Consider the following 72089-nt stretch of genomic DNA (forward strand, 5'->3'; position numbering starts at 1 on the left):
GAAGTCTATTAAGAGTAAAGTATTTTGAATGTGGTACTTTTGGGAATATTTAAGAGAGTATTCAACGACTTATGAGTCTTAGACGATGTGGTTTTATGCTTGGGTCTCGTCTGGTAAGTCTGGGTGGAGAAATAGTGATGTTATAGCAAGAAGGAGTATCAAGTTGAAGGTAAACCAGAAGGACACTTGGATAGATGGGATAGCTTGGTAGTAGGCCGAGTCGGATGGTAAGGATATGATTAGTTCTTTGGATGCTTACGAGATAATGAGTTTCTACAGGCATTTCGCGGCAATTCTCTTGGGTTTTAGTGACCTGCGTAGCTTGGTTAAGTTAGAAGGATTTAGTCCTGACGGTTTAGTTTGTGCACATGGAAATTCGGAGAGTCCTTAACGGTTTCTACCACGGTGAGAGGTGTATATTTTCTATGAGCATGAGGAGCATGGGATGTATAGTGGTTTTTTTCTAGATGGGATCAATGGAAAGTTCTTGGTTAGTGGAGTACATAGTTACTTGTGGCTCGAAAGGGATATGAAGTTCTCGTGTTATCCTAGGATGGTATGGTACATGCGGTATGTTGTGAAGGATTGAGAATTGCACGTGTAAGGTTGCGGTTCAGTTCTGAAAGGAAGGTCATAAGATTCTTAGGCAGCACATGCAGTTTTAGATGATTAAGGAAATGGTATTACTGATTGGTGTGGCTTGATGGGGATATACATTTTAGAAAAGGTCGATGTGTTGAGTTATGGATGCTTTATTGGTATTCTGGCACTATCTCGTCTGATCGACTGATGATATTCGAGTTGTCTTGGTGGCACAGAAGAAGTATAGGTGTACCCCTCATGGGATGATTGAGTATTAGAGGTGTGTTGTATATTCGAGCGGCGAAATTTGATCGGTTATGGTAATTCGTATGCTTTATGAGCTTGGATACTGGAAGTTCTCATATACAGGTTAGCCCTGGTTGTGGATGGCAAAGATGTTGGTATGTTAGTCAGGTGATAGTATGTGCTACGATTCATTCATTGTGAACCTTCGGAGGGTTATTTATCTGTTGTGGGTAACTAGAGTTGATGTATGGATTCAATTATTATAGGGCTATTAGAGTTCGGAGGTGATCTATGAGTTACTTTGCCGGGTTACGAGGCGTTATGATTTGTTGGTTATAGGCACATGTGGTGCGGTTCCATTGGGTTCATAGTGGAAGTCGAGCGGGAAGAGTACTGGGTATTGCTCGGCGGTTGGCGTATCGGTTGTGTCCCTTTGGGTATGTGTAATGTTATGTCAATTGCTTCGCGGTGGTTATGATGATTACTTTGGTTTCAAACATCATATTGCGCATGGTTGTCGATTTTGAGCCTAGTGACTTGAGATGTTTCATATGGACTAGTGTTTGGATGAGGTCGCGCATTGGAGCGAAGCTATAATCTTGCGGGTTAGATTCGTGTGTCCTGTTTCTATGATGTGTGTCGGGTTCTCGTCATTGTGTGTGATGGTACCGGTGAGTTTATGGTACAACTCTTTCATTTGAGTCATTTTCATGATTTGAGTATGTTTGGATTTTTGCTTATTGGTGCGCGGATTGCACAAGTTGCGGCTTCATCCTGTATTGATGTGTCATGTCACCATAGTAATTGTATTGGATTAGATGGTATCGTCTATGGTCTTTGCCAAAGGAGAAGTGGCCTCATGAATGGTTGATCTGAGAAATGGTTATGGCATACTGCATGTTTTATTTATCACTAGCAGTATATGAAAGTGTGGGAATGAGACTTTAGCTGATAAGAGGTTTTCTATCGGTATTCGGTTGTTGTGTACAACTGCTGTGATCAGAAGTTATCGCTACAAATGTTTGAGTTATGTGGTATATCATATAATTGTACCTCAGGTTGCAGGTATGAGTTATTACAGCTGGTTCAGACTTATTCAGAGTATAGATGTGAGATTCGGATCTTGTGGATGATTTCAGAAGTGGAAATGTGGTTTTAAGGGTTATGGGCTAGGTTAGATTGTGAAAATTTCAGTTATGTTGTGTTATCGAACCTATGTGACATAGGGTGACGTGGGATCACCCCCGAGTATGTGCATGGTGAGGTTATTCAGCAATTAGTGGCTTTTGAAACAATTCTGGGCACGTACGAGGACGAACGTATGTTTAAGTGGGGGAGAATGTAATGACCCGATCGGTCATTTTGAGCTTTTGCACTTTGCTCGCCAGTTCTCGGGCATGACTTGCCCCATGTGATGTGTTATGACCTATGTAATTTGTTGGTTTTGGTTTTCAGGGTAATCAGAATGAACTTGGAAGAACAGTTCCCAGTTTGAAGCTCGAAATTTGAAAGGTTTGATCAATATTTGATTTTTTTGTATATGATCTTGAATCGAAATTTTTAGGATTTGGTTAGCTCCGTTAGGTTATTTGGGACTTAAGAGCGTGATCAAAATGCATTTTGGAAGTCCGTGGAAGGTTTAGGGTTGAATTGGCGAAATTGAGATTTCGGCATTTTCCGGTTGATAGGTGAGATTTTGATATAGAGGTCGGAATGAAATTCCGAAAGTTGCAGTAGATCTGTTGTGTCATTTGTGACGTGTGTGCAAAATTTCAGGTCATTCGTACGTGGTTTGGTTGGGTTTTTGATCAAAAGCGTATTTCGGAAATTTTTGGAAATTTAGGCTTGAATCCGAGGTGTTTTGGTTGATTTGATGTTGTTTGAAGTGTTTTGATGATTGGAACAAGTTCGAATAAGGTATTAGGATATGTTTGTGCTTTTGGTTGAGGTCCCGGGGGCCTCGGGGTGATTTCGGATAGTTATCGGAGAGGGTGGAATTTTGTTTGCAGCAGCTGATATTGCTGCTTCTGATATTTTCGCATCTGCGGATTGGGTACCGCAGATGTGGGTGATTTATCGCAGAAGCGAAAAGGGGTCAGATGTGCGGCAACCGCAGAAGCGGTATGGTGACAGCCTCTGCGATGTCGCAGATACGGAAGTTTTGTCGCAATAGCGGTGTGGGCTGAGTAAGTGAACTCCGCAGAAGCGGAGGCTTAGACCGCAAATGCGGTACTGCAGAAGCGGATCTTTGACCGCAGATTCGGAAAGACCTGGAGAGACCATATATGTTATTTCATTTCGCGAGTTTGAGTAATTCCACCATTGTTGACTTCGACCTTGGAGCTTTTTGGGCGATTCTGAAGAGAGAAATCAAGAGACTTCATTAAGGTAAGGATTTTTGGACTTAAAAAAACATTTCTATGGTAGTATTTCATGTATTAGGGTTGTAATTAAAGGAATTTAAGGGCTAAAATGGAGGATTATGGCTTGAGAATAAGAGGCCTTAAATTGGGGATTTGAGGGGTCATTTGAACTCCGATTTTGGTATTCTTGATATGCATAGACTCGTGGGGAGATGAGGAATCTATTGATATGGAAATTTTTGAGTTTCGAGAAGTGGGCCTGCTTTCACTCATCTTTAAACCGAGCCTCTATTGAAAATGTTGACCAAACGTTTTAAAAAATCTTTCATTTAAACTGAAGTTTCTAAGTTATGAAAAGTGTTATGAAATTTCTGTTTTGCTCGAGGGGCTATATGCGAACTATGATTTGCCCAAGGAGCCGATTATGGTTTTCATCTCTTTTATTATAAATGATATTGAACCCCTACTAAAACTGTTGGAAGGCAAATTTCGAGATTTGTGCCCTTTATTGATTATTTTCGCTTGGGCTTCATTCCCTTAGCATATTCTGATGTTCTCGTTCTGATTTTGGATAGACTCGATGCGCGTGGAGGCCAATTTGAGGGGCAAAGGCATCGTGAGTTAGAGATTTAGCCGGATCGAGGTAAGTAATGATTGTAAATACTGTCCTGAGGGTTTGAAACCCCGGATTACACATCGTTGTGTTATTTTGAGGTGACGTAATGCTAGATGACGAGCGTGGAGTTGTGCACCGTTGGGGATTGTGACTTGGTCCGTTTTGTACGATTGTTAAGTCGCGTATTTGATTTGAAACCTTAGGATATTCCATGTTCTAGAGATTGATGTTATATTTTGGGTTGTATGCCATGTTTGGGGCCTTGTACCGACCTGTTGAGACCCTTAAGGGCATTTTTACTATCTTTTCCTCACTCTATTTGTTTTGAAAGCATATCCTCAGTCATGTTTTTACCTGGTTATTGTTTAAATCTGGTTTTATCACTATATTTCTTAAAAACGTGAAAACTGTTTGGGCTGGGTTTCCTGTTTTACTGATGGTCTGAGGGTCTGATTGTGAGGTTGATGACTGAGATAGACCTGGTCTGATTGTGAGGTTGATGACTGAGATAGAATAAGAGTTTGATTGTGAGGTTGATGACTGAGATAGACCGAGGGTCTGATTGTGAGGTTGATGACTGATATAGACTGATGGTCTGATTGTGAGGTTAATGACTGAGAGAGAGGCCGAGGGCCTGGTTGTGAGGATTATATATATATCTATGGATCAGGCTGCATGCCGCAATAATATATATATGTATATGGATTGGGCTGCACGTTGCAGCGATATGTTGGATCAGGCTGCACGTCGCAGCAATATAGCGCTTGGATTGTAGGAGCCCCTCTGGAGTCTGCACACCCCCAGTGAGCGCAGTCGACTATATATATGGATTGGGCTACACGCCGCAACAATATATGGATCGGGCTGCACGCCGCAACAATTACTATATGGTACATCTTGAGTGTGAGTGCTGAGTGTGAGCGTTGATTGGTAAGAGTTGAGTCACGAGTGAGTGGGAGGCTTGCCTGAAGGGCTATATATATACATGTACATGAGTGATGCTTTGCCCGAGGGGTCTAGTTATGAACTTACTGTTTTTTCATTCCTCCTTAAAGTGAGTTTTTATGGAATATGTGGATTTAATTACTGCTTTCACTCATCTTTAAACCGAGCCTCTATTGAAAATGTTGACCAAACGTTTTAAAAAATCTTTCATTTAAACTGAAGTTTCTAAGTTATAAAAAGTGTTATGAAATTTCTGTTTTGCTCGAGGGGCTGTATGCGAACTATGATTTGCCCAAGGAGCCGATTATGGTTTTCATCTCTTTTATTATAAATGATATTGAACCCCTACTGAAACTGTTGGAAGGCATTTTCAAATGATTTTTACCGAAAGCTGGGTTTAAAATGAGATGATTGACTCGTATTCCGATTTGAAAGCCTGTTGTGTTTATTGAGTTTATCATAAATGTGGATTCATTGTTTCCTACTGCTCAGTCTTTATTTACTCTTATTACTTACTGGGTTGGAGTACTCACATTACTCCCTGCACCTCGTATGCAGATTTAGGTATTTCGGAACCCGGTAGCGGGTGTTGATTGCTCAGACGCGGAGTCATCAGAGTTAGTAAGGTGGCTGCACGACGTTCACAGCACTGCTTCCTTCCTCACATTTTCATTACTGTACTTAGTACACCTTTTGACTGTTTTTGTTGTATTCAGACCTTGGTAGTTGCTCATGACTTGTGACATCCCGGTATCGGGCTGTGTTTGGGCTGTATTCTGCACATTATAAAATCTTTTGCTTAGTCTTTGGTTTATTTACTCATGCTTAGACTGATTGTTAATGTTTAACTATTTAAATTACGGAATTGGGACTAGTTGGCTGGTCTTGTCTTCACGAGAGGCGCCATTACGATCGGGTCCTGGTTTAGGGCCGTGACACCTAATTACCAATTCTATACCATAAGGTGTTTTAACTGTACATTAATTGTACCTTATATCACTCCTAAATTAATGGTACCGTATATTCCTCCAAATCCCCCCCTCCCCCCCAATGTTTCTCTCTCCCAAACCCACACCCTCACCCACGTTTCAAACCATTATTCCCTCTGCTAAAGCCAGAAAAATAATTGTAACCCTCTACCATTAACGTCCAAAATCAAGGTTTTTCTTCTACAACCAGTCAAAATTGAATTCAAATCTTCAAAGTTCATACACATATTTACCTTCAGCTTCAAATTTTCTCAATGAAGAAGAACAAAGCTTCAAAGCACGACCCTAAAAAAGCTCTAGAAGCTGATATACCTTCTTTTGATTTGGGTGTATTATCACTACATTCACCCAAAAAGCAAGGGAAATCTGCACATGCAATTGTAGATATGAAGCATAGTATTTCTCCGCGTCAAATCAGGGCTGAAGCTAGAACTAAACAAAAACATGATTTCGATGCTGGAGAATCTTCGAGGCCAATCAAACAAGTAGATAGGAAACGAAAAGAGATAGTGTTCGATGATGATTTTGTAGAAGATGTGCCTGTCAGTAATCCTGGAAAGAAAGCTAAGGTGGGTCCCAGTTCAAAAACTCCCAAAAAGAAGAAAAATTCAAAAAAAGCCCCTAGTGTTAAATCTCCTAAAAATGTTCGAAAACACTCACTGGTGAAGGTAAGAATTTAATAATTTTTTCACTACTTATTTCGCCTGTTTTAGTTGATAAAAATCTACATAATCTGTGTTTTTTTGCTTTGTAGATTTTTGTAGAAATGTTGTATATAAATTGCAAATGTATCTATGTTTTTTAAGCACCGAATTAATGTGAGATTATTTGTCTTAATTTTGAAGATTAATTATAGATTAGTTGATATGTTTAACATTGTTGTTATATTATATATTATTGAAGTTATTTTGTAGATAAAATACAAATATATCTATTTTTTTAATTATTGTATTAATGTTAAATTACATTTGTTGAATTTTGCAGAATGGACATTTTTTTGCATCCCATAATATTGATTATGGGGTGCTTAGATTCCAGACATTATATGACCCTAACATTCCTAGCCAAATTAAAGCGCTTTTGTCTCCAAATGGTTTGAAGCTGTTCAAGAAGATATGCTTTGGTTATTTACTGTCATTTCCCAATTTATGCATGCAAAATCAAGCTACTCATCTTCTTATGAAGTATGAATTGAAATCATCCGATGCTTCCTATTTTTCAGCTGAGTTAAAAGGTGAGAGGTTAAATTTTGGATTGAGAGAGTTTGCAGTAATAACTGGTCTTAGATGTCATACTGAGGTGATAGACTTTGGTTAAACTCCTAATTATGTCAGTAAGATAATGAGCAGTTTCTTTCCAAACAAGGTAAAAGTGGAGAAGACATAGCTAAAACAGATAGGAACCAACAAAAGCTGGGTCAACGATGAGGATGCAGTAAAGTTATGTATTCTATATCTCATAGAATTCTTCATTTGTCCTTCAAAGAGAGACCATATTGGGTTGGTATATCATTTTAGGTTTTATTTGGTGAAATACGGTCAGTACGAGTCATTTCCATGAGGTATTCAGTCTTACAGATAGTTGATTGAATCAGTTAGGCACAAGCTAAATCCTTTCATTCATTCTTATCTCATTCGAGGATTCCCACTAGACATGCAAGTATGGTTGTATGAGTGTTGCCCATCCGTCAACATTGATATAGCTACAAGGATTTGTAATTCAATCCCTCGCATACTCAACTGGTCAGCTACTAAGGGTCAAATTTGGTTAGCTGCATTGAAGACAAAATGATCAAGCCTGAATGGATGAAGGTATATGGTCTTTATTTGTGATAATACAGTTTATCTACAAAATATCTACAATTTGTATACATATTCTACCTTAAACAAGCTAATTTATTTTTTTCATCATTCAATTCACCAACATAAATGAATCACCTGAAGAGCTTTCAATCATGTCTTTGCCTGATAAAGTTGAGTACATAATTGAAGAGGTTGAACATGTTTCCGAGAATCCAAAAATTGATGCTCCTCCATTGGAACCCAAAGAATCAATTGCAAAAGAGGAAAAGAGTCTATTCTTTGTAAAATAAGAAAGTTAAAAAGAGGTGTTGAGAATGTAACATGTAGTCCTATAAAGCATTGTGATCTATATATAATAGTGTATCTGTTTTAATGTATTTTAAGACATATTTCTGAAGTTAACTATGTATTTTTATAATTATGTAGGTCGATGAAAAGCTTGAAGATTTTAGGAAAGATGTATTTGAAGAACTAGGTAGCCTTCGAGACCTAATAAAGGATTCGGTCAAGACTGTTTTACAGGTGATAAACAGTCCAAATGATCAAGCTGATGCAAAGGTAACATTTGAATTTTAATCATATTAACAAAACTATATATGTCACCTCTAAAATATATATATCCTAAATAATATAAAACTTACAATTTTCTGGGAGTTCAACCAAAAATACTGACAAACCAAAAGACAAGAACAATTAGCAATTTCAGTTTAATTGTGGTGAACCAGTGCAGGTCAGCCCCAACAAAACATGTATCTACAATATATCTCCAGTTTATCTACAATTATCTACAGAATATCTACAAAATATCTACAAGTTATCTACAACATAACTACAATTTGTCTACATTATATATACACAATATATACAATTGCTGATCCAACATATTGGCATAACTCTACAGATTTATGTAGATATTATGACACACCTTCATATCTTCATAAATTGTCAAGCCAATACTATCCAGTATGATTTAATATTTTTAATGAAAAAAACAGAACATGTTGAATGTGCACTTGGTAAAGAAAATCACCCAGCACGTGTTGATTTATATACACATTTTGAAGGGGCAGTTGATGAAGAGAATGCAGGTATGAAATTATTTTCAGAGATATTTTCTTTATGTTTCAATATTTTTACCATTATATTAAGTTATATATACATGGTGTTACACAGAGGGAAGATATGCATGAACAATCTCCAATTCACGGAGTGACAGTAGCAGCTCAAAGAGAACAACAGAATCCGGAAGATGACAATGTAGGTGAAGAGGCAGAGTATGTGAATGTATGTGATTAAGAAGAATCCAGAGGTGAGAAGAAGGAGGTTACGCTTGATGATTTCGAGCTTCCTGATAACTTTTCCCAGTGGGTTAAGTTCGGTGAGCCTCTACAAAATGAAACAACACACGTGCATCAAGGTAGAACAAGGCAGCCGGGAAAGCATGCCCGATCACCATTTCTCCCTTTATACAGTTCTGGTGGCAGCACCTCGGTTGGACCTCAAAATTTTCACCTCAAGCACCCATTTACTAGTATTATTGGTCAAAATGTAAACCTTGAGTTGTTGGATCAATTCCACAAGTGGTTATACCACGGTACCGACACAGGTTCAAAGAGGTTAGGTTGCACAATTTGACACTTTTATTCCAGTATTCATCTTTTACACATCCACTTCATTCAATAATTTTATTTTAATTTCTATTTGTTTATATAGGAGGAAGGCTCCATATTCTATAAAGGACAACCAAATTAAGTCATGGTTGGATCTTGGAGTTGAAAAGGTTGACAAGAAGGAGTGGTTCTTTTTTCCTGGCACACCCAGGACAAGTCCTCAATGACTCGGTAAGATTCAATGTATTTGATTTGTAGATTTTTTGTAGATAATTTGTAGATAGTTTGTATTCTGAATGATAGATGCTTTGTATTCTGATTGTATATGAATTGTAGTTATTTTGTAGTTTTGTATAGAATATTTGAAGATAACTTGTAGAATAAATGCAAACTATTTTTGTTGCAGCACATTAATGGTATAATGTATTACTTGAAAAAAAGAGGCAAGTATGGCCCCCATAACAAGACCAGGTTTACTACAATAGATTGTGTGTTCAAGACTAGGATTGATCAGATTTATGAAAAGTTCCAAAATTCTCCTCAAGAAAAGAAGTTTTTTGTTGTCAAACCCCAGGACGTTGTAGTAGAATATATATTGGGGTATAGACTACTCGCAAATGTTGCATGGGATGAAGTTGATTATGTCATCATGCCCGTCAACATTGTAGAAAAATTCCACTAGGTGTTGGTTGTTTTTTACATTGCATAAAGGTGTCTTTACGCGTATGATTCCATGGTCTCTTCACACAATCACCCTATTGTTGAATATTTTGTCGACAAGTTTTCTATTATTATCCCTTTGTATTTGTCATGCACCGGGTTTTATGGGAAGCGTAAAGATATCAATTTCAAGAATACAAAAACATACATTGAGAAAGCTGTTACCGACCCTCTTAACATTCAGTGGATCGTCGGAGAGATACTGTAAGCATGTGATTTTTTCTTTATGGGAAAGTACTCCAAAAAAAAAAGTAAGAAACTCAAAAATATATGCGTAAGTGTTTTGTCATTGAGTGATTTTTATTTAATGTTAAAATTGTGTGTTGACTACTATAGGTGATAACCAATATGGTGTGATTGTATTTAATTTTTGCAATTTAGGAATTTTAGTTTAATCTTGTTAATTAAAGGAAAAAGGGGGCTGTGGAAAATCAGATTGGGCCCCAAAATGAGGCCCAAAATCAAAACAAAGATCCAGTCCAAACCAGGCCTGCCCAGGCACGACCCCAAAACGACGCCGTATGGGCCATCTAATCTGAGCCATCCGTCCAGGCCAATCCAACGGCCTAGGATTCCCTTTCAGTAACCCGTTTCCAAACCCGACCCAGTAACCAGTTCGAACCGACCCCCCCAACCAAGGCCAAACGGTGTCGTTCCGTATTAAGTGAAATATCCTGGCCATCAATCTCGATTCATCCAATGGCCAGGATCTAATTACCCGTTACATATATAAGCCTAACCCTTTGCCCAGCCCCCCTATACGAACACCCCCCTTTCGTCGTCCCCAAACACGAACCCAGACCTCCCATTAGGAACCCTAGCCGCCCCATTTCCCCTCACCATTAATCCCGGCGGCAAGGACGCCGGTGACCCCCACTTTAACACCCTAGGGCCGCCTCACCACCCTGAACATAGATCTGTTGTTCTTTTGTTTCGAGTCAAACCCTAGGTTCTCGAATCTTCAGTTGAAGATTCGAGCAAAATTCGATCTACACCGATCTACCCCAGGTTCATACCAGACACCCCCCTGACCTCCCCCACGACCAAACCATGCCTGGTTTGGTCTGAATCTAACCAGGGAAACCCAAAATCCAAATCTGCCCTCTAGGAACCTTAGGAGTCCTCATGTCCGATCTGTGTCAGATGAACCAGATGATTAGGGTCTAATGGACCTTAATCGAAGTGTTTTCGTTAGAGAACACTTCGATTAAAGTCCATTCAACCCCAAGAAAGGTCGATTTCAAATCCGAGCTGGGGTTTTCTGATTTTTTCAAGGTTTTAAGGTAATTTTTGTTTTCTTTATCAGTTTATTTGGTCTGCTGTAATTGAATGTCTGTTCATATGTCCAAAAATTCTGTTTAATTTATGTTATTGAATTTTTGTTGACTATTGTTGTCCATCTTGCCCAGACCTCTGTACTTGGCCAAGTTCTTTCCCTTTACTGATTGTGTGCATGTGTGTAAGCTGTACAATCGATTGAACTTAAATTTGATTAATTAGTTCCCCAGCACCACTTTTGCTTAGTCAATACAATTTGAACCGCATGATGATACTGTTGGATTGCTGATCATTGGCCCTTGGTTGTATATGTTATAACTAGTATAACCGATTCGATTAGTGTCGTCGATTAGTTTCAACTATTTGAATAAGAACAATTTGATTTGTTTCCTGCTGAAACTTTGTTTGAGTCAAATTAGAAACTGAGTGTTGTCTGTGTTTGTTTGGTGTGAATCAGAAACATTTATAAGTTTAGTTTGTGATTTCAGTTCAGCTTGAGCTCTGAGTTGCTAGCATGTGCACCATAATGTTTTAATAATTAGAACAAATAGGACAGCATGGGTTGTCAGGCCATGGGCAGCCTGGCCAAACCTTTGTTTAGTTTAATAAGTGGATTAAAAGGGGCTGTCAGGTATTATCATGGGAGGTTTCTACTTTTAAAAAAATGAGTGGAAAAATAGCAGAAAAGGGGGGGGGGGTTCTGAGTTGTCCAACAGACTGTAAAGGTCTGATGCTAGGCTATAAAAGAGGCAGAACTTCATTTAGAACGGGAGGATTTTTGAGCCTGAGAGAGGGTTTTCTTAGAAAAGCTGAAAGAAAGAAACAAAAAGAAATCTCAGAACATTGTAACAAGACACTGTCTGAAAACTGCATAAGAGTTTAAGCTGGCCAAGCTGTCTTGGCCAATTGTTGTTGGTTATTTGCCGAACTGTGTGTGATTGTTAAATTGCTGGTGCTGTTAAATTCAATATTCTGGGCTTCCTGCTGTTTTTCTACTCTGTTTCTGGGATTTGTCTGTTTGATGCTCGATCACCTGTGGGCTGCATAGTCGTTGCTGGTTGTTGTTGCTGTGTTGTTGCTAGTTGTTGTTGTTGTTGGTTGCCTGCTGCTGATACTCTTTCTCTTCCTCTTCTTATTATCCTAACATCCAGGTACACATTCTAAATTCACTGATGTAATGATGAGTTTGGAGCTGAATAAGGGCATAAAGAGTGTTGTAGTCTAAACATCAATGTGCTTACCTTTATTCTGCTGCTTGTAGTTTAGAATATTTGTGTGTTCAACATTTAAAGTCTGGCTTTCAAACTATGTAATAAAACAATTTTCAGTTCATAAGGAATTTAGTCTGGCAATGTGTTGTTGTATATAAATCAGGAAGAAGCTAGTTTGAATAGTAACGATTATCGGCCAACAATGGTTTCACATAGGGTCTGTTGAATTGAAATGCATTAAGCACATTAGCTTCACCTTAACTCATCAGTTGGTAATGCACAATTCAAATGCACTAGGCAATCTGGGTTAAAGCAAAAAGGAAAAATCGTGTAGTCAAACATGTAGTAATATCACATTAAGTTAGATATGTTCGTTTCAAATGCCTCGTTTTCAAGTATCAAGCATGCAAGGAGTAATTAACTGAACCTCGTCCGTATGCCCATCAATGAATAAAGCCGAATATGTCTAATCTCTTCGCCTAAAATAATCTGCTTCGATATCATTGTACGCTAATCTCATGCTTCAATTTTTCCTTGAATAATAGAATAGAGAACAAAAGCAACATTTCTTTGTACAAACTCCGTTGCGATTTTTCATTTGTATCAACCGTAAACTAATAATTAATAAGCTGCGTTTTTCAGCATGTAAATAATTAAGAAAGTTTTCTTTTATTTTAGAGACAAACCTAATAGAAGAAATGTAGTCACTGTAGGTCTGTCCTTTTAAAATAAAATGAGACGAGCCTCGCCAAATAAAATGCACAGATTGCGGGGCCCTCACAAAAATGTATGCTTTAATTACTTAGAACTCGGGATCGGCCATTTAGCAAAGTTCCACAGCCTCACCCAGAAATAATAATACACTAATCGCTTTATGCGCGTATTTTAGTAATCTTACCTTCTTAAACTCGGGTGTGCATTTCATGCGATCCAAACTCAAAATCTTAAAACATTGAGTAAAAATATGTTCCGGATCGCGGGTGCATTTCATGTGACGCAATCCAAAGACATGTTTTAAACGATGTTCACTTTCCTTTTTTAAAAAAAATATATATATGATAAAAGCGGTAAAAAGCAAAAATTTGCACATAAGTACATATTTGTATAAAATCAGATAATCAAGCCGAATATAACAGTTGAGCGACCGTGCTAGAACCACGGAATTCGGGAACGCCTAACACCTTCTCCCGGGTTAACAGAATTCCTTATCCGGATTTCTGGTACGCAGACTGTAATATGGAGTCATTTTTTTCCTCGATTCGGGATTAAAATTGGTGACTTGGGACACCCTAAATCTCCCAAGTGACGACTCTGAAATAAATAAATGAATCCCGTTTCGATTGTCCTTTAATTGGAAAAAAACTCCCTTGTACCCCCGCGGGTGCGGAAAAAGGAGGTGTGACAGCTCTGGCGACTCTGCTGGGGATTAATAAACCCAGAACCACTGGTTTAGGGTTAGAAATTCGAGCTTAGAATAAATTGTTATGTTCAACTTTATCTGATTTTGTTACATGATCTATGCTTAATGTGCTAACTAATTGCTTTTACCACTTTGATATTTTGTGAACTGTAAATAAAATGTGCCGAAACCCATCTTATCTCTGAGTTTTCTGAATCATGAAGAAGGGTGTACTTCGTACGACTTCTTTTCTGTATAATGTCAAATCCCAATTTAGAACGAGGTTTGGATAAGTCGCAAAGCCGGTGATGCTTCTGTATTCCCGGACTGCCGCCTCCTCCTCGGCTCGAGCTGTCCGCTCGGGTAAGCCAGGTCTAGAACAAATACCCAGGTTCTAAACCTAGAATAACTCAACCTCATGCCGGATCCCTAGTAGGAACGCTTATCTGTATCATGTGCATTTTTTTTGACTTAGGGGACTCAACACAGAGGTTGGGTCCATCTAGGAATAGCAACCTGAAACAGAAAAGACCATCCTGATGCATCCTACTCACTGCTTGTGCATTTATTTGCTTTGAACTTGCATGATGACCGGTTTTGAGTATGAGGAAAAAATTAAAAAATAATAATAATAAAAGAAGAAGAAAGGAAAATAGCAGTGTATAGGGTTACTCTTCTGTTTTGAAAAATTAACAATGTCCAAATACTGGCGAAATTCTGCCGAAATTTTGGGAAAAATGAAAAGAAAACAAAAAAAAATATTTTTTATATATAGTTTGTTTCGCTCAAAAAAGCAAAAGAAAAAATATAGAAAAGAGTCCCTTATTTTTAGGTTGAAGAATAGGTTGGTCATTTTGTTAAAACTAAAAAATCTTCACTTTGACTTGTCTTCAAAATGAAAAATGAAAAAGAAGAAAAAGAAAATAGTTTGTCTTGCCTGAAAAATGAAAATGAAAAATAAAGTCTTGTTTTAAAAATGGTTTTTTTATTTAGTTGTTTATGAAAACGCCAAAAATAAAAATAAAAAGAGTCTTGCGTCGTGGTTTTATTATTTGTTGCAATATATATATATATCCAAAAAGTGTTTTTCTTTATTTTCTTTATAGAAAAGTTTTTTTTAGACCCCAATTTTCAAGAAACAAATCCAAAAATATTTTCCATTATTAATGTCTTTAGAAAGTCTTTTTATTTGTTTTAAATGAATAAAAAAATTATTTTCTTTTAATTTCTTCCAAAAGAAATCCGAAAATATTTTCATTCTTCTTTCAAAATTGAAAAGAAAAGTCAAAATTCTGTTATAAATATATTATATTATGGATGTTCATTTAGTACTCCGTTGTAAATAAGCTTCCTGAAGAAGCTTATCCATATGGGACTCCACCGTAAATATGTTTATCTATTTAGTACTATATTGAAAATAAGCTTCCTGAAGAAGCTTATCACTTCGGTACCCGGTTATGGATAAACATTACCCCCAGTATAAGTTTATCCATACCGGGTATAATAGGCTTATCTTTTCAGTACCCAGTTATGGATAAACATTACCCCCGGTAAAAGATTATCCATACCGGGTATAATAAGCTTATCCATTCAGTACTCCGTTATGGATAAATATTGCTCTCAGTAGAAGATTATCCATATCTGGTATAGCAGCAAGCTTACACAGCAGCTTGTAGCAGCTTACACAGCAGCTTGTAGTAGCAGCTTACACAGCAGCTTATAGTAGCTTACACTGCAGCTTGTAGTAGCAGCTTACACAGCAGCTTGTAGTAGCAGCTTACGGAGCAGCTTCCTTTCTTCTATAAATAGAAGAGATTTCAGTTCATTATGTACATCAGTTTGAATTCGAATAATATATCAGTTTCTCTCTATACTTGTCTTTACTTTATAGTCTTTATTTTATAACACGTTATCAGCACGAAGCTCTACCATCTCGAGCAAATATTTTGAAAGTATCTGAGGTAAGAACTTTCTTTTCCTAAATAATGTCAAATCTTTCTAAACTTGAATTTGTAGCCCTGGATATATCGGGCAAAAGCTACATGTCTTGGGTACTTGATGCTGAAATTCATCTTGATGCGATGGGTCTGGCAGACACCATCAAGGATAAAAACCAGGCATCAAACCAAGACCGTGCCAAAGCAATGATATTCCTACGCCATCACCTTGATGAGGGCCTGAAAATGGAATATCTCACTATTAAAGATCCAGTCATACTGTGGAATAATTTGAAAGATAGATATGACCACCTGAAGATGGTCGTTCTTCCACAGGCACGTTATGATTGGACTCATCTAAGGCTACAAGATTTTAAATCTATCAGTGAGTATAATTCTGCTATGTTCAGAATTATTTCCCAATTAAAATTATGTGGTGATAATATTACTGATCATGATATGTTGGAGAAAACTTTCACCACTTTTCATGCCTCGAATATGCTCCTGCAGCAGCAATATCGAGAGATGGGATTTAAAAAGTATTCTGAACTTATCTCACATCTTCTTATAGCAGAGCAACATAATGGGCTATTAATGAAAAATCATGAAAGCCGACCTATTGGTTCTTGTCCATTCCCTGAAGTGAATGAGACGAACTTCCACCAAGCTAAACGTGGAAGAGGTCGTGGCCCCAGTCGTGGTCATGGCCGTGGTCGGGGAAGAAACCCCAATCATGGTAATAATAATGCACCAAAGAAGCCTCCTCACCACCAGCAGTGGAAAAGGAAGGAACAAAAGCATGAAGCGGTGCAAGCGCCAAATGCAGAAAATGCATGCTATAGATGTGGAGGAAAAGGGCACTGGTCACGTACTTGTCGTACGCCAAAGCACCTGGTTGAGCTTTATCAAGCCTCCCTGAAGAAGACAGAGAAAAATGCTGAAGCAAATTTTATTTCTGAAGATAATTTAGACTTCATGCATTTGGATGTAGCTGATTACTTTGCACTCCCAGAAGGAGAAATAAGTCATGTAATCGGTAGTGAATCTGTAGAAATGTAAATATTTTAATTTGTGTTGTTTGTAATAAATAGTATGGTTATGTAATTATTGTACATAAATAAAAGTTATGTTTTGATAATGATATTTACTATAATATATTTTATTTATGTTATTTTGAAGAATATGGATAACCCTCAAATTATGTTTGGATCAAAGACAAATCATGAAGATATGTGTGTTATTGATAGTGGAACAACACATGCCATATTCAACGATCAGAAATACTTTTCTTATTTGCATAAGGAAAAAGCAAATGTTTCAACAATTTCTGGTAATATAAGTTTGATTGAAGGCTCCGGAAGAGCCATAATATTTCTGTCTAAGGGAACAAAACTTATTATAGACAATGCATTGTTCTCCTCCAAGTCCCGAAGAAACTTGTTGAGTTTTATAGATATCCGCCGAAATGGGTATCATGTAGAGACAATAGATGAAATGAACAGGGAATATCTTTGTATTACAAAGAATATTTCTGGCCAGAAATGCATTGTAGAAAAGTTACCAACTTTATCTTCTGGCTTATACTATTCAAAAATTAGTACAATTGAAGCACACTCTATCGTAAACCAGAAGTTTACGGATTCAAATACTTTTGTGCTTTGGCATGGCCGTTTGGGCCATCCCGGATCAATAATGATGAGACGAATTACTGAAAATTCGAGTGGGCATCCATTAAAGAACCTGAAGATTCTTACAAATGACGAATTTTCTTGTGATGCTTGTTATCAAGGAAAAATGATCACTAGACCATCACCAATGAAGGTTGATATTGAATCCCCTGCCTTTTTAGAGCGTATACATGGGGATATATGTGGACCTATTCACCCACCAAGTGGGTTGTTTAGATATTTTATGGTCCTAATAGATGCATCTTCAAGATGGTCTCATGTGTGTCTACTATCATCTCGCAACCTGGCGTTTGCAAAGCTATTAGCCCAAATAATTCGATTAAGGGCACAATTCCCAGATTATCCTATAAAGGCTATTCGCCTTGATAATGCTGGAGAATTCTCATCTCAAGCTTTTGATGATTATTGTTTATCCGTTGGGATAAAAGTTGAACATCCTGTAGCTTATGTTCATACTCAAAATGGCCTTGCAGAGTCATTTATTAAACGCTTGCAATTGATAGCAAGACCACTACTTATGAAAACAAAATTGCCCACTACTGTTTGGGGCCATGCTATCTTGCATGCAGCATCACTTATCCGTCTTAGACCGACACATTATAATAAATATTCTCCGTCACAATTAGTTTTTGGTCATGAACCAAATATTGCCCATCTACGAATTTTCGGATGTGCTGTATATGTGCCAGTAGCACCACCACAACGTAGTAAGATGGGACCACAGAGAAGGATAGGAATATATGTTGGGTTTGAATCACCCTCTATTATTCGCTATCTTGAACCATTGACAGGAGATTTATTTACTGCTCGATTTGCAGATTGTCGGTTTGATGAAACAAATTTCCCACAATTAGGGGGAGAGAAAAAGGAAATCAAAAGAGAAATTGTGTGGAAAGTTTCATCATTATCTCACTTTGATCCCCGTACCCCTATATGTAATCAGGAGGTCCAGAAGATCATCCATTTACAGAATATAGCAAATCAAATGCCAGACGCATTTACTGATTTGAAAAGGATAACTAAGTCACATATCCCAGCAGAGAATGTGCCTATCCGAATTGATGTCCCAATGGGACCATCTACTAGCATGAGAGCTAGTGAACCTAAAGCACGCCTGAAGCGTGGTAGGCCTTTGGGTTCTAAGGATCGAAATCCTCGAAAAAGAAAATCGACAAATGATCAAAACGATACTATGAAGGGATCCCCTGAAGAGACCCAAAATCTGATTAGTTCTGAGATTCCTGAAGAAATCAATGAACCTGAAGCTCATGTGAGTGAGGAACTTTTAATAAGTTCGAACGGTGATGGGATTAATTTAAATCGATTTGAAATAGTGGTGGATAATATTTTTGCATATAATGTTGCACTTAATATTATGCAAGATAGTGAGGATCTTGAACCTCGATCTGTCGAAGAATGTCGACAAAGATCTGATTGGCCAAAATGGCAAGAGGCAATTCAATCGGAATTGAAGTCACTTGCTAAAAGAGAGGTCTTTGGACCAGTAGTCCAAACACCTGCTGGTATAAAACCAGTTGGTCATAAATGGGTTTTTGTGCGAAAAAGGAATGATAAAAATGAAGTTGAAAGATACAAAGCTCGCCTTGTTGCACAAGGATTCTCACAACGACCTGGAGTCGATTTTGATGAAACATATTCACCTGTTATGGATGCCATAACATTTCGATATCTCATCAGTTTAGCACTACATGAAAAGCTTGAAATACATCTAATGGATGTAGTTACAGCTTATCTGTACGGTTCACTTGATAATGAAATTTATATGAAAATTCCTGAAGGATTTAAAATGCCTGAAGCAAAATCTCAGGAAATGTATTCAATCAGATTACAAAGATCTTTGTACGGTTTAAAGCAATCTGGGCGCATGTGGTATAATCGCCTTAGTGAATATTTGCTGAAAGAAGGTTACATAAATGATGTTATTTGTCCATGTATTTTTATAAAGAAAATGGCATCAGAATTTGTTATACTTGCTGTTTATGTTGATGACATAAATCTTGTTGGAACTCCAGAAGAGCTCCAAAAGGCAATTGAATATCTTAAGAAAGAATTTGAGATGAAAGATCTTGGAAAGACAAAACTTTGTCTTGGTCTGCAAATTGAACATTTAGCAGACGGGATCTTTATCCATCAATCTGCCTATACAGAAAGGGTCTTAAAACGCTTTTACATGGACAAAGCGCACCCATTGAGTACACCAATGGTTGTTCGATCACTTGAAGTGAATAAGGATTTGTTCCGACCTCCAGAAGAGGACGAGGAACTCCTTGGTCCCGAAGTACCCTATCTCAGTGCAATTGGTGCACTAATGTATCTTGCTAATGCTACAAGGCCTGACATAGCATTCTCTGTTAATTTACTAGCAAGATATAGTTCTTCTCCTACACGGAGACATTGGAACGGGATTAAGCATATATTGCGATATTTAAAGGGAACTCTTGATATGGGTTTGTTTTATGCTAACAAAGATAGTGCAGACCTTGTTGGTTATGCAGATGCAGGTTATTTATCTGATCCCCATAAAGCTCGATCTCAAACCGGCTACGTATTTACATATGGAGGTACTATCATATCATGGCGCTCCACAAAGCAATCTATTGTTGCTACTTCTTCAAATCACGCTGAGATAATAGCTATTCATGAAGCAAGTAGGGAATGCGTATGGTTGAGATCAATAATTCATTTTATTCGAGAAAAATGTGGTTTGGAATGTGAGAAAAGACCCACAATTTTATACGAAGACAATGCTGCATGCATAGCCCAATTGAAGGGAGGATTTATAAAAGGAGATAGAACGAAGCACATTTCACCAAAATTATTCTACACACACGATCTTCAGAAAAATGGTGACATTGATGTGCAACAAATTCCGTTCAAGTGATAATCCAGCAGATTTATTCACTAAATCTTTGCCAACTTCAACTTTTGAGAAGATGATATACAAGATTGGAATGCGGAGACTCAAATATTTGAAACAAGGTTTTCATCAGGGGGAGTAAAATACGCGATGCACTCTTTTTCCCTTACTAAGGTTTTTTCCCATGGGGTTTTCCTTATAAGGTTTTTAATGAGGCACCTAACAATGCGTATTACTAAATATGTGTACTCTTTTTCCTTCACTAGAATTTTTTTTCCCACGTGGTTTTTCCTAGTGAGGTTTTAATGAGACACATGATCTTTTAATGAACATCCAAGGGGGAGTGTTATAAATATATTATATTATGGATGTTCATTTAGTACTCCGTTGTAAATAAGCTTCCTGAAGAAGCTTATCCATATGGGACTCCACCGTAAATATGTTTATCTATTTAGTACTATATTGGAAATAAGCTTCCTGAAGAAGCTTATCACTTCGGTACCCGGTTATGGATAAACATTACCCCCAGTATAAGTTTATCCATACCGGGTATAATAGGCTTATCTTTTCAGTACCCAGTTATGGATAAACATTACCCCCGGTAAAAGATTATCCATACCGGGTATAATAAGCTTATCCATTCAGTACTCCGTTATGGATAAATATTGCTCTCAGTAGAAGATTATCCATATCTGGTATAGCAGCAGCTTACACAGCAGCTTGTAGCAGCTTACACAGCAGCTTGTAGTAGCAGCTTACACAGCAGCTTATAGTAGCTTACACTGCAGCTTGTAGTAGCAGCTTGTAGTAGCAGCTTACGGAGCAGCTTCCTTTCTTCTATAAATAGAAGAGATTTCAGTTCATTATGTACATCAGTTTGAATTCGAATAATATATCAGTTTCTCTCTATACTTGTCTTTACTTTATAGTCTTTATTTTATAACAAATTCAAAAATATTTTCTTTCTTGTTTAGAAGTTTCTCTTTCAAAATTTTAAAAAAAAAAACTCTTCTTTATAAGTCTTTCCTTCATAAATAAATAAAAACAATAATAATAATAAAAAGAAAAAGGGTTAGTTTATTTATTTCACTCTTGATTACCCGAACTACGTCGGTTTGATTCTCACCGGATGTGAGATACGTAGGCAACCCTCATCGGGCCCAACTTCCTGTTTCATTTTACCAATAATGATATACAACAAAATATATATATATATATATATATATATATATATATATATATATATATATATATATATATATATATATATATATATGCATATATTGTTTTTTTTTCTCAAAGATTTTTGGTTGGAACCAAAATAAAGATTTTTGCTTTCGCCTAAAAACACCTTAATAAATGTGCAGGATGAGCACAGGGCAAAATGAACCGTTCTCGGCCCTCAGCGAGGTCCCTCTACAACTCCACATGTGGTGGAATGACTTGGAAGCCGATAGCAAAGAGATAACGGGAAGAGTATTGGGAGGTTTTGTCGATTTGCTGAGTGTTAGGCCAAGGACAGATATTCTTGAAGCTCTAATACCATTTTGGGACCCAACCCGCAATGTATTCCGTTTCGTTGACTGTGAACTTTCACCAACACTGGAGGAAGTCGCCGGATATGCAGGATTGAATAGGAGGTTAAGAGGGCAATACCTACTTTCGCCAAGGCCGGTATCTCCGCATGCGTTTCTGGATCTGCTAAGCATCAGTCGAAAGATACAACATGATGATTTATCGAGAGGATGTTGTGATCTCCATTTTTTGTACCAGCGGTACGGAACTCCACAAGGTTTCGAGGAACCAAACCTTGGACTAACTCATGGCGGGAACAGAAACAAATGGGAAGCAAGACGTACTTTGGCTTTCATCACAGCATTCTTGGGGAGTCATGGTCTGTCCAAGGAAGGATAAAAAGATAGAGATAGGCCTTGTAGGGATGGCCGACGTTGCGATCAAAAGAACCGACAGCACTGTGGTTCCTTTGATTTTGTCCGAAATCTACCGAGCTTTGACTATATGCCGAGAAGGAGGCAAATTCTTTCAAGGTTGCAATCTGTTACTTCAGCTATGGATGCAAGAACACATCCATCACCGAGTAGGATACATGAACCACGGGTTGACCGAAAGGAATTGTATCAGCGGCTTCGAGAAGCGCATGACAGGCGCCAGATTTCCTAAAGGTGTCGAAGCATGGTTTACACGGTTAAGGTCAACAACAACTGACCAAATTGAATGGGCATTCGGTTGGTTGATTGATACTGAGGTGATCTACATGTCGGCTGAAGAATGTCATGTTCTCTTAATGGGACTTCGCAGCATCCAGCCATATGCTCCTCATCGGGTATTACGACAGTTGGGCAGGTTTCAAGTAATCCCTACTGATGAAGATCTGAGCAAGCATGCCTTGGAGCTGAGCCCGAGAGTCATATTTCCCGAGGGGAAGATTAGAAAGCTGTGGCACGAATGTAGATTCTTGGAACCCAAGACCATGGTGCGAGAACTAGCTAACGGTGAGGTAGACCCAAAGTACGATGCTTGGTTCGAAAGAAGGTTTCAGATTCGGCAGAGACCTGCTAAAAGAGCCCACGTCCAACAATTCACAGATGATTCACAGGAGCAATGGGGATGGTTAAAAAGGTAAGAAGGTTACCGGGCTAAAATCGGGAAGCTAAAACAACACGTTGAAAGGCTTGTATTTGAGAACAACGTGCAAGTCGCCTCGGAGCGAGGCGAAAAGAACAAGCTAGCCCAAGAGAACCAGACACTAAAGGCCCGCCTACGCCAAGCCAGCAAAAGTAACATTGACCGACAGAAACGTCGCTCCGACGAAAGATTGATAGCAAGTTTGAAAAATCAGGTCGTCCAAAGCCAAGAAGAATTAGAACAATCAGAAGCTCGCGTGGCAAGGATGAAGGTCAGATGGGCAAAATGTACAATGGCCCGGAGGCAGCGTCTGCAACAGGTCATAAGGGATTATGAAATGAGCATCGGGATATTAAGGGAAACGAACTCCACTCTACATGATCGGATCATCAAACAAGCACGAGATGCCCAGACCGACAGAAGACATTGTTACGATGTAATGGCCTGCATGGAAAGACAAATGGAGACGTTCCAGGATCGACTTGCTGACAGTGCTCAAGCACTGGGATTAAAGAACCGGCAAATAGAGCAATTGTTCGCTGAAAGGGACAACATTCGAGGAAGGATCGACGAGATTGGGCACTACATCTACATGAGATGCCTAGCATGCGAGCAAATGCCTCGGAAGACCCTCCTTGTTTCCATCATGGGCTGCGTCCACCGGATTATGAACGAGTTGAAGAGCTTGCAAAGGGACCTCACACCAAGGGCCGCGGAAAGGCCGAATGATGCCTCGCGGACCCCTAAGTTGGAAAATTAATCTTTGGCCGAGTCCTGTTTATTTGGCTTTGACGCTTTCCCATATGTTGTTTTCTTTTCTTTTAGTCAAATCAGGTTAAAAACTGTGGAGTCTGTACTATTGCTGTTCTTTGTTTGAAGTAATTTGTAATAGCAAAATTCTGAGAATGAATTTAATGATTCCAAAAGAATTTTGTGTTTCTTTACTTTATGGCAGAACTACGCCTGGTCTGATTCGCGCGGGGACGTGATACGTAGGCAATCCCCATAAGATTCGACCGCTTTTAATAAAGAAAGAAAAGAAAATACAAAAATAAAATAAAATAACAGAAAAGGGGACAAATGAGCAAACCGGGATGACGCATGCTGTTTGGAGAAAAGCATGTAGAAACGGTTAACTGCCTAGGAGCATTGCATCCTCTATGTGTTGAGATCAAATCTGTTAAACTCTAACGCTAACAAAGTTTGTTGTTGTCTGATCCAGACAGTTAGCTGTTAAAATAACTCTGGCAACACACCCTTACCAAACCAGATCCAAAGGACCGGTAGCAATAAGCATGACTACTTCAGAGAATAGTAACGAGGAAGAAAGACCGATGAGCCAGTTGTTAAAAGAAGCGATGGAAAAGATTGAAAGGATGGGACTAGAGATGAATGTAATGCAGCTAGCTTTATCAAAAGCACAAAAGAGCCTTGAGCCACTGGGGCGCATGCCGGAATACCCTCATTCCGGCCCTTCCACAAGCCTCCCAAATCCCCGTTATCATCAAGAAAGAAGCCCTCATGATTCCCAAGCTCCACCACCCCATCAACCTCTCCCAGCACCAAATATTCCCACTTTTGTGGGACCCACATCAGCCACCTTGCAAAGAACGACCAGTGAGCCATTGTTTCAGGCCCATGATACGCAATACTATCCCCCTGAGCCTACATTTCATGCACCCGAACCACAGGCCTACCATCCGCACTTGGAGGTACCGGTAGAGATTGAAAAGCCGGTTAAAGCCCCTGAACAGGATGAGGTATTGAGAAAGTTCAAAATCCTGGAGCAGTCCTTCAGGAACCTGCACGGATTGGGCAACCAAGTCAGCGTGGCTTACAAAGATCTATGCCCTTTCCCGGACGTCCAACTCCCGGCTGGGTTCAAGATGCCTAAGTTTGATTTATATGAAGGGCACGGTGATCCCATGGCACATTTGCGGGGATTCTGTAGCAAAATGAGAGGGGCAGGCGGCAAAGATGAGCTGCTAATAGCTTATTTCGGCCAAAGTCTGAGCGGATCTGCACTAGAATGGTATACCAGGCAGGATTCCAGTAGGTGGTACACTTGGGATGATCTGGCGCAGGCTTTCGCAGGTCATTTCCAGTACAATCTCGAGATAGTCCCTGACCGTCTCACATTATTGAGAACTGGGAAGAAACCCGGGGAAAGCTTTCGCGAGTTCGGGTTCCGCTGGAGAGAGCAAGCGGCCAGAGTCGATCCTCCCATGAGAGAGGGAGAGATGGTGGACTATTTCTTACAAACATTGGATCCAACCTACTTTGGTCACTTGGTGACAACGGTTGGAAAATCCTTCAACGAGGTGGTGAAGATCAGGGTCATGATAGAAGAGGGCCTGAGGTCTGACAAAATCTTGAATTATTCGACACTCAAGGCCACGACCCAAGCTATTTAGAGCGGCACCGGAGGTGCGTTGGGAAGAAGAAAGAAAGAAGAAATTACCACGATCGAGGCAGGCAGTTGGTCCAGGGCTGGCAAGCCACACTACAACCAACCCAGACCTCACAGGCCAAACTACCCATACAACCCACCACAACATTGCTATCCGCCTCGAGAACCACATTGTTCCGTACACCAAGCCCAGACATACACTCAACCTCCAGTCCGCCCGCAATGGCGTGCGCCGGCTCCCCAGAACACATATGCACCACCACAAAACACCTATCCTCCACCAGGGGCATATAGAAACCCTCCAGGGGCAGGCTTTCGAGGAAATCCAGCTACTAGGAATGACAGGCTGTAGAAACAGAGAACTTTCACTGAGTTGGGAGAAACCTACACCGCGTTGTTCCACAAATTGAGGCAATTGGGTTTGGTTAGTCCGGTCGAGACTCGAGGACCAAATCCCTCGCCCCAAAACTTGGACCAATCTGTGAGTACTGCTCAGGGATGTTGGGGCATGATACCGAAAAGTGTTGGAAATTGAGGCATGCCATACAGGATCTTATTGACACCAATAAGATCGAGGTCCAGACACCGGAGGCTCCTAACATCAACCAGAACCCACTGCCAGCGCACCACGAGACTCACATGATTGAGTTGGTGTATGAGGGAGGAGAGTTGAGAAAACCCTCACAAACAGTGATGATGATCCAGGCCGCTCCGAAAGAAGGACCGACCAGTGGAGGAACAGGGGTACAGTCGCAGAAAGAAGGCGTCAAGCCAGTGGTGATATTGGGAAAGAGCCCGTCCGCCATAACAAGCAAACCCGAGCCAAACAAGTTGGTAATATCAGGGATTCCGCCCACACCTGCAGTTGTGTTGAAGGGGGTATACAGGGAACTGGTCACTATAAAGCCTGTAGTCTAGCTACTGATGAGCGATAGCAAGGCTGTGCCCTGGAAATACGAGAAAGTGGTGGTGATGTACAAAGGAAAACAAGTGGAGGAAGTCAGTTGTGAAGCGCAAGGGCTGACTCGATCAGGACGGTGTTTCGCTCCGGTGGAGCTAAGAAGAACCAACCCAGCTGCAACCAAGAAACCTGTGTCCGAAGAAGAGGCTGAGGAGTTCTTGAGGAAGATGAAAGTGCAGGACTACTCCGTGGTCGAACAGCTGAGGAAAACACCGGCCCAGATCTCGCTGCTGTCATTACTAATCCATTCTGAGGAGCATCGTCGGGCCCTGATGAAGATATTGAACGAAGCTCACGTGCCCAACAAGATTTCTGTAAACCACCTAGAAACCATTGTCAACAAGATTTTCGAGGTGAACAGGGTAACATTCTCAGACGATGACCTACCGGTGGAAGGTATGGAGCACAATAAAGCTCTCTACCTAACTGTCAAATGTGAAAACTCGGTAGTTACTCGGGTATTGGTGGATAACGGTTCAAGTGCCAACATTTGTCCATTATCCACTCTAAACCAGTTAAAGATCGATCACGGAAGAATTCACAAGAATAGCATCTGCGTCCGAGGGTTTGACAGAAATGGAACGGCTACTGTGGGGGATATTGTACTTGAATTGACCATCGGCCCAGTCCTGTTTACCATGGAATTCCAGGTGTTAGATGCCACAGTATCTTATAACCTTTTGTTAGGACGACTGTGGATTCACGCTGCCAAAGCAGTGCCTTCCACCCTGCATCAGATGGTTAAGTTCGAGTGGGATAGACAAGAGGTCGTACTGCACGGCGAAGACACGACGTGCACCATGGGTGGCGCCATTGTGCCATTCATAGAGACCGATGATGACAAAGGTCCTTGGGTCTACCAGATTTTCGATACAATGTCAGCAAACAAGATTTCTGAGGAGGAGATCCTCCAGTACCCTAGGGTAGCTCCCGCAACAATAATGATGGTATCGGAAATGCTGGGCAACGGGTTTGTGCCGGGAAAAGGCCTGGGAGTCGAGCTTCAGGGGATTGTCCAACCTGTCTCCCTGCCCAAGAACTTGGAAACCTTCGGTTTGGGGTTCAAACCAACTACGGCAGATAGGAAGCAAGCGCGAAAGATGAAGAAGAGAGTTTGGTTTCTGCCCAAGCCGGTGCCACGTCTTTCAAGATCTTTTGTCAGAGCAAGCGCCAAAGGGCCACCGGTCCCAAAGATTCTAGGACCATTGATTGGTATGGATGGGGACCTGAATCAGAGTTTCGAGAGGCTATTCGTTGATGTCAGTATGGTAGAAGCTGGAGAAGGGTCCAGCAGAACAGAGATACAGTTTGTGGGGCTTGAGGCCAAAACCAACAATTGGACAGTTACTCCTCTTCCTGTCCGAGGGGAGTCTTGGTAGTAGGCTTTGATTTATGTTTTGTTTGTTTTGTTTTGTTCGGATTATTCCAGGGTGTAATCCAAATTTTACTTTTGTTTTGTAAAAGTGTGAACCCTTTTATCCCGCAAGTTTAATAAAGTTCTCTTCTTTTGTCCCATTTTAATTTTGTTTTGTTCTTTTTCTTTCTGAACAGTTCTCTTTTTACTGGTTCTAATGACATGGCATGCACAGCGGATCTTCGACCTAGTCTAATAAATCAATCTGAATCCGACTCAATGATGCAAGAGGTCGTTTGTGATGATGAATCTGAATGTGACGAAGGTGAAGCCTTCGAAGAGATAAACCGAGAACTGTGCCAATTTGAAGAAAAAACCAAACCTAACCTAAATGACACTGAGGCTGTGAATCTAGGAGACGCTGATAATGTCCGAGAAACCAAAATCAACATCCATATTGAGCCGAATGTCATGGAAGAATTGATCAAAACCCTCGTGGAATTCAAAGATGTTTTTGCTTGGCCATATGATGATATGCCAGGATTAATCACCAATTTGGTGGTTCACAAATTACCCACTAACCCGGCATACCCTCCGGTCAAGCAAAAACTAAGTAAATTTAAAACAGAAATGAGTGTAAAGATCAAAGAAGAGGTGATTAAGCAGTTGCAGGCGAAGGTCATTCGGGTCACCCGATATCCCGAGTGGTTGGCCAATGTGGTACCAGTTCCAAAGAAGGATGGGAAAATCAGGGTGTGCGTCGACTACCGCAATCTCAACAAAGCAAGTCCCAAGGACAATTTTCCATTACCCAACATCCATATCTTGATCGATAATTGCGCTGGGCGCGAGATTGGATCATTTGTGGATTGCTATGCGGGTTATCATCAGATCCTAATGGACGAGGAAGATGCGGAAAAGACAGCATTTATCACGCCATGGGGAACTTACTGCTATCGGGTAATGTCGTTCGAACTAAAGAATGCCGGGGAAATGTACATGCGAGCAATGACTGCTGTGTTTCATGACATGATACACAAAGAAATCGAGGTGTACGTCGATGATGTGATCATAAAGTCTTGGCGTCAGGAAGACCATGTAGCAGACCTAAGGAGATTCTTCCAAAGACTCCGAAGGTATGATATCAAGCTTAACCCGGCCAAATGCGCATTCGGGGTTCCATTAGGAAAGTTGTTAGGATTCATCGTCAGTCGACGGGGGATTGAGTTAGACCCATCCAAAATCGAATCCATCCGAGATTTGCCACCGCCAAAGAACAAAACAGAGGTAATGAGTTTGCTGGGTAGACTCAATTACATCAGCAGGTTCATCGCTCAACTCACAGCAACTTGTGAGCCCATATTTCGGCTGCTGAAAAAGGATGCTGCGGTAAGTTGGACGGCAGAGTGTCAAGAGGCTTTCGACCAAATCAAAGGGTATCTGTCTAATCCACCCGTATTGGTCCCGCCTAAGCCAGGGAAGCCCTTAATTCTTTATCTAACGGTCCTGGAAAATTCATTTGGTTGTGTACTGGGGCAACATGATGACACAGGAAGGAAGGAGCAGGCCATCTACTATCTTAGCAAGAAATTCACAGTATATGAAGTCAAGTACACTCAACTCGAGAAAACATGCTGCGCCCTAACTTGGGTAGCTCAGAAGTTGAAACACTACCTGTCCTCGTATACTACTTATCTCATATCCCGTTTGGACCCATTGAAGTATATCTTTCAGAAACCTATGCCCACAGGGAGGTTGGCAAAATGGCAAATTCTGCTCACAGAGTTCGATATCGTCTATGTGACGAGGACAGCCATGAAAGCCCAGGCGTTGGCCGACCATTTGGCAGAGAATCCCGTTGATGAAAAATACGAGCCTTTAAGAACGTATTTTACTGACGAAGAAGTGATGCATACAAATGAGCTGGCATTACCCGAGGAACCGGGTTGGAAGCTTTTATTCAATGGAGCTGCAAACGTGAAAGGGGTTGGAATAGGAGCAGTGCTCATTTCTGAAACAGGACGCCATTATCCTGTTACGGCTCAACTACGCTTCTATTGCACCAACATTATGGCCGAGTATGAAGCTTGCATTCTAGGTCTGCGATTGGCTGCGGACATGGATGTCCAAGACGTCTTGGTCTTGGGAGACTCGGACCTCTTGGTACATCAGATTCAGGGTGAATGGGAAACGCGGGATCTGAAACTCATACCATATCGACAATGCTTGCACGATCTGAGCAAACGATTTCGATCAGTAAAATTCAAACATATCCCGAGGGTTCATAACGAGGTTGCGGATGCATTGGCCACCTTAGGAACCCTAGCCGCCCCATTTCCCCTCACCATTAATCCCGGCGGCAAGGACGCCGGTGACCCCCACTTTAACACCCTAGGGCCGTCTCACCACCCTAAACATAGATCTGTTGTTCTTTTGTTTCGAATCAAACCCTAGGTTCTCGAATCTTCAGTTGAAGATTCGAGCAAAATTCGATCTACACCGATCTACCCCAGGTTCATACCAGACACCCCCCTAACCTCCCCCACGACCAAACCATGCCTGGTTTGGTCCGAATCTAACCAGGGAAACCCAAAATCCAAATCTGCCCTCTAGGAACCTTAGGAGTCCTCATGTCCGATCTGTGTCAGATGAACCAGATGATTAGGGTCTAATGGACCTTAATCGAAGTGTTTTCGTTATAGAACACTTCGATTAAAGTCCATTCAACCCCAAGAAAGGTCGATTTCAAATCCGAGCTGGGGTTTTTTGATTTTTTCAAGGTTTTATGGTAATTTTTGTTTTATTTATCAGTTTATTTGGTCTGCTGTAATTGAATGTCTATTCATATGTCCAAAAATTCTGTTTAATTTATGTTATTGAATTTTTGTTGACTATTGTTGTCCACCTTGCCCAGACCTCTGTACTTGGCCAAGTTCTTTCCCTTTACTGATTGTGTGCATGTGTGTAAGCTGTACAATCGATTGAACTTAAATTTGATTAATTAGTTCCCCGGCACCACTTTTGCTTAGTCAATAAAATTTGAACCGCATGATGATACTGTTGGATTGCTGATCATTGGCCCTTGGTTGTATATGTTATAACTAGTATAGCCGATTCGATTAGTGTCGTCGATTAGTTTCAACTATTTGAATAAGAACAATTTGATTTGTTTCCTGCTGAAACTTTGTTTGAGTCAAATTAGAAACTGAGTGTTGTTTGTGTTTGTTTGGTGTGAATCAGAAACATTTATAAGTTTAGTTTGTGATTTCAGTTCAGCTTGAGCTCTGAGTTGCTAGCATGTGCACCATAATGTTTTAATAATTAGAACAAATAGGATAGCATGGGCTGTCAGGCCATGGGCAGCCTGGCCAAACCTTTGTTTAGTTTAATAAGTGGATTAAAAGGGGCTGTCAGGTATTATCATGGGAGGTTTCTACTTTTAAAAAAAATGAGTGGAAAAACAGCAGAAAAGGGGGGGGGGGGTTCTGAGTTGTCCAACAGACTATAAAGGTCTGATGCTAGGCTATAAAAGAGGCAGAACTTCATTTAGAACGGGGGGATTTTTGAGCCTGAGAGAGGGTTTTCTTAGAAAAGCTGAAAGAAAGAAACAAAAAGAAATCTCAGAACATTGTAACAAGACACTGTCTGAAAACTGCATAAGAGTTTAAGCTGGCCAAGCTGTCTTGGCCAATTGTTGTTGGTTATTTGCCGAACTGTGTGTGATTGTTAAATTGCTGGTGCTGTTACATTCAATATTCTGGGCTTCCTGCTGTTTTTCTACTCTGTTTCTGGGATTTGTCTGTTTGATGCTCGATCACCTGTGGGCTGCATAGTCGTTGCTGGTTGTTGTTGCTGTGTTGTTGCTAGTTGTTGTTGTTGTTGGTTGCCTGCTGCTGATACTCTTTCTCTTCCTCTTCTTATTATCCTAACATCCAGGTACACATTCTAAATTCACTGATGTAATGATGGGTTTGGAGCTGAATAAGGGCATAAAGAGTGTTGTAGTCTAAACATCAATGTGCTTACCTTTATTCTGCTACTTGTAGTTTAGAATATTTGTGTGTTCAACATTTAAAGTCTGGCTTTCAAACTATGTAATAAAACAGTTTTCAGTTCATAAGGAATTTAGTCTGGCAATCTGTTGTTGTATATAAATCAGGAAGAAGCTAGTTTGAATAGTAACGATTATCGGCCAATAATGGTTTCACATAGGGTCTGTTGAATTGAAATGCATTAAGCACATTAGCTTTACCTTAACTCATCAGTTGGTAATGCACAATTCGAATGCACTAGGCAATCTGGGTTAAAGCAAAAAGGAAAAATCGTGTAGTCAAACATGTAGTAATATCACATTAAGTTAGATATGTTCGTTTCAAATGCCTCGTTTTCAAGTATCAAGCATGCAAGGAGTAATTAACTGAACCTCGTCTGTATGCCCGTCAATGAATAAAGCCGAATATGTCTAATCTCTTCGCCTAAAATAATCTGCTTCGATATCATTGTACGCTAATCTCATGCTTCAATTTTTCCTTGAATAATAGAATAGAGAACAAAAGCAACATTTTTTTTGTACAAACTCCGTTGCGATTTTCCATTTGTATCAACCGTAAACTAATAATTAATAAGCTACATTTTTCAGCATGTAAATAATTAAGAAAGTTTTCTTTTATTTTAGAGACAAACCTAATAGAAGAAATGTAGTCACTGTAGGTCTGTCCTTTTAAAATAAAATGAGACGAGCCTCGCCAAATAAAATGCACAGATTGCGGGGCCCTCACAAAAATGTATGCTTTAATTACTTAGAACTCGGGATCGGCCATTTAGCAAAGTCCCACGGCCTTACCTAGAAATAATAATACGCTAATCGCTTTATGCGCGTATTTTAGTAATCTTACCTTCTTAAACTCGGGTGTGCATTTCATGCGACCCAAACTCAAAATCCTAAAATATTGAGTAATGTTCCGGATCGCGGGTGCATTTCATGTGACGCAATCCAAAGACATGTTTTAAACGACGTTCACTTTCCTTTTTTTTTTTAAAAAAAATATATGATAAAAGCGGTAAAAAGCTAAAATTTGCACATAAGTACATATTTGTATAAAATCAGATAATCAAGCCGAATATAACAGTTGAGCGACCGTGCTAGAACCACGGAATTCGGGAATGCCTAACACCTTCTCCCGGGTTAACAGAATTCCTTATCCGGATTTCTGGTACGCAGACTGTAATATGGAGTCATTCTTTTCCTCGATTCGGGATTAAAATTGGTGACTTGGGACACCCTAAATCTCCCAAGTGGCGACTCTGAAATAAATAAACGAATCCCATTTCGATTGTCCTTTAATTGGAAAAAAACTCCCTTGTACCCCCGCGGGTGCGGAAAAAGGAGGTGTGACAGATACCACAACAAAAAGAAGGATCACTGTAACAAAAATCTTCTTTCTTTCTATACATTTAACCCTTTTTTCTGATCGTTTAGTGAATATTGACATTTTTATCTTTTGCAGGGATTGTATGTATTTGTTGCTGCCTTTGCAGAGTATGTTAGTATTGGAGAATTATCAATTCCGCCAGAAGACCTTTCTGATAGTGACCGACACCGTATACGCTATGGAGCGCTACTTTGGGACTATGCTAGAAAGAAGCAGGAGCATGGGGCAATTAATGATGAGGTGACAGGCAAATTGGCAAGGAGGAAAGTTGCACTAGCTTTGAATCAGAAAACACGAGTCCAGAGGAAGAAGAAGTAGTTGTAATGTTTTGTATGGAACATGTAGTACAATTGTTTAATTGATGCTAGCTTATAAGAAAGATTGTAGACAAGTTTTTGAACAATTTATTCTGTTTTAATTGTAGCAGACTTGCGCTACAATTATAGTAGTCTTTGTTTCTTTTTTCTTATCCAGTATTGTAGTTCAAATGGATACATTCTGTTGGGTTTATATTCACTTGTTGAATCTTTACAGTACTTGATCTTCATTATTTTTAGCATATAAATCTTTTCCAACTGAATTTTTATACAGTTATTCTGTCAACAAAAAAATATATAGTTATTTTGTTGGTTTTTTGTAGATAATGTCTAAAAGTCAGTAACTAAACATTTTGTTGCTTTTAAATTCAATTTGTTGAATGTATAAAGTACCTCATCTACATTATTTTCACCATATAGCTTCTTTCTACCTGAATTTTAATCTAGCTATTATGTCAGCTACAAATATTGTAGATTTTTTGTAGCTATATTTGTATATAATTTGTAGATTATATTTAACAATGTGTTTTGTTTCTTTTATATTCATTTTTTGAATGTAAACAATACTTCATCTACAATATTTTAAGTTTTTAACTACTCTCCTACTGATTTATAATGTACATACTCTGTAAATTCCAGATAATATATTTTTTTTGTAGTTTTATTGTAGATAAACTATAAAAACACATTAATAACTATGTAAAGTATTCCATAAATAGTAAAAACGTTCTAGATTATATATATAGAAACCATTCATAAACAAATCAATCTATGAAAGTATTGTCTCAATACAGAAAAATCCTAACTAACTACATTATGATCTTAAAAAACACCAACAATTACACATCAAAATCTGTTATCCAGAACTAACCAATAGGTTTTATGAAATATTCTGTTAACTACATAAAATTTTATTTCTTTTTGGGTGCATTCTTGCAAGATCTTTTGTTATGCTCTTCTCCTCCGCAGTTTCCGCATGAAACCTTGTACTTCTTTGAATTTATTTCATCATATGTTTTGTATCTTTCTTTTTGAAGTCTTCCTGGCTGTCTTTTCCCTCCTTTTGGTGGATTTACTACTTCTTCAATTATATGTTGTAGCACATTTCATTTGCTTTCATCAGACAGGGGATTTACTGGTATTTCATAAGTACGCAAGAGGTTCGCCCTTGTGTAATAAGGAGAATAATATTGTTCAAAAGACTCATCCCTGTGTCTTAAAGCAGCTAAAGCATGTGGACAAAGTAGTTCATCAAGCTGGAATTGCCCACAACTACATCTCTTGTTTTCAAGACAAACATTATAACGCCTCACACCATCTATTACTATATGGATGTAGTCTGTTAAATCCCTCACCTACGAGTACATTACAAACAAAAAAACAATTCATATACGGTTAAAATCAAACTATATACAAAATATCTACATTGTCCTGTTTAAATTAATTTGATTCAATAAATAATCAGATCTTATTCTAAGCTTGTGCGACAATGTTCTGTTGTCATCCAACTCTTTGTTGAATTTGTACCCAAGGTATGTGAATGTACCCTTTGCTTTCAATAACTTTTATTTCATCCAACGCTCAAGAAGGGTCCTCATATACTGTAATAGTTCTACTATCGGCAGCTCTCTTACATATTTTGTTACAGCATTCAACGACTCTGCAATGTTTGATGTCATAGTCCAAGTTCTATTCACCGTAGCGTGTACTCGATACCATTTATGATAGCCAATATCGAATAAGTATGCTTTAACACGGGAGTCAATCTCCTCAATCTTTGACATCCTTTTATTAAATTCATCAAGGGTGTATGACCATGCCGCGACAAAGTATAATTCACTTAACTTAAGATGACCCTTCTTGAACATTGCCCATATATTTGTCCAAATATGCCACATGCAAGAATAATGTGGCATGCCGGGATAAACAATAGATGTTGCTTTCAAGATACTCTCATTCCGATCCGAAACAACACGCATATTTGGTCTTTCACCATACGCGAGTTTGAATTGCTCAAAAAACTACTTCCATGATGTGTCATTCTCTGAATCAACAACAGCATATGCCAATGGTAATATGGTGCCTACATTATGTGGCAAGAAACAATTAATTGGCTACAGGAAAAATGCAGAAAAAGACAAATATATATACAAACTACAACTTTTCTACAATATACCTACAATTAATTTGCAAGTACTACAAAAAACATACAAACTACAATATTTCTACAATAAAACTTCAGTACCTGTTGCATCCACTGTACTGGCTATTAGCATTATTCCCATGTATGCTGACTTTAAAAAGGTCCCATCAACTACTACAACTGGCCTACAATATTTCCAACCACTGATTGACGTACAAATCGCAACAAATACATACACGAAGCAGTCATCGTCGGCCTTCTTCAATTTAACTACAGACCCTGGATAAGTCTTCTCTAGAATATACAAATAACTAGGCAATTTGCTGTAGGAGTCAGCATGATGACCTCTCAAAAATTGTAAAGCCTTTTCCTTTGCTCTCCAGGCTTGCATGTAGGTTAGATTCATGCCGTGTTCAGACAACATGTCAAATTGTATGTCTTTTGGTGTGTAAATTGTCTTAGGATCAAAATATTATGGAATAACCATGCTACCAACTACCATGGCAGTAGGTTTGCGTTGTATGAATGTATTGTCCATTAAAGAGCATGTGTGCTGGCTGTCAAAATTTCTAACCTTAAACATTGCAGAATCATTTATGCTAGTTGCCTTGAAGTGCCATGTATAGTTTTCACCAACACCTATCAACCAGTAGCTACAAAATAAATACATTTTAAATAATGGTTTAAAATTTAGATTTAAAAAGAACAAAAATTGTTTTAGCTTAAATGATCACATTATACAATCTATATACAACATAACTACAATTCAACTACAATTCTGTTACACATTATCACAAGGAAAACCTGAAGAAGTAAAAAATTACAAATAAACTACAAAATTAAAAAAAAAATCTTTGACTATTCATATGTTCATACCTTCTAGCACTAGATCTTTTAACCCTGAATTGGAACTTGTGCAGGACAAAATAGTGCTTCATTGCAGTTGCAAATGTTTCCTTGTCTTAGTATACTTGTCCTACTTCAATAGAACTTGGTGTACTATCTGTTATTATTATACTTTCATATTCCTCTATAACAGGAGATGTTGGCATATCAAGTAACTTTAGTATTCCAGACGAACCTGTTTAACCAAAAATCTGAGTCTTTGATCAAAACTAGAAATAAAGAGAAATTCGGGTTACTGATAATCTGGAGACAAAAATAATAGAAGATTTATGAGAATAATAAAGTAATAAGTAGTTTTGTATTTCAGTGTAATCTCAATAATAATTCGTGTCCTTACAGATGTTGAGTCCTTCTCCTTTTATAGTTGATTCTAGGAGAAGATGTGATGCCTTTGTCTTAATGAGGCAATTATGAGCAATAAATGACATTTAAAAGAAACGTTACACAATCATTTCTATTTAATTCAGATTCTCTAACGTATTTGATATTTAATGCTGTATTTAGACTCTTTTACGTCATCAGGTTCGTATCTTCAACTTCTTCCGATCTTTGATCTTTAAATGACTCGAATAGGTACGAGACTCGTACCTATTTTAGTAACGGTCCACACCTATGTTGCTTTCTTTTCCCCATATCTATTGTCGCCCGTGTCTCTTGGCTATTTATTGCGTTTTGACCTTTTGACCAGTCCACGTGCCATGACACGTCATCTTCAATATTCAGACTCAGTTTTTTCCCAATACAGATAGTCCCCCCACTTTCCATTTATTTATCAATTAAATATTTGGGAAGTGGATCTTCACGAAAAAGGAATTTTTGCCGTAATTAATGCTATGTCAGTACTGACGCTTCAATTGTCTTTTCTATTTAATGCTCTGCACACGTGTCACCTTCTGATATGTATGTAATTCTACAGCCTTTTTCCAAAGCTTCTTCATCCCCTCTATTTACGAAGTGAACGTTGCCTTTATTATAGGCTTTCCATCATTACGCTTTTTTGTTTGACGGTCGCTGTTATACACATATTTAACCCTTTTTCCCTTTGTCTTCTTCTTCATAAACCCTTAATAGATATTTTACTCTTTACTTTTGTTCCTTTCTCCTTTAGTTCATCCTTTCTATGCAATGGCATCTCCGAATCCTAACCCTAAGAGAATCCCAATTCATGATAGCTTCCCCAACGCCCCTGTAAGACATAGAATAGGTAGAGGTGGCAGACTTCATAGCCTAGGATCCGTTCGTGGGGGTTCCTCTGGTTCTATCACTCCTTCTTCTAGTTTTAGCACTATTTCTAGAGGTTCTATTACTAAGAAATCCTCTTCTAAAGGTAAAGAACTTTCTGAGCCTCTTCAAGAGCCTTTAGTTGAGGAAATAGTACCCAATGACTTGTCCTTTGAGAATGATAGGAAATCTCTTCGTGATCAAGTTGTTAATTTAGAGAAAGCTGACACTTTTCCTTGTCTAATCACTAAACCTTTGATTTCTATTGTTCGAAAAGATTGCAACTGGAGAAGTGATCTTCGTATAGTGATCCCTAATCCAAACCAAAGAATATCTTCCTTTTGGATTGTATTTTCTTTTGTTTATACTTATCCCTTCACTTTAGGATTTAATCCTGCTATTGACCCGGTTATACTTGATTTCTGTCGCTTTTTCAAAATTTGCTTGGGACAAATTGGCCCCCTGGTATGGAGAGCAGTGGCTTGTTTGAGATATTTGTCTGTAAAAGCCAATGTTAGCTTTACCTTCCCCCACCTTATTCATCTTTACCACTCCAAATTATTCTGCCATGGGGTTTTTACTTTAACTGCAAGAAGTAAAAGGGTGTTGGTAAGCCCTGAAGATGACAAGGATCGTGGGTGGTACACTCATTATGCCGCTGTTCGCACAGTTGATTTAGTGGGTAAAACAAATATCCTCTTCCCTGAGAAGTGGAACTTTGCACGTAAGTTCTTTTTTACTTACCGTACCTATCTTTAAGAATTTCAATTTCTCTTATAATTTCGTCTCTTTTTGCTTTTCTATAGCAACTATGGGAGATGTGGAACCCGTTCCTAATTTTTGTGGTTGGGTAGATTCAATCATGAAAGTCGTGCCTATGGAGGCAAGAACTTGGAAATTCATTTCCAATTTACATGGTTGGAAAGTAAAACTCAAGGTATGCATCCCTTTATGCTTTTTTTATGTTAAGTCCCTTCTTGTTTCTAACCTTTTTTTTCATACTTCTTTTTGTCAGGATTTGCTATTCGAGGAATGACAGCTGAAGTAGCTATTGCCCTTCGAGCCTCTTCTGGTACTTCACTCTCTTTGGAGAGAACTCAAGCTACGCTATAAAAGAGGAAAGTTGTACAAGAGGATTCTGAGAATGATGAAGATGAAGACACCTCTTTAATAGCTAGACCAAGAGTTAGGAGACGCATCGTTTCCGAGGATGAAGCTGAAGTTACCCCTGTCCGTGCCTCTCTTACCGAACCTGTTCGCATTCCTTCTGATGATGAAACCACTCCTAGGGACACCAATGAGTCTATTCAATGCCTCTTTGTTAGTGGTTTTGAAAGTGGAGAACTAGGTCCAGTTTTAGATGAAGTTCCTTTTTCTTCCTCTGTTCCTCCGTTGGTTTCAAGTGCTTCCTTGTCCATTCTATCTGTTCCTGCTCCCTTATCTATTTCTGTTCCCTTGCTTGTCTCTTCTTCCTTACCTGCTTCGAGTCCTTCGACTCCTATTATTTTCACTTCTTCTACCGCTCCTCCTTCTATAGCTCCCCCTCCCTCTGTTCAACATGCAAAGGAGGGTTCCAGTAGCAGAAGCTTGGCTATGAGGAGCGTTACACTTGAAGTTCCTGCTAATAACAGTCTTTTAAGGAAGTCTGGTGGAGCAGATGCCTGGCTTAGGCCTTTAATTGGAGATATTGATAAGAAGAAGATGAGCAGTCACAGTTGCTTAACTCTGGTGAATGACATAGTTCATTCTACTTTGAAGGTATTTTCTTTCTACTTACTAACAAGCTTATTTTTATTTCTAAATTCTCACTTCTATGAGTTGTCTCTGTAGGCTAACTTCATTGGTACAGAATTGATGGGAAGAATTTCCCTTCTGGAAAAGAAAACTCGTGAGTCTGAAAAGTCTATCCACGAGGCTGAGGAAATAGCCAAGAGAGCCCAGCTAGAAGCAGATAATTGGAAAGAGCAGTTTGAGAATGCTCAGGGAACCATAGAAGAATTGCAAGAGAGTAGAAATCACCCGGAGCAGCAAAAGCGAAGTCTGACTTCTGAGCTAGCAGTTGCCAAAGCTTCTTCAAGTCAATTTGAAAAAGACAAGGAGCGCCTTGAATGTTTCTTTTCAGAACAATTATCAAAGTCAAGTGAAGAAATCAGAGAACTTAAGGCACTCTTGGACAAGAAAGAAGAATATGCAGGAGAATTAGTGCAGAACTTGACTCAAGTTCAAGCTGATTTAAAGATCTCCTCTGACAAACTACATGCCTTAGAAAGTTCCCATGCCTCCCTTGAAGCTTCCCTTGATTCTCATTTAGCTGAACATCAAGTGTTAAAGAATGATCTTGCTATGTGGGAAAGGGAGTATGGACTTCTTGAGGAGAAGTTTGATTTAGAGGTGAGTTGGGCTTTCTTAAACTCTCGTCGTGATGCTTTAATGGAGGCCAGTCAAGAAAACTTTGACTTAGACTCAGAGTTGGCCAAAGTTTTAGAGACCATTGAAAGAACCCAACAATCATTTGACTTTCCATCTCCGGCAATTGAAGCTCCTGTGGCTAAGGAACCTGTAAATGACGAAGCCGTTGTTGTGGCAGTTGAAGTTGAAGATGTTGCAATTCCAGCTTCCGAGGGTGAAATTTCTACGACTCAGTCTATGGAAGCTGAAACTTCTGTGACTCTTGCTCCCCTCGTTGAAGCTAACACTTCAAGCCCAGTTGAAACCACTCCTGTTGCTGCTTCTTCAGAAGTTGTCACCATGCCTGTGGCTGTTTCTGAAAATGAAATTAATATTGCAACTTCTGACGTGCCAACCCCTTCAGTGACTAGTTAAATTTCCAGATTTTGTTTTTACTTTCTTTGTTGGATGATGATTTTATCCCTTAATTATTTTTTAAGGGATTTTTTGGTGAAAGTCCCCAGTTATCATAATGGGGTATTTGTATAAACTTTTTTGTTGACTAAGTTCTTACTTAGTCTTTTTAATTATATCAAGAAGTTTGTTAGTACTTCAATGTGCTCTATTCTTGCTTTTTTCCTTATCTACTTAGGACTTATAGAATAGTTTAGCATTTTTATCCTTTGAAAATGCTTTATGATTCTCCTCATGACTTATTAACATGAGGTTTATAAAAGAGGGCCCTTTTATATATCGACACTTAATGAAGAAGACGTCTCAACTTCATAATGGTGTTATAATACGATGAAGGAAATAGGAACACACATGTTTTGTATGAAACTACTTTGACAAGTTTCTATTCATGAACTTGGACAAGCTTTTGAATATTACATGTATTGAGATACATCTATAACTTTCTCGTAACTGTTTTTCTTGCAACAGATTTTTATAAAGTAAATACTTTTCAACAAGGTTTTTCCTTATAACCTGCTTCAATACATAGTCATGACCCTATCTTAATGTATTAGGAAGGGTTTGAGAGGTGATTCCGTTGTTCTCATGGGAAAGAACACTACGATGAATGTTTTGCATCTTCCTTTGTTTTGATAGGAAAGAACACAATGATGAATGCTGAGGTTCCGTAACTTCTGCTCGATACTTGTTTCAATTTACGTCTCCATCTTACCGTACGTATTTGTGTACATTATGCAGTCCCCCAAGTGTTTGAGTGCTGAAGTATGAAGCCTCGAGCACTTGTTTGTTTCTCACAATTTGGTCCTTTTTCCTGAAAACAGAAAAACATACGGGACTCGGAGGTGCGATTAAAGATGAAGACTGCCTAACCTGTGTGTATTTCCATCAGATTAATTTGTAACCCTGGGCTGGGAATTTTAGAATATTCCATTTTGCCGTGCAGGTCGTGACTCGTCATTTGGAATGAGTTAGGGTTTTTGCCTAGCATCTAAAATCGTTAGTAAAATTTTAACAATTCAAAGAAAAATTCTAATACAGTGATACCTGATTGTAGGTACTTTCTCAGAAATAATATCGCTTTAGGTGGACAACATTCCAATGCGAGGGTAGAACCTTGCCATCCATTGTCTCCAACTCGTATGCTCCTTTTCCCGCAATGTCATGAACTCTGTAGGGTCCTTCCCATGTTGGACTTAGCTTTCCTGAATTAGCAACTTTTGTAGATTGGAACACCTTTTTAAGCACGAAGTCCCCAATTTTAAAGAATCTGAGGCGTGCTTTCCTGTTATAATACCGTTCAATTACTTGCTTTTGTGCTGCCATCCTTATTAGTGCAACTTCTCTTCTTCCTTCGAGAAAATCAAGATTCACCCGCATCTCTTCATCATTTGATTCCTCCGTTGCTTGAACGTACCGTGTGCTTGGTTCTCCTATTTCAACTGGAATTAAAGCCTCCGCACCATAAACCATTGAAAAGGGTGTTTCTCCCGTGCTTGTTTTTGTCGTTGTACGATAAGCCCATAATACTCCAGGTAATACCTCAAGCCAATTACCTTTTGAATCCTGTAACCTTTTCTTCAAATTGTTGATAATGACCTTGTTTGTGGATTTCGCTTGTCCATTACCCACTGAATGGTATGGTGTAGATGTTATCCTTTTAATTTGCCAACTTTGAAAAAATTCAGTGATTTGAGCTCCTATGAATTGCGGGCCGCTGTCACATATGATTTCCTTTGGTGCTCCAAAACGGCATATTATATTTCTCCAAATGAAGTCTTTAACTTCCTTCTATCGTACCTGTTTAAATGCTCCTGCTTCTACCCATTTAGTAAAATAATCTGTAAGTACAAGTAGAAATTTCACCTGACCTTTTGCTTGTGGAAATGGACCTACGATATCTATTCCCCATTTCATAAAGGGTCACGGGGCTATAACATGGTGCAATAGCTCAGATGGTTTATGCATATTATTGCCGTATCTTTGACATTTATCACACTTCGACATGAAACCGTTTGCTTTTTCTTCCATTTTAGGCCAATAATACCCTGCTCGAATCAGCGTTTTTACCAGCGACCTCCCTCTTGCGTGATTTCCACAATGTCCTTCATGTACCTCTCTCATCACATATTCTATTTGGGAAGGTCCGAGACATCTTGTTAATGGTCCACCGAACATCTTTCGATAAAGATTTCCTTGATGTAAACAATAACGAGCAGCTTTTTTGCGAAGTGCATAAGCTTTTCTTTTGTCAGCAGGCACGGTTACGCGCTGTAAAAAAGCAATAATTTCGTTTCTCCAATCCCATGTTAAATGATTAAAATTTACCTCGTTCTCATCAGGTTCGAGAACAGAATGAAATAAATGTACGACTGAAGCATTTGCGTCGTTTGCTACATCTGCTGCAGATGCGAGATTAGCTAAAGCATCTGCCTCCACATTCTCATCTCTTGGGATCTGCATTACTTTCCAAGTTTGGAATTGCTTTATTAGTTCCCGTACCTTTTCGAGATAGTCTTGCATTCGTGTCTCCCTGGCTGTATAAGTCCCCAGCATTTGATTGACCACGAGTTGAGAATCACTCTTGATTATAATCTGTGTTATGCCGAGTTCTCGTGCCAATTCTAGACCTGCAATTACAACCTCATACCCTGCTTCATTGTTAGTTATAGAATGACATTTTATAGTCTGTCTAATAGTCTCACCTGTAGGTGGTATGAGAACTATCCCTAGGCCTGCTCCTTTTACATTAGACGAACCATCAGTGAATAAAATCCAAGTCCCCGGGTTTGCACCATTAAAAACTTGTAATTCTTTTTCTGCTTCTAAATGCATCCCCTGGCTAAAATCAGCTACGAAATCGGCTAATACTTGAGATTTTATAGCAGTCCTAGGTTGATAAATGATTTCGTATTCACTTAATTCTATAGCCCATTTTGCTAACCTCCCTGACAATTCATGTTTATGCAAAATATTCCGTAATGGAAAAGCAGTAACTACAACAATGGGATGACATTGAAAATAAGGTCTTAATTTTCTAGATGCCATGATCAAAGCTAATGCTAATTTTTCTAGTTGTGGATATCGTGTTTCAACATCTAATAAAGACTTGCTTATATAGGAGATTGTTTACCTTGGTCCTCACGGACTAAAACAGCACTTACCGCAACTTCTGGCACAGCCAAATAGATGAATAGCTTTTCTCCTTCTTTTGGTTTTGCCAATAATGGTGGATTTGACAAGTAGGCTTTTAAATTTCTAAGGTCTTGTTGGCAATCTTCGTTCCACTCAAAATGATCTTGCTTTTTGAGTGCGGAGAAAAATTTAAAGCATTTTTCTGAAGATTTGGGAATAAATCTCCCCAAAGCTGCAATTCTTCCCGTTAGCCTTTGGACTTCTTTTTTACTCGTAAGGATATCAGGGATCTCCTCTATTGCTTTGATCTGAGAAGGATTTACCTCAATACCACGGTTAGAAACGAGAAAGCCCAAAAATTTGCCTGAGGCAACCCCAAATGCACATTTTTCTGGATTGAGTTTCATATTAAATTTTCGTAAAATTTCAAATGTAACAGATAAATGAGAAATATGATCATGAGAATAATGGGTTTTGACGAGCATATCGTCTATATATACCTCCATGGTTTTTCCTAAATGTTCTTGGAATATTTTGGTGACCAACATTTGATAGGTTGCTCCAGCATTTTTGAGACCAAAGGGAATTACTTTATAACAGTAAGTCCCCCTGTCTGTGATGAAAGAAGTTTTTTCTTCGTCACTGGGGTCCATTTTAATTTGGTTGTACCCCGAATATGCATCTAAAAAACTCAAAAGTTCATGTCCTGCAGTTGCATCAATTAACTGATCTATATGCGGTAAAGGGAAAGAATCTTTTGGGCAGGCTTTGTTAAGATCTGTATAATCCACGCAAACCCGCCATTTACCGTTTTTCTTAGGTATAACCATTGTGTTTTCTAACCAATTAGGGTACTTTACCTCGTGTATTGACCCAATTTTTAATAGCTTTTGGACATCATCTTGAATCACCTGATTTTTGAAAGCTCCTTGCTTTCTTTTCTTTTGCTTTACTGGTGTGAAGGATGAGTCTTCATTTAGTTTGTGAGTCATCACATCCGGCGGTATCCCTGTCATATCAGCATGGGACCAAGCAAAACAGTCCACGTTAGCTTTTAAAAATTCAATCAACATACCTCGCATATCTGAGCTTAAATTGGCTCCAACATAAACCTTCCGTTTAGGCCATTGCCCAAATAATATCACATCCTCGAGCTCTTCAATTGTTGTTTTGATATTTTCATTCTCTTCAGGTTCCTGAATTGTATCAAGTCTCGAGTCTAAATCTGTCTTTTCTTGTTCGGTTGAGGTTTGATCCTTGATACCTTCAACTGTTTCCTATAATTGCTATTTTTTTTATTTACGGTGCTCGTATCTGTTACAGCGTTGATACTCCTAGCTGTCTGCTGATCCCCACGAATTTGGAAAATTCTCCACAGTGATGGAAATTTAATAACTTGATGTAGAGTTGATGGGACAGCATCCATGTCATGGATCCAAGGTCTCCCCATGATCATATTGTAAGCCATTTCCATATCTACTACCTGAAATTTAGTTTCTTTAACAACACCTGCAGCAAAAGTTGTTAGAATTACCTCTCCTTTTGTTACCACACTTGAATTGTCGAACCCGGATAGGGTATGCGCCTTAGGTATCATTTTGTCTTCAGCTTGCATTTCACGTAATACCCTTAATAGTATAATATTCACGGAACTTCCTAGATAAATCAAAACTCGTTTTACATTAGTATTATATACAAGTAAAGATATTACCAGTGCGTCATTATGTGGGGTCATTACTCCTTCGGTATCTGCATCATCGAAAGAAATACTTTCGTTTTCTAAAACCTGCCGTACCCATTTACTGTGTGTTATCATTACTTTAGAAACCTTGTTGGTAGCCGTATATGTTACACCGTGAATATCTTCTCCCCCACTTATAACATTCACGGTTCTCTTGGGTGAAGGGGGCTTTGGTGGATCCTGCCTATTTTTCATATAGGCTTGCTTACCTTTCTCACTAAATAACTCAGTGAGATACCCCTGTTTCAATAGATGATCCACTTCACTTTGTAAGGATCTACATTCTGAAGTTTTGTGCCTGTGATCATTGTGGAATTCGCACCAATGGTCTGGATTGCGTATATTTGGATTTGACCGTATCTCTTTTGGCCATCGTACCTTATCTCCCATGCTCCTCAAAACAGCTACGAGCTCGAAGGTAGTGACATTAAAGTTATATCCGCCGAACCTTGCCTTTAAACTTCTATCATCATCTCATGACTCTTGTCTGTTTTGGTCATTTCTGAACCTTGATGAAGAACCAGATTCCCTGTTCCTCGATTTTTGATCATATCGTTGACTATCCTGCTTTGACCGTGAGTCTTTCCCTGCAGGTCTCATATATGGATCGTACCTATTTTTACCTGATCTTTTTTCTGTTTCTGATCTCCTGGATTTGCTCCTTTCTTCATGATGAAACTGAGGTACGGTATCTTCCTCAATTCGCAACTTCGTACTATACCTGTTATAAACGTCATTCCACGTGGTTGCAGGGAACTCTCGAAGGCTTTCTTTAAGTCTTCTCGTGGATTCTGAGCTTTTGTCATTTAAGTTGCTTGTAAAAGCTATTGCAGCCTAGTTATCAGGTACACGAGGTAAAGTCATTCTTTAACGTTGGAATCTATCAACAAAATCTCTGAGCAACTCGGAGTCCCCTTGCTTGATTTTGAAAATATCCTCCATTCTTTTCTCAACTTTTTGAGCTCCCGAGTGTGCTTTAATAAAAGAATCTGCAAGCTCAGCAAAAGAATTAATAGAATTTTTGGGTAAAAGAGAATACCAGGTTAATGCACCCTTGGTGAGTGTTTCTCCAAATTTCTTGACCAGTACTGATTCAATTTCTTGTTTGGTCAAGTCATTGCCTTTCACGCATGTTGTAAATGCAGTTACGTGATCACGTGGGTCTGTTGTGCCATCATATTTCGAGACGTCAGGCATTTTGAACTTTTTAGGGATTGGAAGGGGAGCAACACTTGGTTTCCAAGGTTTTTGTGAGTATTTATCCACATCCACTCCTTTGATTACAGGGGGAACTCCAGGGATTTGCTCGATGCGCTCATTCTATTCCTTAAGCTGTTTCTGCAAAGTTAGTACTAAATTTTGCAAATGAGAATTATTTGAATTACCTGGTTCTCCTTCCTGTGGTTCGCTGGGGGTTCCTCCATTTCGAGAATTAACAAGGCCAGAACGAGGATTCTCCAATGTATTATTATTAGGCGTAGGTGTGGGTGGTGCAATAGGTAATCGACTAACTAGAGCTTGAAGAGCTTTGCTAACCCGTGCATCAATTACTTTTTATAAAGATTCATCTACCCCTTCAAAATGTTCAGATTGCTCTTGTTGATCAGCACGAGATTCAGGAGCAGGAGTGCCTTCACGAGATTGACGTGGTGAATTTTGAGGGGAGGGAACCACGTCAATGTTCTATAAATCTCCAAGATTTTGATGGATTTGATTTTCATGGTTTCCCAAGGTGTTTTCACTGTTATTGTTGTTTCACATGATGATAACAACGACTGGAATGTAGCTTAAAAGAGAAGATTATCAGATTCCTGGTAACGGAACCAATTTGTTTAACCAAAAATCTGAGTCTTTGATCAAAACTAGAAATAAAGAGAAATTCGGGTTACTGATAATCTGGAAACGAAAATAATAGAAGATTTCTGAGAATAATAAAGTAATAAGTAGTTTTTTATTTCAGTGTAATCTCAATAATATTTCGTGTCCGTACAGATGTTGAGTCCTTCTCCTTTTATAGTTGATTCTAGGAGAAGATGTAATGCCTTAGTCTTAATGAGGCAATTATGAGCAATAAATGACATTTAAAAGAAACGTTACACAATCATTTCTAATTAATTCAGATTCTCTAACGTATTTGATATTTAATGCTGTATTTAGACTCTTTTACGTCATCAGATTCGTATCTTCAACTATTTCCGATCTTTGATCTTTAAATGACTCGAATAGGTACGAGACTCGTACCTATTTTAGTAACGGTCCACACCTATGTTGCTTTCTTTTCCCCATATCTGTTGTCGCCCGTGCCTCTTGGCTATTTATTGCGTTTTGACCTTTTGACCAGTCCACGTGTTATGACACGTCATCTTCAATATTCAGACTCAGTTTTTTCCCAATACAGAACCTGCATGAAAATAAATATAAATACTATTATGACCAGTTTGTAAAAATTTTGTAGATAATTTGTAGAAAGGTTGAAATTCATTATTTCATATTAATTTTTTGAATTATATGTAGTTTTATTGTAGAATAATTATAGAAATTGTGTAGATATTTTGTAATCCATACTGATATATATGTAGTTTATTTGTAGATAAAATGTAGATAAAGTGTAGTTCATTGACATTGTACGAGAATTTCATAGAAAAAATAACATCACACACCTGCAGCTGTGTTCTCATTGGTGATACTCAATTCCATATTGAAATCGCGAATAGTTATACATAGCGGATATGATCCTAAGTTTTTGTTTTCCTTTTTCGTTTCCATGTATACACGAACACCCATATCGTTCCTAATTTCCATTGGAGGACAATGCTCGTTGACAATGTATTTGATTTCTATAATTTTTTCAGATGTATCAATCATTAATTGTTGTGCTATTGTAGAAATCAATAGACTATAACTCGCATCCTCATCGACTACAATGCCATCGACCTGAAATTCTCTAAATCCCCCATAGTTATCCCAATGCCCATTCAGTTGTAGCATAATTGGGATTTTCGCCATAATTGCGTTTGTTGCAGAAGAATTGTACAAGATTTGGTCGTTTTTGATTTGTGAAATCAGAGAAAATGTTGAAACAGAGTGTATCGCAAAAACAGAGTACGAAAATTTTGTAACGAAGCCGACGATAATTATTACTGTGCGTGATTTGCGTTGTGGAAGATCTGAAAGAATATTTAATTCCCCTTTTTTAGCGCGCCTAAATAAGGAATCCTACAGCTACAATGATTCCTTATTTAATGCATTGTATATATTTTGGAGAAATACTATTAACATTAAGGGTAATATGCAAACTATGAATATATTTGGTAATATAGTTTAAAATTTCCCAAAAATAAAAGGATGAATTTACTCAAATGGGCTTGGCATATTACGAGACAAAAGCCTGCAAGAAAGATTTGTGATTAAGTAATATTTCGAAAAAGCAATAAAGAGGTACGATCTAAAGTGATTAAATTAAAAATATATACTTTCTTAAGAGTTGTTATACAATTTTAATAATACTTTGATCATTCAAATAGCTGTTAATGGATGGTAACAACTTGCATATTGTTATGATAAATATCATATTATCGTGGATGTCTACTCTTCCTTCATGATCTTCATGTCAAATGCTTAATGACATATTCAATGACATATTTTCTATGTTCAATGACATATTCCATGACATATTTTCTTCACTTTTCATGCCTATATAAAGGCCTTGTAATAGATAGAAAAATACACACAATTAAAGAAAAAAATCTCTTCCTTCTCTCTATCTCCATTTCTTGTTCATGTTTTACTAAATTGCTTTTATTTCCTTGTTCTATATTGCTACTTTGAATTATATTTTATAACACGTTATCAGTACGAGTCTCTAACCAATTGTGTGTGTATATATATATATATATATCTACAAAAAAATTTCTACATCCGGAAAGATTACAATTAGAAGCCATACATATCATCACATGGTTAAATGTAAAGAGAAACTACATATGGTAAGTAATGAAATGTAAGAAGGTATGATTATCTTATACTTGTCATTCCTTTAAAATCTCATATGCACACAACTTCGTACTACACCTGTATTGCATAAGCACATATTAATATTACATCTTTTATATCACATGAATGGAATAAAATTTTCGAAGTTCTATATGTGAAAATCATAGTAGCAGTTAATTGTTGATATGATGCATGTCATGGTAACCAAGGATATTTTATATAAATTGTCTTATGCATATTTATGTGTTAACTATCTTCAATCTGTCCTGCGCTTTAAACATTTTCTTTTACTTGGATGAATATTTTTTTCCCTTTTGGATTTTTACACTTGCATATAGTACCAAAAAAAAGGAATAAAAAATAAAATAAAATTGGTCATACTGATTAAAAGCATAAATTATCTTGAAGAAAACAAGAAATACTTCACATCTTTATCTAGGTTGATTAATTACTTCTTTGATATTTGGAAAACAAACCAGCTACTGAGAAAGTATACTTCATAATTTATGTTTGTATCATTTGAAAGCAAACAATGATTAGTATGACTACTAGAACCTACTTGATGCTTGCTACTGACTTACCATTTTTAAGTATTTTATATGAATGACGCACAAGCTACAACTGGTAAGTTGTTACCTATAATGTCACTTTTCAGGTAATATAAATGTTGAATTTATGTATTAGTACTATATATGTGTTAGGTGTACTTTTGATAAATTTATTCACTAATTACTTGGTTGAATTGAGCGAAGGAAAGTCATGACGTTAAATCAAATCCAATAGGTAGGGTATACCCCGAAAACAACAATATTTTTGAGAGAGATTCAATAAATAGTATGACAATGGTTTTATGATCCTTTTAAACTCTAATAGAATTTAGAAGAAATGTTCTGACTACAAACGGTTGTATTTCATATAGATGCTACAAATAATTAATAAAGCTTTACGCTGATTTGAGATTTGTACACTTATTTAAGAAAGCAAATTTGATTTGCTAAGTTGCAAATTAGTTGTGTATAACTTTCTTGGCATGTGATTGAAATTAAGGCTTGAGAATGAATCTCAATATTGTTTAGCCTATTATGCCATTGATTGAGGGTAAGACATCGGGATCAAGTCCTGATGCTCCATAATGATAAGAGTTGGGTTTGAGTCCCAATTTATTATGGCCTAACATGCCTTTATATTGGTAAGACATTGAGTTTGAGTCCCAATGTACCATATTGATGATATAATGATGACTAAAGAAAAATAATATATTTTTCATGAAAAGCCATGAAAATTGTCCCACTTGATTTGCTCCATTCTTGAAGTGAATGTGATAGCAGTGCATAATAAGTTTCAATGAAGACAAGTGGTTGAACAATGAACGTGGGTGTTCCGAATATCAAAATAATAATAATCATCACTATGATTATAAAAGGAGAACAATAAGGGTTCTCAAAATAGTCCTTCAAAATGTGAAGGCAATGCTTACCATCAAATTAGTATGAAAATAATAAAGCACATCGCTGATTATGATCCATTCCTTGAAGAGAATGTGACTTGTAATAAGCATTGAGAATACAAACTCATTCCTAAAGTTGAATGTGGCAATATGTTATAAAAGCAATGAATAAAGACATGCAATTCATGATTATATGAATACCACACAACTCACCTCTAAGGGAAGTTTGAGTAAAATAAAGAGAATAAATATTATTGTGTGGTTACATGAATATATCATTGGTCGCGTACATGTGGTACGCCAAATATTATTTTGTCATGCCTTATAAAAGTTATTAAAGGCAAAGTTAAAGCAAGAAATGATTTTGCTTATGATGATTTTGACCGTGACAATTTATTATGATATAATTTTATCCGTGAAGGAGACATTTACCATATGAATGGTATGATAAAAGATCTTGTAGTACAAAAGTTGTTAAGAACTCCGAAAAACTAATTTGTTACTACCCGGATGAATAAACTTATTCATGACATTGATATTGTAAAGTCTCAAACGAAACTTTTTGAGTTTCAAATATATAAGTCAATGTGATTGGCATATTGAGACTATAAATGAAAGGAAGATTGAATATCTTCATATTTCTATAATCATACCGGGTAAATATGAAAGGTTACCTGATCTTCTTTCTATTTGTACTACACAAATATAAGCGTGATGCTGGAATCATATGCCACAAGTAAACTAGAGGTTTACTAAAACAAATATTAATTGGCATGACCGGTTGACCATCTCGGTTCAATTATGATGCGAAAAATTAATTAAGAATTACATTGACATATATTGAAGAATAGAAGATTCTTCAAGAATTCTCTTGTGCTGCTTGTTCTCATGATATACCAATTAAAGGTTGGGATTGAACCCCTTGATTTCTGGAAGGAATAAAAGGTGATATATATATATGGGCTCAATCACCTGCCATGTGGACCGTTTACTATTATATGATTTTAATAGATGCATCTATTTTATGGTCACATGTGCATTTGTTATCAACTTGCAGTTTAGTTTTTGCAAGATTGCTTGCTCAAATTATTAGAGCACAATTCCAGAATATAAATTATGATGATTTATCTTGATAATACTGGTTTAAATCCAAGTTGGTTTAGCGAAAATTGTATGCCTCCAATTATAGCTAAATCATTGGTTATGAGAACAAAACTCCCAAAAATAAAATTTGGTATGAGATGCATTATTTAATATACACCAGCACTTGTACGCATCTAGCCAAGTTATGAAAATTTCTCCCTATCACAATCGGTTCAGGGTCAGGAACCAAATAATTTCTATATAGAAATATGAATGTGCTATATAATTTAATTATGCCACCACAATGCACAAAGATGGGTTCCCAAAGAAGGTTGGAAAATGTGTTGGTGATCCCAATATTAGGGGGAGAAAATGGATAGCTGAGAAAGTGATACGTGAAATGAATTATTATGAATACATATAGATCCTCGTACAAGAAAATATGAACTTGAAGTTCAAGTGATAATTAATTTATAAATTATTGCCAGACGCATTTGTTGACCCAAAGCTAAATGTCATATTTCAGCTGTTAATGCTCCAAATAGAATAAAGTCCATGAGGGGCAGATGTCTATGGCACGCATGAAGCGTAACAGACCAATCGGTTCCAAAGATAAAACTCCTTGAAGAAGAAGAGGGGCAAAATGGTCATAATAAGGAGGCAAGTGCTCTAGAAGAGCACCACGACATAACACTTCGTAAGACCTCATGTGAGAGGCTCAGGTACCTGAAAATAATGAGATAAAGAGATCTTAATAAGTTATTGAACCGATATAAAATGATCGTCGACGATATTGTTAACATAATGTAGCGTCAATATTATTAATATTGATGAGGATCTTGAGCTCAAATCTGTCATGAAATTTGGACAGATAAATGATTGGCCAAATGAAAAATACGCAATGAAAATTGACTTCACTTGAAAAAATGTGAAGTTGGGCGGATAGTCCCAACACCTGAAAGTATAAAGCCAATGGAGGTATAAATGTGTTCTTGTGCAAAAAGTTCATGTAGATAGACATAAAGACGACTTGTGGCACAAGAAAATTAGTAAATATCCTCACATTAATTATATGGAGACATGTTCTCTTATGATGGATATAATTATTTCATGTTTTAATCTGGCAATACATTAAAATTTGATATACGTATAATGGAAATCATTGAAGGATTAAAATTGTTCTGAAGCATATTAATATTTCCAAGAAATCTATTAAATAAAGCTTCAAAAATCCTTATATGGATTGAAACAATCAAGGCGCATGTGGTATAATCGCCTGTGTGAGTACCTATTGAAAGAAGGGTACAAGAATGATTCAATTTGTCCTTGTATCTTTATAAAAAGATCTGGATTTGAATTTGTTATAATCTTTGTGTATGTTGATTCAAATATCATTACAACTCCTAGGCAGCTTCCTAAGACAGTAAACTGTTTAAAGAAAGAATTTGAAATGAAAGATCTTGGAAAGACAAAATTTTGTCTTCGTCTACAAATTGAGTATATGAAATATGAAATATGAAATTTTTATCAATCAATCAACATACACTAAAAAGATTTTAAAGCGATTTTATATGGGATAAAGCACATCCATTTAGTACCCCGATGGTTGTGAGATCACTCGATATAAATAAAGATCCATTCCGACCTCATGAAAATAATGAAGAACTTGTTGGTCCTGAAGTACTATATCTTAGTGCAATTGATGCACTAATGTATCTTGCTAACACTAAAAGGCGTGACATAACATTTTCAGTTAATGTCTTAACAAGATATAGCTCTGCTCCTACAAGGAGACATTGGAGTGAAATCAAATACATATTGTGTTATCTAAAAGGGACTACCAATGTGAGCTTATTTTATGGCAATGATTGCAATCTCGATCTTGTTGGTTATGCCGATGTAAAGTATTTATCTGACACACACAAGGCTTGATCTCAAACATGCTATGTGTTTACATGTGGAGGCACTGTCATATCTTGGCGATCGACTAAGCAATCAATCGTGGCTACTTCTTCTAATCATGCTTAGATAATTTCTATTCATGAAGCAAGTCGAGAATGTATTTGGTTGAGGTCTATAATATATCTTATCCGAGACAAATGTGGTTTGAAGTTTGACAAACTACCCATAATTTTGTATGAAGACAATGCAGCATGCATAGCCCAATTGAAGGAATGATTCATAAAAGGAAATAAGACAAAGCACATTTTACCAAAGTTATTTTTCACACATGATCTTCAAAAGAATGGTGATATCAATGCGCAACAGATTCGTTCAAGTGATAATATGGTTGATTTGTTCACCAAATCTCTACTGACGTCAACCTTCAAGAAACTGGTGTACAAGATTGGGATGCGAAGACTGAAGGATGTGAACTGATGCTCTCATCAGGGGGAGTTAATACGCGGTGTACTCTTTTTCTCTTACAAGGTTTTGTCCCACCGGGTTTTCCTTGCAAGGTTTTTAACGAGGCAACCAAAAGGCGTATTTCTAAATATGTGTACTCTTTTTCCTTCATTAGGATTTTTTTTCCCATAGGGTTTTTTCCTAATAAGGTTTTAACGAGGCACATTATTTATGGACATCCAAGGGGGAGTGTTATGATAAATATCATATTATGGTGGATGTCTACTCTTCCTCCATGATCTTCATGTCAAATGCTTAATGACATATTCAATGACATATTTTCTATGTTCAATGACATATTCCATGACATATTTTCTTCACTTTTTATGCCTATATAAAGGCCTTGTAATAGATAGAAAAATACACACAATTAAAGAAAAAAAATCTCTTCCTTCTCTCTATCTCCATTTCTTATTCATGTTTTACTAAATTGTTTTTATTTCCTTGTTTCATATTGCTACTTTGAATTATATTTTATAACACATATGACTAATTCTATGAAATCATATTACTAAATGATTATTTGGGACTTGACTGCCAGTACAACCATTAGTCATATTAAGATAAAAGTATGTTTTGGGAGAAAGCCAAAAAATCAGAAAGCTTTCCCTAGTGTGACTATCCTTGAATATTACATACAAGTGTAACGTATCAAATTATGTTACTAATAGAAATTGTCACAATTCATGTTAGATGAAAATGATATTTAAAGAAAATGCAACTGAACATGGATTTTAAGTTGTTTACTTGTTATCTTTCATATTGGGGTATTAGAAAAATATCATGTCATATTTTGGTGAGATATATCTTTCGTGACAGCGTGAAGTACAATTAATGCACTTGTTATGGAGTAGTAATAAATAACAACAATGCATAATTGGACAACAAGCTCAACCTAGCTAATTAGAGTCTGGACAATATAATTAAGTAGGTCAAAGTTCGTAACTATTCAAATTTAATCAAAGCCCACATCATAAATACAAACATCTCAAAGATGACAAATAAATAAATTGATTTCTGTTTCTTTAATTATATTTATGATTTGAACTGCTGATTTTATCCCGTGGACATTATATCTTCTCTTGATATTTTCAGGAAAAAGATGGAAGTCTCTGCAAGTCTATTAATGTTTATTTCTAGACTAGACGGTAAAACATTTTTATCAAAGCGTATACGATTTTAAATAGTCCTACACATTTGAGAAAACTGAGAAATACAAAGAAAAAAAATGAGGATGTTCCTATTAATGAAAGCTACCTGTAGTGTTTGATTGAAAAATCGACGCAATAGTCGAAATCAGAACAAGTGGCTGTTAAGAGCTTGATGTCATCACCCGCCACATCATCATGCCAGGTAGGTGCTACTTGACATATATTTTTGCCATATGGAAGGGTTACATAAGTTAGGGAAAAGATTTTGGTGGAATATTCTAGAACTATATAGAATTTTCCTTAGAAAAGCTCTAGATATTTATGCATTTGTAGGAAGGTTCTAGATAAATATAGAGGTTTCCTTAGGAAGACCCTAGAACCCTATAGAATTGTTAGGAAAGTCCTTAGAAGAATCTAGATGTGTAGAATATTTTAGAGAAGGGACTTAGTTGTAAATATGGAAGGACTTGTAGAACAATTATTATTTACATACTAGCCCCTAGGTAATTAGTATAAATAGGGAGCATTCATTTGTAATTCGTACCAAGCAAACAATTCAAGTTCTCTCTAATACAAAGCTTCCTTTAACAATTCTCTTGTGTTCTTTCTTCTATTCTCTTAGCGATATTGAGTGTAGTAAGACTGACTTGACATACCAAGATCGTGAGCGAGTTGTCAAGTGCCGCACGTGTACTTAGTTAACAACTAAGGACGTGACAACGTGGTATCAGAGCAAAGGTTGAAACTAAGGGAATAACGAACATCAGAGAAGTTAACGCTGCCAACACCCAAGCCAACGTCATCCAGGATGCTGCTGGCAAGAGCGGCCGTAACAAAAAGAGGAATACAACCAAGCCAGGAGGTGCCACCCGAGGTTGTGCCAAACGAGAGGCTTACATCCCAAGAACCATCTGCCACCGAGGCGAGCGAGGATGAAGTGGAGGTCCTGCCGGAGGATGTCTCGCCCGGTAAAGAGTGGGTGATGAAGGTGAATGTGGGGATGGACGCCGTCGAGATCTTTGGCCAACACTTGGGGAAGGTGGAAGGCATCCTTAGAGTTATTGAGGTACACCCTCTTGAAGAAATTGAGAGCATCCGAAATGACTTTCAGGGGCGTACGCAGGTCGAGATGGAGCTATAGAAAACCATCACTACCTTGGAGTGCAGACTTATGGAGGCATTCAGCAATATCGATGCCATGAAGGTAAAGATAGAGTCGCTCGAGGAGCACATTGACGCTAGCGTGACCAAGGCAAACAGTAACGTTGTTGTGATGAGAGAGACCAAGATCGAGACTCCCAAACTGCCAATGTTCAAAATGCACAAGAAGTAGAGAACTTCCTTTGGCACTTGGAGAACTACTTCAGGCATGACAAGGTGAGAGACGACGAGGCCAAGATCAACACTGTTATGTTGTACCTCTCAGAGATTGTTGTGCTATGGTGGCGTCGAAAGTGTACTGACATGGAAAATGGGCTATGCAACATTGAGACGTGGGAGCAGTTCAAGAAGGAGTTGAAGAAGCAATTCTACCCGGTGAATGTGGTGTATGAGGCTAGGCGGAAGCTAAGGGAGCTCCGACAGACGGCCACAATTCGGGAGTATGTGCACGAGTTCACTATCTTAATGATGCAAATCCTGTCATTATCCGAGGAAGATTCACTCTTTCACTTCATGGATGAGTTGCAAAATTGGGCAAAGCAGGAGTTAAGAAGACATCAAGTAACCAGTGTGGACGAGGCCATAGCAGTAGCCGAGTCACTTGTTGACTTCAAGATGGAGTCTACCAAGTCCAAAGAAGGCAACGTCGAGAGGGGTGGGGGAGATCATGGCGAGGACAATGGGAAAGGCATAGCCGATGTATACAAGGGTAATGGCAAGGGGCCATCATATAATGGACAGGGTCCAAGAGAAACGGCAAGGGGTCGGAAAACAATAGCGAGTACAGGCCTAAAGGAGGGTGCTATTTTTGTAAAGGATCACATCGAGCAAGTGAATGCCTAGAGTTGGGTAAGCTTGCAACAATGATCGGGAATTTTGCTCAGGGACACAAGGCTGACACACGAGAAACCGCCTGCATTGGAGGGATGCGCTTGGAATCTAAGCCGAAAGTAGAGGATTCCGAAGCCTATCTTGGTGCCATGTGAATAGAAAATGGTGGTAGCAAGAAACGTTGGGCGGACATAGTTGAAGAGGATGGTAAGTTACAAAATGATGGCACACTATCAGACTTAAATGATGCACCAAGCAGAGGGTTCAAGTTTCCTAGCAAGGATGGACAACGGAGGGCAACCAAAATAGGGAGTGAAAGCATAGACCCGATGCTTGAGAAGCTTCTGGACTTGGTTGAGTCATGGGGAGATTCAGGCCAAGAGAAAGGGGAGGCATCAGACGGGCGGAGGATCGAGGCCATTATTGCTAGCCGTCCAAAGTACAAACGACATAAGAAGAGAGATGACCAGTACCTTGTGAAATGGGAAGGCGAACCGCTTCATAGAGCATCATGGGTAATGGACAAAGATCTCCGGCGACGCCAAGGCGAGGTGCGCACATACGTGTCGATGCTTTGTGTCGAGGGTGGCACAAAATTGGGTAGGGGAGAGTGTCATGACCCGCCACATCATCATGCCGCGTAGGTGCCACTTGGCATATATTTTTGCCATATGGAAGGGTTACATAAGTTAGGGAAAAGATCTTGGTGGAATATCCTAGAACTATGTAGAATTTCCTTAGAAAAGCTCTAGATATTTATGCATTTGTAGGAAGATTCTAGAGAAATATAGAGGTCTCCTTAGGAAGACCCTAGAACCCTATAGAATTGTTAGGAAAGTCCTTAGAAGAATCTAGATGAGTAGAATATTCTAGAGAAGGGACCTAGTTGTAAATATGAAAGGACTTGTAGAATAATTATTATTTACATACTAGTCCCTATGTGATTAGTATAAATATGGGGCATTCATTTGTAATTCATCAACCAAGCAAACAATTCAAGTTCTCTCTAATGCAAAGTTTTCTTTAGCAATTCTCTTGTGTTCTTTCTTCCATTTTCTTAGCGATCTTGAGTGTAGTAAGACTGACTTGACATAGCAAGAACGTGAGCAAATAGTGCAAGATCATGAACGAGTTGTCAATTATCGCACGTGTACTTAGTTAACAACTAAGGATGTGACATTGAGTACATAAATCGGTTTCGTGCAAACTTCGGTTGTCTCACCAAATAATTGGAAAAGCCAATTATTAGACTTGTAGGCGGTTAGTGGACTCTTTATTTTTTTTTGTCACGTTGGGGAAAATTTGCAAGGCATAGTACCTTGTAGGGACCAAAAGACCTCGAGGTAGCAAGAGATAAATTTTTTTTTATCATGAGACCATATTAAAATACCAAATTAAAACATAATTGAAAAAAGAGCAACAATAATTAAAGGCACTGACAAGATCTCAACATAAGAAAAGATAAAAATCAACCACTTATTGATAAATTAAAGCTTAGTGTTTGAGGAGAATTTCGTTGATCAATTTATCTATTGCCACAAAAGATGATCCTTCTGGTTTTTGAGTAGCTTCCTCGGCCAATTTCTTCCATTCCATTGCCTTTTTCTTCATTTCTTTGCCTTTCTCTCCGGCCATCAACTCTCTCACAAGGCTTTCAACTTCGTCCCTCTTCACATTATTGTCAATTTCCATTCCTATTCCCCATTGGGTGCCTTTAAACCAACAATTAGTTTGTTGTTCGGCGAAGAATGGCCAGCAAATCATTGGTACCCCACTGCCAATACTTTCAAGAGTCGAATTCCATCCACTGTGAGTCAAAAAACCTCCGATTGCAGGGTGGCTAAGTACTTGTTCTTGGGGGCACCAACTTGCTAACATCCCTCTTTCTTTAGTTTCTCCCACGAATTCGGGTGGAAGAATTGCTTGTTCCCCTGATACAATATCAGGCCTTATAATCCACAAAAATTCCATTTGGCTATTGGCAAGTCCCCAAGCGAATTCAATAAGTTGGTTCGGAGTCATTACAGTTATGCTTCCGAAATTAACATAAACAACAGAATTTGGTTTCTTGGAATCTAGCCAGTCTAGACACTGTACATCCTCTTTCCAAAGATTGGATCCCAAGCACTCCAAATTCTTGTCCTCAATATGTTTTACAAGAAAATGCAAGGGCCCAATTGCATAAATCGGAGGAAGAAGGGTCCGAAGTGATTCAAGAACTTCCTTCTCTAATCGCTCAAATGTATTGATTACAATAGCAGAAGCAAATTTGCTTCTATCTGTTTCTTGGACAAGGAACTTGAACATATATTCATCTGGATTTGTACTTCTCAAGAAACTTGGTAAATCCCTTAAACGTATACCTTTCATGCTTGGTATCCAATCCAAAGCCGTCTCCAAATATCCATTTGTCAAGTCACTTGCATCTGCAGTTCCCCAAAAAGATAAAAGAACAAAAGCCAAAAACAAACTGAAATTGATTTGGCTGTTTGAAAAAGGAAGAAATTAAAGCATGACTATACCTTTAAGTGGAAAATATCCTTTTTCAGAAAGGTCACGGTAATGCATGTAACCCAACGAACCACAAGCACTAGGGGTCCAAAACAGAACTTCAGGTATGCCCAAATCTTGAGCAGCATCAAGAGTGAAGCTCATACAACCATCAGAGACAATGCACGAAACGCGTGGCACGTTAGATGAAGAAGTAGTATTGAGCTTGGCGAGCAACTCTTTGAAAGGACCTAAACAAGTAGTGGTTGTGGATTCGCATAGAGAAGGAATATCTTGAGTTGCATCTGCATCACACGGCGGGAGGCCATCGGGAATTGTCTCGAAACGAAAGGATGGAAAACCGTTGAGGGAATCAGGGCCTCGGGACTTAAGGAGACGCCTATGGTTGTATTCAGTGTTGACAAAAGTGATATGAAAGCCTTTGTGATGGAGGATTTTGGCTAACTTTAACATAGGGTTAATATGACCTTGACAAGGATATGGAATGCAAACTGCATGAGGCTTGTCTTGTCCATGAATTCTAATGGAATCCATTTCTTGATCTTTTAGTTACTGGTTTGAACTCAAAGAGTAAAGATGAAAGAATGGTCTGATTCTGACTAATGAAGAAGCAGGTATTTATGGACGATATTAGACGAAAGGAAAATGTGAGATGTAACTTGTAAGAGTTTTAAAGTTAAAAAAAATTGAAATTAGAAATTAGTCAAAGTTGAAAGAATCGATCAGTTCAAATACAACACAGCATAATTTTTTTTTTAAAAAAAAGGCCACGAAGCATCCATGTTTAGGCAGGATTCGAGAAAGGGTCGTGTCTCAAGATACAAGCCTCAATGGCTCGAAACAAACGGAGACAATTTTACCATTGCTCCAAGGCTCCTTTTGACGACACAACATCATTTAGTTTTGTCTTTATTTATTTTTTCCTTCTTGGCTTCATTTCTCAAATTTCATTTGCTTTTTGTTTGTCGTCGTTTCCATTTAGTGCATATGAAGTTTTCGGATGGACGGAAAAAAAAAGGTACTCGATATCTTTTGTTATAAACAAAGATGTGCGCGCAAGGAAGATGGCTTATTCAATAATACATAAACTAAACTGGAGTAGTTGATTTTCTTTAGCAGCCAGCCGGCTTGAAGTTGTTAAATTTATTTGATTGGATTATTTTTTAATAGGTGATTAAAATAATAATATGCAGATCTTGAACAAGCTGTGAAGTAGGTTTAGTGTATGATTCAACCATTATTTTATGCCACTATGATGACTTTGCATATTATAAGTTTTCACATTCCAAGAAGCAAGTAATGTGAGGATGCGATCCACACGATTATCGCAAAAGGAATATGTACTTTAAGGCGTAATTCATTCGATTTTAGTGAAGAATCTCACTCCTATATGCTTTTGTATTGTGACTTTGGTCTTGTTATTGTTTAACCAAAAATAGGAATTTCGGTCAAAGCTTATTTTTAGAAGAACTCGGGTTACTGATAATCAAGTAGAAATAGGAATAATTGATGTAAATGATAATTGAATAGAAAGCAAAACAAATCAGTATATTTCAATAGTATTTTGTGTCCATACAAATGATTATTCCTCACCTTTTATAGCTATTTCTAAGTGATACGTTTTTCTCCTTTCATAATGGAGTCATTATGGACAATTAATTCATTTAATATAACGTTATAATTGGAAATCGTAACCGATTCAATACAGATTCTATAACGTTTTCTGTAATTAATGTCTATTAATTACCAATAATACGTATCTATACCCCTTTTGCTATTTAGGTTCATTCTTCAGATGTGTCTTCAGAATATCAAGAGGTTCGAGCACCTATCCCTTCTCGTTTTCTTGGATCTTTGCTCGTGCCTGCTAAAGCTCGTATCTCTTCAACTATTCCTCACCAACTGTCATTCCTTTACCAGTCCACATGTCATGACATGTCATCTCATAATTAATTCGATACATTAACTTGATTTTTTCCAATACAGATAGTCCCCCCACTTGCCATTTATTCATCAATAGAATATTTGGAAAGTGGATTTTATTAAAGCGGGAATTTTTGCCGCCATTATACCTTCTCTGGAACTGATGCTTTATGTGTCACTTCCATTTAATGCTCATGATGCGTGGCATCTTCTGATTGATTCTGCAACTTTGCAGCATCTTTTTGGGCTTTTTTGCGGCTTCACCAATTACGAAGCGACAATTTCCATTATGACGTTTCCATCATTACACCTTTTCTTTGACAGTTGCTTCTGAGTATAAATATAGGTTTCGTCTTTTTCATTCTCATAAAAAGTTTAGAATATTCACTCTTGTTTCTTCTTCCTCGTACTGCTATGTCTTCTTCAAATCCTAACCCTCGAAGAGTCCCCATTGTTGATAGTCTTCCTCTTGCTCCTATTAGAAGTAGAAGAGGAGGAAGATTACGTAGTTTAGGGTCTTCATCTATACGGGGTTCTTCTATACCTCCAGTGAGTTCTACTCCTCCTTCTATAACTAGGGGTTCTCTTTACCATAGACCTTCATCTAGAAGTAAAGATTCTAATGAACCCATTCGTGAGCCTTTGGTAGATGAAATTGTCCTTGTTGAACTATCTTTTTACACTAATAGAGAATCGATTAGAAACCAAGTTTCTTATATATCTCCTTTAGATCGTGCTGATATTTCTCCTTCTCAAATCACCGAAGGTCTGATATCTGTTGTTCGTAGGAATTGCCGTTGGAGACCTGATTTCCCTATTATAATTCCTAATGCGAACCAGAGAATTACATCTTACTTGACCGGGTTTTCATTTATGTATACATACCCTTTTACGTTGACATTTAAATCCCCCCATTGATCATGTTATCATTGAATTCTGTCATTTTTTTGACGTTTGTCTAGAACAGATTGGCCCCATTGTGTGGAGAGTTGTTGCTTATTTAAGGCATTTAACAAGGTTGGCTAATTTGCCTTTTACTTTTTTCCATTTGATTCATCTCTACTCCCCTAAGCTTTTCCGTCATGGGATTTTCACTTTAGTTGCGAGAAGTAAAAGAGTGTTAATTAGCCCAGAGGATGATAAGGATCGTGGATGGTATGCCAGGTTTGTTGCCGCTCCTACTGTTGGTTTAGTGGGCGAAGAAAATGTTCCATTTCCTGAAAAGTGGAATTTTGCACGTAAGTTTTTCTTTTATAACTTTCTCTATCTTTTCCCTTCATTTTTCCCGCTACTGTTAAACTTTTTCTTTTTTCCAGCAACCATAGGAACTGTTGACGAGATTCCCAATTTCCGTGGTTGGGTAGAAAGGTTATTAAAAGTTGCTCCAATAGAAGGTAGATTTTGGAAAAACCTTTCGCATAGGTTTGGTTGGTAGGTGAAAACTCATGGTAAATGCTTTTCTCATCTCTTTTTCATATTTTCATTCACCTTTCCTTTAGAATTTATTTTGATCCTTCTTTTTATCAGGATTTCCCATCGAGGTATAAGTGCTGATGCTGTCGTAGCTTCTAGAGTTTCTTTGGAAAGAGCTCAAGAGATAATCTTGGGTTCTTCAACGAAAAGAAAGACTGATACAACCCAGGATTCTGAAGAAGAGGAAGAACATGATGGAGGTTCCTTGATTAAAAAGTTGCGGGCTAGAAAACACGTCTTTTCAGATGATGAGCAACTCCTCCCCGTTCTGTTCCCATAATCGAGCATGTTGAAGCCACCTTAGTGAGCTCTGATGATGATACTCCTTTGGCAGCTCGTTACTCTAATGATCAGCTTTTTTCTCGTGGGTTTGATAATGACAATTTGGATTTAGTTTCTGATGAAGTACCCCTTGGCTCTTTTACCATGCCAGTCCCTGTAACGCGTTCTTTGCCAGTTGTGACTGCTACCGTTGCTGCTCCGCCCCAAGCTGTTATGACTTCTTCCACAGTTCCCCCTACTACTGTTCCTCATACTAAGGTTGGTTCCTCGAGTGGAAGTGGAACGATGAAGCAGATTACCACTGAGGTCCCTGCCGATGGTAACCTTTTGAAAAAGTCAGGTTGGGCTGACGTATGGTTGAAACCTCTGATCGGTCCAGTTGAGAAATCCAAGCTCAAGAGTCACAGCTCTTTGACTTGGATGAATGACATAGTGTAGTCATATTTAAAGGTATTTGCTACTTTTCACACTTTATTCCATCCTTCTTTTATTAAGGTTCTTCAAGGGAGGTGCCATGGTGCATGCTATTTGCTGATGACATAGTTCTAATTGACGAGACACGAGGCGGCGTCAATGAGAGGCTAGAGCTTTGGAGACATGCCCTTGAGTCTAAAGGTTTCAGGTTGAGCAGGACGAAGACGGAATACCTCGAGTGCAAATTTGGGGTCGAGCCGACGGAAGCAGAAGTGGAAGTGAGGCTTGACTCTCAAGTCATTCCTAAGAGGGGTAGTTTCAAGTACCTTGGGTCAGTTATTCAGGGGATCAGGGAGATCGACGAGGATGTCACACACCATATAGGGGTGGGGTGGATGAAGTGAAGGTTAGTGTCGGGAGTCCTGTGTGACAAGAAATTGCCACCGTTACTAAAAGGTAAGTTTTATAGAGCAGTGGTTAGGCCGTCCATGTTGTATGAGACTGAGTGTTGGCCGGTTAAGAACTCACACATCCAGAAGATGAAAGTAGCAGAGATGAGGATGTTGAGGTGGATATGCGGGCATACAAGGATGGATAAGATTAGGAATGAAGATATTCGAGAGAAGGTGGGCGTGGCCCCCATGGAGGACAAGATGCGGGAAGCAAGACTCAGATGGTTCGAGCACATTCAGAGGATGAGCACTGATGCACCGATGAGGAGGTGTGTGCAATTGGCTGTGGTGGGCACGAAGAGAGGTAGAGAGAGACCTAAGAAGTATTGGGGAGTGGTGATCAGGCAGGACATGGCGCGACTTAGGGTTACTGAGGAATGGCCCTTGATAAGGAATTGTGGAGGTCGAGCATTAAGGTTGTAGGTTAGGGGGAAGTTGTGAATATTTCTACAGCGCACTAGAGTGAGACTAGCCAGTTAGGAGTTAGTCTTAGGATGCTATTGGTCAGCTACTGATGCAGGGCTTTATCTGGTGGATATTATTATACCTTCCATCTTTTTCGTATTTCTTATATTTCTTATACTGCTATTGTTTTGTTATTTTATGTTATGTTATGTTATGTTATGTTATTTTATATTTTATGTTATTTTATTATGAGTCTATTGATAGTATTAATATATCGTCTCTTGTTTCTTTCTTGAGCCGAGGGTCTCCTGAAAACAGCCTCTTGCCCCTCGGGGTAGTGGTAAGGTCTGTGTATATATTACCCTCCCCGGACCCCACTTGTGGGATTATACTGGGCCGTTGTTGTTGTTGTTGTTGTTATTTTATTAAGGTTCTTACCCTTTTCTTCTTTTTTAGATTAATCTTATTGGCACAGAGATGATGAAGAGGGTTTCTCATACAGAGCAATTAATGCATGATTATCAAATTGAAGCAGACAACTAGAAAGAACAATATGAAAGCCTTCAACTTGATATAGAAATGTTAGAAGAAAGAAAGTGCACCTTAGAGCAGCAGTTGAAGGTTTTGACTTTAGAGTTAGCAGTTGAGAAGGCTTCCTCAAATCAAGTTGACAAGGACAAAAATCTCCTCGAGACATCATTTTCTGAGCAACTCTCCAAAGCCAGTGAAAAGATTAGAGAGTTGAAGGCTTTGCTAAGCGAGAAAGAGGTTTACGCCGGTGAACTTGTGCAAATACTTACTCAGACCTAAGAAGATCTCCATGAGTTTTCTGATAAGGTCAGTTTTTTTTAGAAAGTTCACTTGTTCATCTGCAATCTTCTTATGATACTGTCTTGGCTGAGAATGAAAAGCTCAAAAATGAGATTGATCAATGGGAGAGAGATTATGAGATTCTTGAGGACAAGACTACTATTGAAGTGAGTTGGGCTATTTTAAACACACGCCATGATACCCTTGTGGAGGCTAGCCAAGAGGGTTTCAACTTGGATGCTGAGTTAGCCAAGATAAAGGACACCATTGAAAAAACTCAGCAAGGCCAAGATTTTCATTCTCCCATGGCTGATACTTCTGAGCATGTTGAAGATGATATGGGTATGGTGAATGCCCCAACTCCTTCAAGTCAACTCGAACCTTCTGCTGCTTATTATACCGCTTTAGATCCTTTTTCTGCCCCTTAGTGAAAGTTTATGAAGTGTAACTCCCTTCTTCTTTTTTTCTTGGTGGTTTTACCCCTGGTCCCATTTGGGGGTTTGGTTTTTGGAAAGGACAAGTCCCCAGTCCTTTTTGGGGCATTTTGTATAATTGACAATCAGTTTATGACTAAGTTCATACTTAGTCTAAACTTAATACTATGAAGTTTTTGTATAACTTAATTATCTTGAACTTCTGTTTTGCTCTTTTTCGCCTTTATATTTAAGGCAATCCACTCAATCCATGGCACACACGGCATGGCCAATGTGACTGTCTTAGCATGACAGTCCAGAATAGCACGACACGGAGATAACCAATCCATGCCCAAAATGACATCAAAATCCACCATGCTCAATAGTAATAGATCTACTCGGGTTTCCAAACCCCTAATAGTCACCACACACAACCGGTACACATGGTCTACAACAATAGTATAGCCCACAGGGGTAGATATATGAATTGGTAAAGCAAGAAACTCATGGGGCGTACCCAAATAACGAGAAAAATACGAGGACACATAAGAAAAGGTGGAACCGGGATCAAATAATATAGATGCATCTCTATGGCAGACTGAAATAATACCTGTAATAACTGCATCTGAAGCAATAGCATCGGGTTATCTTGGGAGTGCATAGAAACGGGCCTGACTGCCCCCTGATCGACCTCCCCCTCTAGGGTGACCCCTGGCTGACTGACCTCCACCCCTAGCTAGCTGAGCGGGTGGTAGTGAAGAAACTGGCGCTGAAGCCGATGACTGCCCCCTCTGCTGGGACGAACTAGGAACATGACGAGGGCGCTGCCTCCATATGTGGCCCATCTCACCACACTCATAACAACTCCCAGGTGCTGGAGAAGGGGACTGAAGGGAATCCCTCGCACCAGAGTGACTAGTAGATGCACTCGGCATAGAAGAGCCCTGAACTGATGGAGCATGGGTCAAACTCTAAGCTGGAAGGGACTAAGTGATGACTGTCTGATAACTAGGGATTTTGACACATTTTATACTCTTTTTTGCTTAAGTTTTGATTATAAATGTGAACAAAATAGTCCAAAAGGCTCACAAGTTGTGCTTGATTGCATGTTTGATCAACAAAGTGACAAGAAGTCAAATATCAGTTCAAAAGGAGTGAAACTTGCACAAGTATCAAGACAAGACAAAGCTTAGGAAAAACAAGACCAGTGCGGCCACACACCATTTTGTGCGGTCCGCACTGTGAGGTTCAGAGAGCATGACATTCAGGCACAAAGGCAATGCGACCGCACTAGGTTTTGTGCGGTTCACACTAAGATCAATGCGACCGCACTCGATTTAGTGCGGTCCGCAGTAAGGAGGATCAGAGAGTTGCCAAATTCCGAGTTCAAGCCAATGCGGTCCGCGCTCCATTTTATGCGTACCGCACTAGAAGCCTCCACGGCCGCAGTCCATTCTCTACGGTCCGCATTGCCCGAGTTTAGAGAGTTATATTTTCAAGCTCAGAGCCCTAGTGCGGCCACACACCATTTTGTGACCCGCAAGGAATAAAGGGACCTGCAAGGATCACTTTCCTTTGCCTTTTCTTGATTAGATGTTGGATCGACTTACTAGGCGTGCCTTCTACTGTTTCTTCGATGGGTATTCTGGGTACAACCAAATCTTGATTGCTCCGGAAGATCAGGAGAAGACCACATTCACTTGTCCATATGGCACTTTTACCTTCTCTACGATGCCTTTTAGGTTGTGTAATGCACCGACTACATTTCAATGGTGTATGATGGCCATTTTCACCGATATGGTGAAAGACATTTTGGAGGTGTTCATGGACGACTTTAGTGTTGTGGGGGATTCATTTGATGAGTGCTTGAAGAATCTTGATAGAGTATTGGCCAGTTGTGAAGAAACCAATCTTTTCCTCAATTGGGAGAAATGCCACTTTATGGTGGAAGAAGGAATTGTTCTTGGGCATAAAATTTTGAAGCTTGGCATTAAGGTGGATAAAGCAAAGATCGAAGTGATTTCAAGGCTCCATCCCCTACATCTGTCAAGGGAGTTCGAAGTTTTCTTGGGCATGCGGGGTTCTACCGGAGATTTATCAAAGACTTTTCGAAGGTAGTGAATCCCTTGTGCAAGTTGTTGGAAAAAGATGCTATAATCGTGTTTGATGAAAAATGTATGCAAGCCTTTGAACTTCTCAAGAATAAGTTGACCACCACTCCTATCATTACTGCGCCTAATTGGAGCTTATCCTTTGAGCTCATGTGTGATGCGAGCAATGTTACGGTTGGGGCGGTTTTGGGTTAAAGAGTGAACAAAATATTTCATCCGGTGTACTTTGCGAGCAAGACAATGAATGATGCTAAAATGTATTACACAGTGACCGAGAAAGAACTTTTGGCTATTGTGTTCGCAATGGAAAAATTCCGGCCATATATTATGGGTGATAAGGTTATTATTCATACCGACCGACCATGCCGCACTCCGATACTTGATGACGAAGAAGGATTCCAAATCTAGACTGATGCGATGGGTCTTGTTACTTCAAGAGTTTGATTTGGAGATTGTGGACCGGAAGGGTAGTGAGAACCAAGTGGCGGACCACTTGTCCCGCTTGGAGGAGGAGGGGAGGCCTCGTGATGGCCTAGAGATCAATGATTCATTTCCCGACGAACAACTCCTTTCGGTGTCGATGAATGATATGCCATAGTTTGCTGATGTTGCTAATTTCCTTGTGACTGGTATAATCCCGTGTGAGCTCTCTTCTAACCAAAGGAAAAAGCTCAAGCGGGATAGTTTAGACTTCTATTGGGATGAGCCGTACTTGTTCAAGATTTGCACGGATGGTGTGATCTAAAGGTGTGTCCCGAAGGAAGAGCAATTGAGTATCTTGGAGGCTTGTCATTCCTCTCCATATGGTGTCCATCATGGCAGGGCGAGGACGACTTCTAAAATTCTTAGTTGTGGGTTTTATTGGCCAACTTTGTTCAAAGATGCGGGTGATTTTGTGAAGAGATGTGACGAATACCAAAGAGCGGGTGGAATTTCAAAGAAAGATGAGATGCCTCTCAACACCATCCTTGAGGTTGATATTTTTGATGTGTGGGGCATTGATTTCATGGGCCCATTTGTTAGCTCTTGTGGGAACACTTACATTCTTGTGGCGGTAGACTATGTTTCAAAGTGGGTTGAAGCCGTGGCTTTTCCCAACAATGAGGCCCGGAGTGTTGTTGCATTTCTCAAGAAAAGCATTTTTGCAAGGTTTGGTACTCGGCGTGCAATCATAAGAGATGAAGGGTCTCATTTTTGCAATAAAGCTTTCGACACTTTGCTTTCAAGGTATGGTGTCAATCACAAAGTTTCTACTCCCTATCATCCTCAAGCAAGTGGTCAAGTTGAAGTCTCCAACAGGGAAATCAAAAGCATATTGTCAAAAATGGTCAACACAAATAGGACCGATTATTCAAAGAAGTTGGATGATGCTCTATGGGCTTATAGGACTGCTTAAAAGACTTCGATTGGTATGTCTCCATATCGGTTGGTGTTTGGGAAAGCTTGCCATCTACCGGTCGAGTTAGAGCACAAGGCCATGTGGGCTTTGAGGAAGCTAAATCTTGAGTGGGATGTTGCAGCCAATCTTCGTGTGGAGCAGCTTAATGAACTTGATGAATTCTGATCCATGCCTACTCCAGTTCGTCCTTGTACAAGGACAAGATGAAGTACCTTCATGATAAATACGCTCATGGAAAGGAGTTTAAAGTAGGTGATTTGGTTCTCTTGTTCAATTCTCGGTTACATCTGTTTCCGGGAAAGCTTAAATCAAAATAGAGTGGACCTTTTGAAGTGGTGTGTGTGACCCCCTTTTGGTGCTCTTGATTTGAAAAACAAAAATGGAGAGGTCTTCAGAGTTAATGGGCACCGGGTCAAGCATTACTTGGGAAAAATTGATGACAGCCATGTGGTGGCACTTCTTTATCTCAAATGATGTGATGGTAACCTGCGTCGTGCCGCAACGTTAAATCAGGCGCTTCTTGGGAGGCAACCCATGTGTGTTTCTTCTTGTTTTTCTTTGATTTTCATTGTAGGATAGGATTTATTTTTGGACTAATTGGTTGTGAGATGTTACAGGATTGTGTTGGTGCAGTACAGGACACAGTAGAAAAAGTGTTCAGGTCTCTGAACTTTGCAATGCGGACGCGCTACATTTAGTGCGGACCGCACTGTTGAAGGGTGAAATATCGGCTTCTCTGAATTCTGCCATTGCGGGCGCACTACATTTTGTATGGTCCGCGATGAACCACTGTGGCCGCATGACATTTTGTGCGGACCGCAGTGTGTTGCCTCCTCAGACTTGGAAATTGCTGTGCAGTGCGGACCGCAGTCCATTTTATGCGGTCCGCACTGGGGTAGGTAAGCTCGGCCCCAGGACTTTTTCTATAAATAGTACCTGAGGCCCAATAGTTACATTTTTCGATCCTTTACTCTCAGAAATATTAAAAGCACTGTTCATCTTGCCTGTTACTCGTAATTCATAGCTTGGACTTGTTAATCTTCATCTCATCTCACATCTGGTAACTTAATGTCAATTTAATTGCTTTAAATTTTGTTATTTTCTTTTTCTTTTTGTTTTACTTGGCTATTATTCTTTTCTTCCTTTATTTTCTTTTATAGATTAAGTTAGGGTAGTTAATCTTTTGATTAAAATAGACATAGGTAGTTAAAATCAATGGGCAATCACTTAGGGACATTACTTAGGTGCAAATTTGGGCTTAAAATCAAAAATACCTTGAACCCTAACTTAGTGCCACAGCTGGGCACTCAGTGCGAACCGCGGTTGTTTCTGTGCGGTCCGCAATAACATTTTGTGCGGACCGCATTGATGAATGCCCTCAAAGCTGAACCTTGGAGACTGCGGCCCACTACGTTTTGTGCGGTCCGCATTGGTCCCTGTGCGGCCGCACTACATTTTGTGCGACCCTCACTACCTGGATACAGAGAGTGGGTAGTCTGAACCCCACCTCTATGCGGACCGCATGGCCTTTTTGTGTGGTCCACATTGACCCCTATGCGGCCGCACACCATTTTGTGCGGTCCGTACTGTGTGACTTCTGAAAACTATCTGCAACTTTTCCTTCCTGTTCTGCAACTCTGTTTCTTAACTACTTCAATTGATACTAACAAGCTTATTGGATTGTGTTTGCAGACAATGGTGAAACAATGAGGTAAAGGTTCTAAACAACCAGGCAGAGTAGAATCCTCCCGGGGAGGGAAACAGAAAATTGTGAGATTGACTGTTCAAGCCCGGCAAAACATAAAAAACATAAAGAAGATGATTAAAGCTACTGATAGTGCCATTGACATGCCTGGGAGTGAGTACGAACCCTCCTCGGAGATATCTTCAGACTAAATTCGAGAATGCATCCCTGACTGGCCGGAGAGAAACAGACTACGAGACACTCCTCCCACTTCCCCGCTGCCCAAGCATCAGTAAATGTGTCTTCTGGGTCGTCTGAGGGCTCACCCGAAGGCGGTGGGGATTAATACTCCACCTCTCTCACAGCTTCATTATCCGGAGAGGGTGTAAGAGACGATGAGGAAGTAAGAGGTGAAGAAGTAGTTAGAGAAGGGGGTGAACCTCAGGTTGGTAGGGTGGCTAGAACTAGGAAACCGGAGGCGTGGCTAGACCAGTTCATAAGTGAAGTAGCATATCACAAATTCAGGGAATGGTGGCCGGTGAGGAAATTAATCCCATAGCGGAGTTTTGTTGATAGAGATCTACTGCCTCACAACCCCAATGTGAGGAGGCAATTTAGGGAGAGAATTAACTACGAGTTCTTTCTGGGTGACTGTGTAGATGCCAACGAGCACTTGGTCAAGGAATTCTACACCAATGTTGCTCACATAAAAAAGGGCACAAAAGTGACCAAGGTGCGAAACCTGAAGGTG

At 38.8% G+C, this 72089-nt stretch overlaps 2 protein-coding genes across 2 annotated transcripts; both read right to left on the bottom strand.

Annotated features, from left to right (window-relative positions):
* Positions 1-34490: 34490 nt before the first annotated feature.
* LOC104217797 (uncharacterized) lies at positions 34491-35363 on the bottom strand. The gene is made up of 2 exons (XM_009768126.2): positions 35019-35363; positions 34491-34739 (listed from the first exon to the last, which is right to left on the bottom strand). Exons 1-2 carry the CDS (start codon positions 35361-35363, stop codon positions 34491-34493), a joined length of 594 nt encoding a protein of 197 aa, XP_009766428.2.
* A 23442-nt stretch (positions 35364-58805) lies between these two features.
* LOC104239117 (7-deoxyloganetin glucosyltransferase-like) lies at positions 58806-60642 on the bottom strand. The gene is made up of 2 exons (XM_009793651.2): positions 59984-60642; positions 58806-59887 (listed from the first exon to the last, which is right to left on the bottom strand). Exons 1-2 carry the CDS (start codon positions 60504-60506, stop codon positions 58956-58958), a joined length of 1455 nt encoding a protein of 484 aa, XP_009791953.1. The 5' UTR covers positions 60507-60642; the 3' UTR covers positions 58806-58955.
* Positions 60643-72089: the final 11447 nt, after the last annotated feature.

The sequence above is a fragment of the Nicotiana sylvestris genome, chromosome 4, assembly GCF_000393655.2.
Source record: "Nicotiana sylvestris chromosome 4, ASM39365v2, whole genome shotgun sequence".
Lineage (NCBI taxonomy): Eukaryota > Viridiplantae > Streptophyta > Magnoliopsida > Solanales > Solanaceae > Nicotiana > Nicotiana sylvestris.

Excerpts from the sequence above, each read along its gene's own strand:
- LOC104217797 (XM_009768126.2), bottom strand. The coding sequence starts at position 35,363 with ATGCGTGTTGTTTCGGATCGGAATGAGAGTATCTTGAAAGCAACATCT. Across the intron at positions 34,740-35,018 it reads TGAATGCTGTAACAAAATAT|GTGAGGGATTTAACAGACTA; the intron begins GTAAGAGAGCTG and ends ATGTACTCGTAG.
- LOC104239117 (XM_009793651.2), bottom strand. The coding sequence starts at position 60,506 with ATGGATTCCATTAGAATTCATGGACAAGACAAGCCTCATGCAGTTTGC. Across the intron at positions 59,888-59,983 it reads AGGATATTTTCCACTTAAAG|ATGCAAGTGACTTGACAAAT; the intron begins GTATAGTCATGC and ends GGGGAACTGCAG.